Source organism: Electrona antarctica, assembly GCF_951216825.1.
Source record: "Electrona antarctica genome assembly, chromosome: 18".
Classification (NCBI taxonomy): Eukaryota; Metazoa; Chordata; class Actinopteri; order Myctophiformes; family Myctophidae; genus Electrona; species Electrona antarctica.
In genome coordinates, this window is record NC_136799.1 from 17065446 (window position 1) to 17137534 (window position 72089).

General features: G+C 41.9%; 5 protein-coding genes and 1 long non-coding RNA gene across 7 annotated transcripts in view; 4 read left to right on the plus strand and 2 right to left on the minus strand.

Annotated features, from left to right (window-relative positions):
- Positions 1–14604, minus strand: part of snapc1b (small nuclear RNA activating complex, polypeptide 1b) — a 15921-nt gene extending 1317 nt beyond the window's left edge. Inside the window, exons 1-11 of one of the 2 annotated variants that reach the window (XM_079527948.1) lie at positions 14488–14604; positions 14233–14409; positions 6476–6635; positions 5252–5392; positions 3920–4024; positions 3353–3508; positions 2355–2414; positions 2152–2214; positions 1065–1200; positions 755–826; positions 1–186 (exon numbers count right to left, since the gene is read on the minus strand). The exon at positions 1–186 is cut by the window's left edge and continues 1317 nt beyond it. In XM_079527948.1, the coding sequence (XP_079384074.1) occupies positions 152–186; positions 755–826; positions 1065–1200; positions 2152–2214; positions 2355–2414; positions 3353–3508; positions 3920–4024; positions 5252–5392; positions 6476–6635; positions 14233–14363 (1059 nt within the window). In that variant the 5' untranslated portion in view covers positions 14364–14409; positions 14488–14604 and the 3' untranslated portion in view covers positions 1–151. The other variant, XM_079527947.1, reaches the window with a different exon arrangement.
- Positions 10981–11960, plus strand: LOC306942190. The gene is made up of 3 exons (XR_013792250.1): positions 10981–11041; positions 11138–11205; positions 11736–11960. It is a non-coding gene; the product is annotated as an uncharacterized lncRNA (long non-coding RNA).
- A 161-nt stretch (positions 14605–14765) lies between the features above and the next one.
- On the plus strand, positions 14766–17275 carry yipf6 (Yip1 domain family, member 6). Its single transcript, XM_079527949.1, has one exon. It carries the CDS (start codon positions 15323–15325, stop codon positions 16016–16018), a length of 696 nt encoding a protein of 231 aa, XP_079384075.1. The 5' UTR covers positions 14766–15322; the 3' UTR covers positions 16019–17275.
- Positions 17276–25294: 8019 nt separating this feature from the next.
- Positions 25295–26940, plus strand: tmem81 (transmembrane protein 81; the record flags this gene model as incomplete). Its single annotated transcript, XM_079527438.1, has 3 exons — positions 25295–25318; positions 25533–26264; positions 26878–26940. The coding sequence occupies 3 exons, from the start codon at positions 25295–25297 to the stop codon at positions 26938–26940; spliced, it is 819 nt and encodes a 272-aa protein (XP_079383564.1).
- Positions 26941–32069: 5129 nt separating this feature from the next.
- Positions 32070–42769, minus strand: tnfaip2b (tumor necrosis factor, alpha-induced protein 2b; the record flags this gene model as incomplete). Its single annotated transcript, XM_079527439.1, has 11 exons — positions 32070–32445; positions 32556–32677; positions 35485–35640; positions 35905–36024; positions 36927–37053; positions 37983–38138; positions 38736–38830; positions 40755–40874; positions 41268–41373; positions 41890–42538; positions 42718–42769. 11 exons carry the CDS (start codon positions 42767–42769, stop codon positions 32292–32294), a joined length of 1857 nt encoding a protein of 618 aa, XP_079383565.1. The 3' UTR covers positions 32070–32291.
- A 23629-nt stretch (positions 42770–66398) lies between these two features.
- Positions 66399–67685, plus strand: LOC306942233 (saccharopine dehydrogenase-like oxidoreductase; the record flags this gene model as incomplete). Its single annotated transcript, XM_079528013.1, has 1 exon — positions 66399–67685. One exon carries the CDS (start codon positions 66399–66401, stop codon positions 67683–67685), a length of 1287 nt encoding a protein of 428 aa, XP_079384139.1.
- Between the last annotated feature and the right edge of the window lie 4404 nt (positions 67686–72089).

A 72089-nucleotide genomic window follows, 5' to 3' on the forward strand; every position in this document is an offset into this window, starting at 1 on the left:
TGCTTTCGGTGCACGACACCCGCGCTGTGCAGCAATAAAGTATCAGCAAAGCTTTACACAGGGATATTGTCTGGGCAATAACCCTCGAACACTCAGACTCATGTACCAGCCTTTAAGTCTGAATGTGGAGGAGAGGACGAGGTCATCTTCATCACCATTTGAATTTAATGATCTTTTTCGGTACATCTGAAGAGAGAGAAAAAAAACCCAGACATCAACAGAATTGTACGGAATGGAACAGATTTTGAACTGATTCCAAGTGAAAACTCTATGGCTTCACAGTTGTAAGCTTAAAAACAGACAAGAGTTTGAAATAGACCCTAGTATTCATCCTATACTTACAAATCATTATGTTGAAAATTAGCCCCAACCACCCAAAAAAACTAAAACACAAAATCTAAATGTCAGTTCGATTAATAACAAACTCCATATTTGGGCATGCCTGACAAAGAACTCCATAAGTCCATATTGGTCATAAAAAGAACTCTGACTGACAGATACGTCAGTGTTGTATCATACAACGCTGATGAAGACTATGTGCCGAAACGCGTACGTTGTTCTGCAGCATACTATGTGAATTATAAAAGAATAAAAAGTGCCTTAAACTAAAGGACATTTCCGTGAGTGCTGGTATTCTCTTCTTAGAGATTTCTTGAAAAATGATATGCTGCCAATCCGACAGGCCGGATTGGCAGCATATTGAAGGAAAACCTTCCCTTCTTGTCACAAACCACCCTCTGCTACTATTCCATACCTTCAGGTGCAGTGTCAGGTTTGCTCAGGTTCCAGACTTTGGTCTCCTTTATCGTTTCCTTCCTCATGTTTCCTATAAGGCAGGAAATTGTCAGTCAAACAGAATATCTCAATCAGAATATACAAAGTGTACAACTACAAACTAAAATTGTTCTAATAGCAATGAGTCTCTTGCAAAGTTGCAAATGAAATATGTTGGCGAGGTTTACAGGAGGACAAAATGTAATTGGTAATGTAAACAGTCAACTATTGGCAATTAAAAGACGCAGGTCAAAAGTGGAGAGATCCTCAATGGTCTGTTGGCCTCTGACCTTTGAGCTCCACATTCATGAGTGTTCTTTCCTTAAGTGAAATCTTCTTTTGGCGATGTCGCGTCTCATTGGATGGACCGCTCTCAAAGCTGGTCAGCTCCAACTCAACCTGACGATGACGTCTTGATTGAGAGGCCTGAACACACACACACACACACACACACACACACACACGCGCGCACACGCACACACACACACACACACACACACACACACACACACACACACACGATGATTACGGAAATATATAATAACTAGAAAAAGTGCCCTTCTGGGCACAGGTCTCCACCAGGAGGATAGGACTGTGTGAGATGTTTGGCAAATATTTTAGGATTAATATATACATGTTTTTGAGGCATTTTGTTCCAAAAATGTGTTTTGCAAAAATCAACCTGTTGGTGGCGCTATAACAGGCCAATGTGAAAAGGGTGGGATATATTCCTCAGCCTAGTAAGAAAATGTGTGAAAGATTTCACGTAAATTGCATGCTGCGTTCATGATTTGAGGCTTTTGTTCAAAACGGGGCAATCTTGCAAACTGTGAAAGCCAATTATAGCCAATTAGGATGGAATATGAAATATCGGACAGATCCGACTTGAGCACATGACCATAGAGATACTGTGTAACGATTTGTGAGTTTTTTGGACAGAATCTGGAGGAGTAATATCAAAAAATGTGTTTTACAAAAGTCGGCCTCCTGGTGGCGCTATAAAAGGCAGATGCGGAAAATGTAGGTCAACGGTTTGTCTGTGGCCTCTAGGGAGTGTGCATGCAACGTTTCACGCAGATCGGTGCAGTTTTAGGTAAAAAATGTGAAAGGCTGCCTCATGGTGGCGCTATAACAGGCCGTTCTGGAAAATGTGGGGCAGAGGTTCATCGTTGGCATCCAGGGAGTGTGTGTGCAAAGTTTGGCATCGACCGGGTTAACGGTGCCGGAGATTAGCTGTACACAGACGGACGGAAGGAAGGACGGACACACACACACGGACGGAGTGCAAAACATACTCTCTCCCCATGCCTTCGGCCTGGTGGAGACAATCATAAGAAAGTTCAAGTATTAATTATAATAAGAACAAGAAAGACACACCTCTACTGCCGTGTTATAGCTCCTTGACTTGATGGAGGCGAGAAGTTCAGCTCTTTTGGAAGACTGAGGGACACAAGGCAGGTAGATCAGAGTGAGAACAACAGAGTCATCTGCTGGCCAAAGTTTATTATTGCATGTGAAGTGTATAGATGGCTGCCAGGAATAAAATGGTTGAAAATGTTGAGAAATAAAATGGAACTCACCTCTTTCTGAGCTGAAGTTCCTTCACCACTATCTTCTTCACCATCACCAGGTGGAGCATCCTGAAATGAGGTAAAGCACAGCATCTTTTTTTACATCCCTTTTCTCTCCATTTCAGTCGTTCTGTGTTGTTACTGCTGTTGTATCCTACGACTCACCTGCCAATGAGGAGCCCCCACAAGGAGGACATAGGGCCTTCGTCAAAGCATGGCATGACCAGACTACTATCACTGCGTAGAAATTAGTCTGGAACTTCGGCGTGGAAGATTTATTTCTGTTTGTAAGATTCCAACATCACAGCAAAAATGTCTCACTTTGAACAGTGGGCTCCGATTGGTCACCCACAACTTTAGGGTGAGCGAGATGTAATTCAAACTGAGGAGTGCCAGTCCAAGGTATTTTTTTTCCGGTCTCCAAATTACTGAAATTAGTCCTGGAGACTGAGAACTTTAAACCATGGATCCCTGATGTTGCCAAAAAACGCTGATGTAGTGCTGATGACATACATGGATGGGCGAGGGCCCGCATACAGACATTTTGTGCATGATGGTAGGGTTGGGTTGACCAATCAGGGAATGCGATGCCTACACCTCCCACAGACACAGAGATTCAGTGTGTCCTCCATAGACCCACAGACAGACAGATACAGACGTTCATGGTTTTTCGGTTCTGAACAACCGCCGGGCCGATTTAATTCCCACTCTGCACTGGAAACCCACTGGTCATCGGAAATGCACACGCCAAGTTTGAAGTCAATCAATCGGATGGTGCCCATATAGCTAATTAGCTATTCTATTATCACCAAAGGATGCAATGTCTCAACAACAAAACATAGCAGTACTCATTGTAGAAAACACTACAAACCTTTTAATATTGCAAAGATATATACACTACGATATATACGACCAGTGTTGCATGTAATCCCCTCTCTCTCATCTCTGTTCTTTCTTTAATAAGCATACTAGAGTATAACCATAATGACCATGTGAAGAGTTCTAACCTTCTCTTGTTGCCAGTTGTAGAAGCCCACAACAGTCTGACGTAGCTGAGTGACAAAGTCTCTCTGGACCAGGTTTATAGAGGGGTCTGGCCGGCTGGACATGGTGGCAGCACCTGTCTTCAGCTGCTGATAGCGTTCATGCACATTGGACAGCTCCTGGTGGCAAGGACAGGATGGAGCACATCAGAGGAAATGCAATGTGTACATGCTGTGTATACTATGCCTACAGTCCAGTTTTTTAAGTTAGTAAGAGAAGTAAATACATTTTGTTCTATTACAGTGGAAATCTATGATGAGATGAGAGTCGTTCACACCAATCACGATACATATAACTGCAAGTATAATGATAATTATGTACACTGATGAACGATTCTGTAAACAGTGGCTTCACCCTATGTTTTCTTAGAATGTTTATCTTTAAAATCTGTGTCATTATCAGCCGATATCAATATTTTCTATTTGGCATGGGCCCCAAAATGTAATTATTGAGGCCTCTACTGTAAATGCAGTACTCAGTGACAGATCCATCGAACGATCATCCATCAAGTCTCTGTTCACACATCTTACCTCTAGCAGGTCCTTAGTGACCACTTCCTGAGGACGACAGGCGCGCTCCATAAAACCCTCACACATCTCCTCCTTTTTCATCTCCTTCTTCAAGTTGTAAGACAACTGCAAAAGGAGGACAAGGTGAAAGTTGGTGGAGAGGTCGATAAAGATTGCTGGTTCAAATCTCTGGACTGACAGATGCCCTCCCTTAATGCAACGTACTGTAGCTGCTGGAATCCCTGAGTGAATGTGGGAAAGTCTTGGTGGGACGAGTGAATTTCAAAATTCTCCCTGAATAACAAATGTCAATCAATATGTCTAAGAAACATTGAAAATGAAAAAAATAAGAAATGCGTTTAAAAACAAGACATATAGTCTAAAATAGTGTGGGCTCCATGTACAATCTTAATTTGTATTTTATTTTTTATTTATTTGATCATTTACAATTACGCATTTTTGCTAAATCCAGTGTATTTGCATTGCATCTATGAAATGCCCATTAATATGCATTGTCCCGTCTAAATAAACAAATAAAGTAAAAGTAAAGATTCAAAGAATAATTGTTTGATAGATTTCCAACTATCTTTCTTATTTTTACCCCTGAGTGAGTCCTGCTGACTCACCTGCCACTGCCAGTAAGGAGCATAGACATAAAAAAAAAAAGAAATAGATGCCTCTGGCCGCTGTAGTTCATTGGAGCGACGTGTCTCCATTGAAGGCAGGAACTGGGACTGGGACTACCGCTCATGCTTCCATTCCACTATGCTTCGCAAGGAATCTCGGGAAAATTGTGCCTTCAATAAGTTCAATTTTGACACGCGCCCCAGAGCCGGATGAGGAGCCCCCACCAGGAGGATGTAGACTGTAGAGCCTTCCTCCTGCCCAACACTCCTTACTGAGCAAGTACTTTATCTCTGCACCATCTGAGGGCTCTAGATTTTCAACTATGACCCAACTTTCATGCTCTTCATAAATTTCACTTGGCCTTCATGGGCGAAGGTTGGATATTTGAGGGGACACATGTATACACGCATGCACACGCGCGCACACACAGGGGTGAGCTGTTGGTCGGGCCTACTGGGGGCGACGCCCCACTACGATCCTTTGAAGATGCACGCAGTGACGCAAGCCCGCACAGCCAGTCACAGTTTTAGCACCTTGTGCACCACTAACAAACAACTCTACAGCACATCCCACACACACGTATTCTACAATATCTGAGAGGAGAGAGAGGGGAATATGTGGAGTACTTCTTAGATCCACTGGCAGTGTGCACAAGAAATCTGGTGATGATTGGTCCAGCAGTTTGCAAGATTAGTCACACACACACACGTGCACACACACCCTCACCAGTTTAGGCATGGCGGTGAAGTGGAAGGCTTTGTGTTCCAGAAGGGTTCTGAGGATGTACACAGCATCAAAGTGCTGAGCATTGATGGCATCCTGTTCAAACTTCTTCACATCATCCCAATGATTCAGCGACAGTCTTATCTATGGACAGAAGAAGAACAGTCTTAAGAACAGTTGGCACTGGGTGGGCAGCACCGAGTGTCTCACTGGGTGGGCAGCACCGAGTGTCTCACTGGGTGGGCAGCACCGAGTGTCTCACTGGGTGGGCAGCACCGAGTGTCTCACTGGGTGGGCAGCACCGAGTGTCTCACTGGGTGGGCAGCACCGAGTGTCTCACTGGGTGGGCAGCACCGAGTGTCTCACTGGGTGGGCAGCACCGAGTGTCTCACTGGGTGGGCAGCACCGAGTGTCTCACTCGAGTCAAGAACACTTCACCATGAAGCCAGGAGGAGCCGCTGAGCTGGGTCCGAAACTTCCACCTGAGACTCTGATGTTTTTGCTAACTTGAATTAGACATGTACCGATACCATTTTTTCCTTCGCAATACTGAGTACCGATTTGATAGCAGTGTGTAATGGGGCGCCCTTATCATCGTACATCATCGCAATTCATCAATTCAATTTATCTCAATTTGCGTCCTCACTTTTGTCTTCAATGTTTGTGTTTACACAAACCCTCAAAGCCGGCCATAGGAGGGGCTAGCGCCCCTCAAAAATCTAGCACAGGGCGGATACCACCCATAAACTCTAATGCCAGCGAGTCGCAGTGTGTCACTCCCCGTCTCTCTACTGTATACTATGAATAAAGGCAGAACATATATCTAGGAAAGTGGTTCTCAAAGTGGTATCCAGGGACTCTCAGGGTTCCTTGAGGCGGTTCCAAATGGACCCTTACAAGTCTGTTACGTTTTGGTCACTGATGACCTTCTTCAGTCATCAGTTGATATTGATGTGCACTTGCCTACGCACCTGCTCCCAAGTCTTACTTTAGGTGTGTGAAAGACTTTCTCAATAGTACCTTAAGAGTGTACAAATGGGACCGAATGGACCCCGATTCCATTTCGTACATTCTCAGAGTTATGGGGGTCCTTGAAATGAAAAGGTTTGAGAGCCACTGATCTAGGAATAAATAAAAATAAAGTGTAGCTTTACAGTTGTGTGTTGTTGATAAGAGAATCAGGAAAAGCAAATTGTGAAGAAGCAGGACTCTTATGGCATCTTCAACCTTTTCTCTTGGTAAGCTGAACTGGTGATGATACAATCCGTAGACCAGGTACAATCCACCAACTCGGATCTGAAAGCTGTACGGTGGCAGGAAGAATGTACTGGCTGTAGAGATAATCTCATGACTGAATGCCTTCTGCTCAAAGCTCTCCATAGAGCCACTGCAAAAGACAAGACAAAACCAGTCAACCACAATGAAACATCCACAGTATTGTCTCTTACTGTATAGATGTATAGATAGATAGATAGATAGATAGATAAAAAGTAGTTATCATGAATCATGCGTAAACTAAGAACGTAACAGTGGAGTATCTATGTAAACTATACATACTATACTATATTATATATTATACATGTGTACTATAAAGTGCTATGACTACATAAAATGCAATTCTAGTGCTGTCTACGTAACAAGCTATAAGTCTGTTTAAAATACTGACTTATAGCTTATTAGAATTATTATTATTTTTACTTCATAGCTTGTGGAATGTGGCTGCAAACTTATTTCTCCATTGTTCAATGTGGCTAAAGATAAAGATCAGAGGTTCAAAACGTTTCCAAACAGGCTATGGATGATGTCCACAACATCCATGTCGTCAACATGCCACATTGCCTTAAAGGGTAACACTTGCAGATAAGGGTCATGAAATAATGATTAACTCATGATTAACTAATACATTAGTTAAGCATTAGTTAATCATTATTTCATCATGAATTAATGATGACTTCATCATGAATTAACTGTAGTTAGTTAATCATGATTCATGGCATTCATGATTTCATTTATAGATCAGATTTTTTCGCCCAAATCTATGCCCACGATGAGTGCTCAAAGGCGGGTAGGTTTAGTCAGCAGACGGTCTCTCTGGAGGTCCTTCCTGGTTGTCCCCAAGGGTATTTTTTCTCAATTCTATGCCCACGATGAGTGCTCAAAGGTGGGTAGGGGTCCCTGGTGTTTTATGGATCATTTTTTGACTCACCCATTTTGCCCAAATCTATACCCAGGATGAGTGCTCATAGACGGGTAGGGTTAGTGAGCAGACTCGGCCTCTCTGGAGGTAATTTTTCTCAATTCTATGCCCACGATGAGTGCTCAAAAGTGGGTAGGGGTCTGTCCGAAGCTCTCCCTGCATGGTGCTTTATGGATCATTTTTGGACTCCCCCATTTTGCCCAAATCTATACCCAGGATGAGTGCTCAAAGGTGGGTACCCCTACCCACCTAAACCACCTGGTGTTTTATGGATCATTTTTGGACTCCCCCATTTTGCCCAAATCTATACCCAGGATGAGTGCTCATAGACGGGTAGGGTTAGTGAGCAGACTCGGTCTCTCTGGAGGTAATTTTTCTCAATTCTATGCCCACGATGAGTGCTCAAAGGTGGGTAGGGGTCTGTCCGGAGCTCTCCCTGGTGCTTTATGGATCATTTTTGGACTCTCCCATTTTGCCCAAATCTATACCCAGGATGAGTGCTCATAGGTGGGTAGCGGTTAGTGAGCAGACTCTGTCTCTCTGGAGGTATTTTTTCTCAATTCTATGCCCACGATGAGTGCTCAAATGTGGGTAGGGGTCTCTCCGGAGCTCTCCCTGGTGCTTTATGGATAATTTTGGACTCCCCTCTTCAGAGGTCTCCCTGGTAGTTTATGGGTCATTTCTGGACATTATCATCATCATGAACTAGCTGTAGTTAATAGTTAGTTAATGGTTATTTGTACCCCAAAGTAAAGTGACAACATTTTCATCATGAACTAATCATGAACTAGCTGTAGTTAATGGATATTTGCACCCCAAAGTAAAGTGACAATATTTTCATCATGAACTAGCTGTAGTTAATAGTTAGTTAATGGATATTTGTACCCCAAAGTAAAGTGACAACATTTTCATCATTAACTAATCATGAACTAGCTGTAGTTAAGGTTATTTGTACCCCAAAGTAAAGTGACAAAATTTTCATCATGAACTAATCATGAACTAGCTGTAGTTAATGGATATTTGCACCCCAAAGTAAAGTGACAACATTTTCATCATGAACTAGCTGTAGTTAATAGTTAGTTAATGGATATTTGTACCCCAAAGTAAAGTGACAACATTTTCATCATGAACTAGCTGTAGTTAATAGTTAGTTAATGGATATTTGTACCCCAAAGTAAAGTGACAACATTTTCATCATTAACTAATCATGAACTAGCTGTAGTTAAGGTTATTTGTACCCCAAAGTAAAGTGACAACATTTTCATCATGAACTAATCATGAACTAGCTGTAGTTAATGGATATTTGCACCCCAAAGTAAAGTGACAACATTTTCATCATGAACTAGCGTAGTTAATAGTTAGTTAATGGATATTTGTACCCCAAAGTAAAGTGACAACATTTTCATCATGAACTAGCTGTAGTTAATAGTTAGTTAATGGATATTTGTACCCCAAAGTAAAGTGACAACATTTTCATCATGAACTAATCATGAACTCTTGATTAACTAATCATGAAGTAATCATGAACTGGAAATTTGGACACAAAGTCACATCAATATAAATAATAGTGAAATGCAATACTAACAATACAATACAATCTGAATCCAAAATTACAATTACAAGCCACCTTCAATATTGCCATTTTTTATTTACAGCCACACCCTCCCCCCACACAGAAAACTAAAAACAAAATGTGATGTATATCAATAACAAAGTGTTAAATGGCCACTTATTACCAAATAGACAGCAGTAATATGAAAAATAACAAACAAAAAGAAAAGCCAGCAAAAATATGAAAACCCTTAGTTCCGTTGTCATTGGGGCTCTTTCATCTGAATTGTGACATTGTTCGATTGGTCTTTTTCCTACCACACAAACTGTGAGGGAGGGGAATCAATGTTGCACCATCAGTGTCCAGACTTGGATCCGTTAGCTTGCCATCCAATATGCACTGGGAATTTATCTGGGGAATTGTTGGGTATGGAGAATTTGGAGCCTCACATGGACCTGGGCTCCTCAGTGGATGGGAAGGGAAGCGCTGTCCTCTTCTCCATGTGCTCCAGGGGATGAAGATGGGGATCACCCAATCAAAAAAAAAACTGACCTATGGTAGATCGGACAAGATCCAATAGCATGTTATTCACACACTCTGTGTAAAATGTTTTTAAATCCCCATGAATTAGTAAAAATTAACACCTTTTTAACTTGCATTAATTAGCTTAATCATTTTCTTTTTATAGTAATCATTTCAAATACATTGAAAACCATTCAAAATAATTCAAAGTACTTATTTTCTTTTACAATGTTTCAAATATTCACTATATTCAATGAACTGTTCCTTTTCCACAAAAATACTATGAAATGCTCCTTTACGTATCACAATGCAATGAGTTAAATTGCATAAAGTGCACATTCAATCGCTTTACAGGGTGTTTTGTGCAGTAACTGAGGTATTCATGACTCAAATGTGCTTAGTATATCTCTCCCTGGCTAGCATCAGGTGAGAGATGCACTAAAAATGTACATTCAATCACCATAACCCAAAATACTCATGTACAGGAATAAGTGTTTCAAAATGTAAAACACCATTTAAGATAACCATCTTTGTTCTACATTGTCTCACTCACCACTGATCAATGAATGAATGGGCTCAGACTGCAATGTCACCTGTACTACTGGCTGCTCAGTGATTTGCAATACTCGCTCTCACACTGCTCTGCAAAGTTCAAAATGACACAATATACAAATCAGGAGATGTCTAACAACATTAAGAATGTTCCAATGTTGAATTGGAAGATTATTTTTTAGTCTTACCAAGTGGATTGCAAAGATTGTTCCTCTGTGTGTGTTTACAACAACACATGAAGAACCAGCCATGTGTTCAATTGAACAGGAAAGGGGAGTTTTCCTGCTTAAATACTGACAGGAAGTGGAATCACTGGTAGGCTGGACATAAACGCTTACAGGCTCACTGATTGGCCACTTAGGTTAGCAATCACAGAGCCAGGTAATTTTAACCCTTAAACGTGTTAGACATCCTGTTTGTTTGTTTGTTTGTTTTCCCTTTCATGTATATAGCTTCTTGGCATTTTAATCAGACTTGTAGAGCAACATTTTAGATATATTGTATATAACTTAAATGCATTCATTCACTGTAAAAAAAAAATCACTGAAATGAACGTATGTATCCTATTAACTATTTTTTAATTCAGCCTACCCAGGCTTGAAAGCAGGCAGCCAATTTACAAGTGTTAAAAACGATCTAAAATGCTTTTGAAATAACACACATTTAAGTTCTAAAATGTTGCTCCACAAGTCTGTTTAAAATACAAAACAAGCTATTTACATGAAAGAGAAAAAATGCAAAACAAACAGGGTGTCTAACAGGTTTTAAAGGATTAAAATTACCTGGCTCTGTGATTGCCAGTGGCCAATCAGTGAGCCTGTAAGCATTTGTGTCCAGCCTACCAGTGATTCTACTTCCTGTTAGTATTTAAGCAGGAAAACGTCCTTTTCCTGTTCAATTGAACACATGGCTGGTTCTTCATGTGCTGTTGTAAACAAACACAGAGAGACAATCTTTTGCAATCTGCCTGGTAAGACTAAAACATAATCTTCCAATTCAAATCATTCACATTCTTAATGTTGTTAGGCAACTCCTGATTTGTGTATTGTCATTTTGAACTTTGCAGAGCAGTGTGAGAGTGTTGCAAATCACTGAGCAGCCAGGTGACATTGCAGTCTCAGCATTCATGAAGTGGTGAGTGAGACAATGTAGAACAAAGATGGTTATCTTAAATGGTGTTTAGCCACAATACATCCTGCCAATGATTTATTGTTTAAGTATTTAAGTTCATGTTACATTTTGAAAGACAGTTTGTTACTGAAGGAATACAATATGCATGTACATGAGAATTGTGGGTTATAGTGACTGAAGGTACATTTTAAGGGTACATACTAAGCACATTTGCGTCATAAATACCTCCTAGTTACTGCACAAAACACCCTGTAAACCTTTTGAATGTGCACTTTATGCAATTTAACTCATTACATTGTGATACTTAAAGGAGCATTTCATACTATTTTTATTTTTGTGGAAAAGGAACAGTTCATTGAATATTAAACATTGTAAAAGAAAATAAGTGTTTTGAATTATTTTGAATTGTTTTCAATGTATTTTAAATACATGATTACTATAAAAAGAACATGATTAAGCTAATTAATGCAAGTTAAAAAGGTGTTAATTTATGCTAATTCGTGGGGTTTTGGATCTTGTCTGATCTATCATAGGTCAGGTTTTTTAGATCCCATCCTCATCCCTTGGAGCATCTCACGTGGAGAAGAGGACAGCGGTTCCCTTCCCATCCATCGAGGAGCCAAGGTGCATGTGAGGCTCCACTGTCTCCATACCCAACGTTTCCCCAGATAGATTCCCAGTGCATACTGGGTGGCGAGATCCATGGTTTGTGTGGTAGGACAAAGACCAATCGAACACTGTCACAGTTCAGATAAAAGAGCCCCAACGAGAACAAAAACAAACTTTGGGAACTAAGGGTTTTTCATATTTTTTCCGGCTTTTCTTTTTGTTTGTTATTTTTCATATTACTGTTGTAGTCATTTTTCTATGTCTATTTGGTAATAATAAGTGGCCATGTAACAATTACTATTCATTGTGTTATATTTATAAGAGCCAGGTCATTTTGTTTCATAGTTGTGTCAAACCATATTGGATAAGCAATGATCTTAACAAGTACTTTAGTTTTATAGTTGAGAGGAAAAATTGTGCTGCTGATTTGGATAAGCACTGTTGTTGGCTTTGTTAAAGGCCTTGCCTTGGCGGGCAGCAGGTGGGCCAGATGTGTGGATGCCAGTCCATTGGCGTCTGCGCCAGGGCTGTATCTAGCTCACCCGCTGTTGGCCCGGGTGGCTGGTGTCGGCCTGCCCCTCGGCCTGTGTCCTCTGCCTACTTCCTTGCTTTTGTTTTGTTGTTCTTTTGTATTTTACATTTGTATTTTGTATAATACTTTATTTATTTTGTGGTATATTTTTGTTTGTGTTAAGTGTTTTTATTTTATTTTTTAGTTTCTGTGTGAGGGGAGAGAGTGTGTGTGTGTGGGGGAGGGGGGGTTGCTGTAAATAAAAAATTGGCAATATTGAAGGTGGCTTGTAATTGTACATTTTGATTCAGATTGTAATGTATTGTTAGTATTGTATTGTTTTGCATTCACTATTATTTATATTGATGTGACTTTGTGTCCATATATCCAGTTCATGATGAATTCATGATTAGTTAATCATGAGTTCATGATTAGTTCATGATGAAAATGTTGTCACTTTACTTTGGGGTGCAAATAACCATTAACTAACTGTTAACTACAGCTAGTTCATGATGAAAATGTTGCCACTTTACTTTGGGGTGCAAATATCAATTAACTAACTATTAACTAATGATAGTTAATCATTAATAGAGTCCAACTCTCTAGTAAGTAAGTACAATGTAATGGTAGTTCATGATGATAATGTTGCCACTTTACTTTGGGGTGCAAATATCAATTAACTAACTATTAACTAATGATAGTTAATCATTAATAGAGTCCAACTCTCTAGTAAGTAAGTAAAATGTAATGGTAGTTCATGATGATAATGTCCAGAAGTTACGCATAAACTACAAGGGAGACCTCTACAAGGGAGACCTACCCACCTTCGAGCACTCATCGTGGGCATAGAATTGAGAAAAACTACCTCCAGAGAGACCGCGTCTGCTCACTAACCCTACCCGTCTATGAGCACTCATCCTGGGTATAGATTTGGGCAAAATGGGTGAGTCCAAAAATGATCCATGAAACACCAGGGACCCCTACCCACCTTTGAGCACTCATCGTGGGCATAGAATTGAGAAGAATTACCTCCAGAGAGACCGAGTCTGCTCACTAACCCTACCCGTCTATGAGCACTCATCCTGGGTATAGATTTGGGCAAAATGGGTGAGTCCAAAAATTATCCATAAAACACCAGGGACCCCTACCCACCTTTGAGCACTCATCGTGGGCATAGAATTGAGAAAAATTACCTCCAGAGAGACCGAGTCTGCTCACTAACCCTACCCGTCTATGAGCACTCATCCTGGGTATAGATTTGGGCAAAATGGGTGAGTCCAAAAATGTTCCATAAAACACCAGGGACCCCTACCCACCTTTGAGCACTCATCGTGGGCATAGAATTGAGAAAAATTACCTCCAGAGAGACAGAGTCTGCTCACTAACCCTACCCGTCTATGAGCACTCATCCTGGGTATAGATTTGGGCAAAATGGGGGGGTCCAAAAATGATCCATAAAGCACCAGGGAGAGCTCCGGACAGACCCCTACCAACCTTTGAGCACCCATCGTGGGCAAAGAATTGAGTAAAATGACCCATGGGTACAACCAGGAATGACCTCCAGAGAGACTGAGAGACCTACCCGCCTATGAGCACTCATCCTGGGCATAGATTTGGGCGGAAAAATTAGATCTATAAATCATCTACAAATCGTGGTTAACTAATGACGATTCATGATGAATCATCAGAATCATCATCATCATGAATCATGATGAATTCATCATGATTCATGATGAATTGTGATGAACTAATGATTAACTAATGCTTAACTAATGTATTAGTTAATCATTAGTTAATCATTAGTTCATGAACCGTATCTGCAAGTGTTACCCCTTAAAGTTGCCATAATAGTCACTCAGCAGCACAAGTTGAGGTTGCAGACAGTCGTTGCACCGTTTGAAATAACTTACAAGAAAATAGTTGAGAAGTTAAACTCCTTCCATATCCTGGAGAAAACCTCAAAACGCACCGACTCAGTTTGATGAAAACGAGTCAGCAGCTCCTCGCAGTCATGTTTCACTTGCTCTTTGCAGTACTCCATTGCCTCACGACTCACGTCCTTCTTGCTGCAGTGTACATGAATGTTCTGCCATTAATGGAATTAGTATTAGTATCGTGTAAAATCTACAGGAATTCTGCAATAAACCAGAAAACCACACACACCTTTATTATTCACGCCCTCCTGCGTGATTTGATTCCTAGTGCGCTCCTTACTACAAATGTCGATGTCTCTTGAACGTCATCAGCAGCCGACGGTGTTGTGAAAGGAACGCATGGTGCATTCAAGTGATCCTCACACAACTGACGGCCACGCTACACCAGGCTTTTCTCGCGCGTTTACCCTAAAAGCGAAAGCCGAGAAGCCTGGTGTAGCGTGGCCGTCAACCAATGTTCTATTCTAATGAGCTGGCCTGTTGATAACAACTTTATCACACACATAACTTAATTCACTTTAATTCCGTAACAAATCCAGCACGGGCGGTCTATCAACAGATATGAAATGTATTATATATATTGTATGTCTTTAAATGTCTGTATTCATTGAATACACAGGACTTCAATGGAAACAACAAGTCCGCACGACTTTTTGGAGAGCTTATTTTAGACCAAGTGTATGACTGTCACTGTACTCGTGTTGTTATTTGCATTTCTGTCTAATGGTATTCAATCAACCAACAACAAAAACCATTTTTCTTTTCTGGAACTGGAAGACTTCGTGAACGCATCACACGGATGTGCGTGACGTCGCACGGAAGTAAACAAGTATTTTCTGCTGGCTGACGTGGGAGTGTTGTGTTGTGGAGCAGCAGCAGACTGACAGCAGCTCAATCTGAACATATTGGACTCATCGGGTTCTGCTCCAGCATCTGCATTGTCAAACGGGACATTTGATGATTTTTACCTGTTGTTAAACTAGACGCGAACGACCCATATAGGCGTCAACGAGACGTCGTACAAGACACACAGGCGTCTGTGGAATACATACAACGTTAGCTTAAAATGGCGGAAGTCGACGAGGCCAGCAAGCCAATGTTCGCGGGGCTGTCAGACGTGTCCATCTCGGCGGACATCCCCGTGGAGGGGGACATCTCCGTCCCCGGCGTGGGCTCCTCCGGGAAACAGGACGACGACTTCTCCACGCTGGACGAGCCGGTGAAGGACACCATCATGAGGGACCTGAAGGCGGTGGGGAGCAAGTTCATCCACGTCCTGTATCCCAAGAAGAACACGGCGCTGCTCCGGGACTGGGACCTGTGGGGACCGCTGCTGCTCTGCGTGACCCTGGCCGTGATGCTCCAGGGCGGCTCGGCCGACAGCAAAGACGACGGGGGGCCAGAGTTTGCCGAGGTGTTCGTGATCATCTGGTTCGGGTCCATCATCATCACCCTCAACTCCAAGCTCCTGGGCGGCACCATCTCTTTCTTCCAGAGCCTGTGCGTCCTCGGCTACTGCATCATGCCCCTGACCGTGGCGATGATCGTCTGCAGGATAGTGCTCATCGGGGGCTCCGGGACGGCCAGCTTCGTCGTGCGGCTCGTCGTGGTCACGGCCTCGTTCGGATGGTCGACGTTCGCCTCCACGGCGTTCCTGGTCGACAGTCAACCTCCAAACCGCAAGGCGCTGGTCGTGTATCCCGTCTTCCTCTTTTACTTTGTCATTGGCTGGATGATCCTCACGTTCTCGCCATCGCAGTAGCGTCGCTGACTGGGGTCTTTGACTTGTGAACTGAAGTAATAATTGAACTCATCAGCAGTCATGATACAGATGTGAAAGAATGAGAAATGTATAAAGAACATTGATGAACGGTGAAAAGAACCCGGACTACTCAAATGAGTAGCCTATATAAGACTGTTTTCTTTTCCTTTTTTTGGTGGTTGGGAAAGCCTTCTGAAACAGCATGTGATGTGTGAACCATTAAACCAAACTATTGAAACATAATGCAAATTCTTGTTTGGTGGCTGCTGCTCCACCAATAATCTTTGTGTAGGCTATATATATGGTTGAGGTCACTTTGTTTGACTTGTTTGACACTCTGTTGCAGAGGGAGAGATGATAAGAGTCTACTCTGTCACTCACTGTGCTTTGCTTGTGTCTTTGGGTGTGCTGAGCTTTAGGCTCAGTGTAATGTACAGCCAGAGCCAACTCAGCGTGTCAAGAGTTGTGAATGAATGTCTCAAAAATAGGGGATACAAGGCATCCTTCAGAAAGTCTGCATTCAAGCTAGAATCTGTGATTGTAGGCATAGCCATGCCCACATGCTTCCTATGTAGGTTGGAACACCTGCCAAAGCAATCCGTGCAATCACCTTCTGGGTGCCACCCCACTGAAGGAGAAACAAAGTGTTTAAGTATACATTTTCAGTTTTTACTATAAGTCTAACAATTGCATGAAGGTTTTGGAAAAAGTGTGATATTTCCCAGTTCCCACTACCCTATGTATGCAGCAGGGATATGATTTGGTTGATAAACATGTTTCCCATACATTTTCAACTTTCATTCTATTATTCTACATTCAATTTTGAGATGAAACCCTGGAACCTTGATGCTAGCCTAACATCAACTGTCAGATAAACTGAAAAGGAAAATATATTTGTGAATTGATTAGAACACGGTGTCCAGATACCTTTGCACACCTTCACTCCATGTTTCCACTACCTGTTCACTACTGACTACTCATTCCTTCCTACCCAGAATGACTGATATATCCTAGCATAATGTAACCAGAATGGCTGTTCTTTGATTTATTTCCATTTGTTTTCTCATCTGTTAATTTGTATAAATTCTGTGTTCTGTAGATGGTGTAACATACCTTTTACAGGAGTGTGCCCTAAAATAAATCATAATGCTCTCTTCTGACATATCAGAATTCTTTGTTTACTTATAATTTAGATGGTTTTTTTTTTACATCAAAGACATACAAAATACTAAAATAAATTCCCACAAATTTAATCAACTACAGCGGTGTGTATTATGCCTTCAACCCACCCTCATTCCTGTCTGGTCTTAGAAGCCACAGTTAAATTTAAATGTATTTGTTTTTTTCATTGTATCTATCATTTCTTCATAGTCATTACAACTACATTACAAATTGTTTAGTTTGGTCAATTCAAAATCAAAGTCAACATGGTTTGTCATAAAAAAAACATGTTCAAACATGTTCAAAAAGTTCAAACACTGGAAATGAATTGAAATCCTCTATACACAAAAGTACCTGTTTTTGTCTGATAGCATGAATAACTTTTTGATCAAAAGTGAGAGAACGCATACATTCACACATGGATGTGCAGGTGCAGGGCAGTTGCCCTTAATGGAACTGTTGTGCGGGAGTTGGCCCCCATGGCCAAAGTCCCCTAATGACAGCACACAAAACTGAAAGCAGTCAGTAGTCCCATTACAGTAGGGTATACTGGCTACTGGCAACCTACTGGTTGATACCATTCAAAGCCTCGGGAACCTAGGCGTTTTGGTTTACAGGAGGGAAGAAGTTGGAAAATCCATTCCAAATAATCCACCCCTCCCTCAGAACAAGATACCTGCTGCATCAGATGTGTTCAACCATGAAGAGAGAAACCATGTGTGGCAAGTTATGAGAAAGAAACAGCAGAAAGACAGAAGACAACGGGGTGGAGGGTAGGATCTTTGGTTTGTTATCATGGTGTGCTTGTAATCTATATGCCCAAACAGCACTGTCAGTGCATACAAATTAGTTTTTTTATACTTTATAAATAAGCTGACATAAGCAACATTCTTGAACATAATATTGATTCATAATCGTTTCAGCACTGCAGTCTACTTACTGCATCAAACTTGGTGGACTTTATGGGGAAAATGGGATCTAGTCTAAATTGTAAAGCATTAGGTAGTTCTTTTTATGATTTGTACTTTATTCAATTTCTTTTGTATGTGAAACTGACATAGACATAGACAAAACACAACAAAATAAATGCATAACAAAACAAACACATAACAAAACAAAACAATATAACAGAGATGCACAGAAATATCCCGCAGTCCACCCCAGCCCCAATTCCAGACATATTCCTTCAGTGTATTTTTCTAAAGTTGCAGCCTGTTCAGAGCTCACTCAGAGCCAGAAACGAATCAGAGTCCTGATACGTGCATATGGTAAAAGCCCCATTTTAAGTCATAGTCGTCCATCCTATTGAGCAGCCTGTATGACAGTCGCTCGTAAGCGGCCAATAGTCCCATCGATGCATCCCAGAGGGATGGAGCAGGTGCAGATGGAGCCTTCCAGTCCTTGACCAACAGCCTCCTACCTGACATAATGGCCGTTTGTATCCATTCAGCTAAAGGAGGAGCAACATGCCTCAATGTGGCAGGATCCCCCAGAATGAACAGACTGGGTGAAAAAGGAATGTGTATGCCCGTTATTCTCTCCAGTCTTTCATGTATAGCAGTCCAATATTCCTGAATTTTGGGACAGCCCCAAAGCATGTGTAAAAGTGTACCGTCTCTATCCTGACACCTCCAGCATTCAGGACCATCAGTCAAGCCGACCCTAAACAATCTTGATGGTGTCCAATATATTCTATTTATAATTTTGAATTGAATCAACCTTGTACGTAGTTCTCTTGACATTTTCCTTCCATTCCTAAGAATTCTAACCCAATCACCATCTGATATTGTAAGTCCTAAATCCCTTTCCCATGGCAACTTGGATGTGAATTTACACTGGTCAGAGGCATCCAGGAACATGGCATAGTATGTAGAAGCCTCATGACCCAGTCCAAATATTTTAAAAATATAAGCATTAGGTAGTTCTAAATACTCCTTCAAATATATATATTTATATGTTTGACTGGTTTTATCTATATTGACTTTGAAATGGTCAGAGAAAGTATGCCGTGAGTCGTGACAGAGTCTTAGCTGGCTTATAAATCAGCAACAAAGTGTGCTAGAGACAGGTGTATGGTAGAAAAATAGGGGGCACCACCACCACACTGAATATGGTCAGTCAGAACTTGAAAAGAATAAACATGATTTCAACCTCTTACCAACAACCTCTAAACCACCCGATACTAAACAGAAAAACCCTAAAAACCTTGCAAGGTTCCTGGTCAGAATTCCAGCTTTTAAGCACAATTTATACTTCATCATACAGAGGTGTCACTGTCACATGGCAAAAGCCAATCTACAAGCTCACAGCGCATCACATCCACAAATAAATAAACATAAATAACATATCAAATAACATATCAAACTTCTGACAAATGTTCCATATTTGCAACTTAGAAATATGTATTTAATTCATGTTACTTTTATTTTATTAAAAACTAATACCATTCATGTTATTTGACCACAGGACAAGACCACACAGGTAATACTGAAGCCCTCAAACACTCCTACTGACACAGAGAATCCTAACTGCTCTGAAATGCAGCTTGTGAAACCCTAATTTTCCTCATGCAAGTCATTAAACAAGCACTACCCTAGGCTGCCAACAGAGGGTGACATAACATTGGAGAAGCACCTGTCAGGAGAGGAGCCACAGACTCAGAGTTATTATGAGGAGACCATTAATTCTACTCCCTTATTTTGTTAAATGTTTTACTTCTTTTGTTTTGACTTGTTTTTCAATTTTGACTCCTTTCATTTTTACTGTAGGCGTATTCTAATGACCTTTTATAATATGTTTATTTTGCTTAGTAATGTTTTTGTAAAGCACATTGAATTGCCTTGTTATTGAAATGTGTTATACAAATTAACTTGCCTTGCCATACAGTCATCTAGTGTAATACCATGAAATCACACCGGATGGAGACAGAAGCCCTGCTAGCCTCATCCTTCTCTCTCTGACGCTGTCTGTGACCCGTGGTACTGGTAGGTCCTCGAGTCGTTAGCCTGGTAAACCCAGGCTAGAGCCAAATTCCAATACCGCAACTTTCACACTCGCTCACTCCCCTCGCGTCCTCCACTCGCTCCTCGGCTCCGCCCCCAGCGAGGAGGAGTGGAGGAGGAGAGGATTCAATGCGAGGACAGAGTGGTGGAGTGGATTTGCCTCTAGAATCGGAATGTACTCCGCTGTCATTTCAAAGCGACGGCACATTCCGCGATCACTTATGACGTGAATCAATTCAATTCAATTCAAAGGGCTTTATTGGCATGGGAAAACATACGTTTACATTGCCAAAGCAAAAGTGGTGGAACAATACAGTGTCACACAGCTGGATCACTGGAACTCTGAACCCAGAGCCATACAGTCTACAGAATAGACAATTCATTTTTGTGCATGTAACCGAGGCCAATGTGTATGTATTGGTAACATGTGCAACAAGGCTATTTATTCCTGAAATAGTGAATAAGCCAGGATGCGCACACTTTTATATTATATGATTGTGAATGTGAAGGGAATTCCTGACCTGCCCGCAGCCCGCGTTCCTTTTTGCTCGTATAAATACCCCCCCCCCCCCCTCGGACAGTCCCTCCTCCGACAGTCTTTGCAAATAACGGACACTATAACAGGAATTATTATAGGTAGTCTCTCTGACTTACATATTCAGTTCAGTCCACATATAAATAAATACATATTTGTCACCGTCATTCATAGCAGTCTGTGCATTCAGGCATGCACAGAGAGAAATTAACTATAGCTTTTGAGGTGCGCACAATATAGCCTACTTTTATTATGCTTATATCACACAACGCAATAAAGCCAGTGGCTTGTTGTGGTCCTTTCACTTTCACATAGGCTATACATAGGCTACTGTATCATTCTGAAGCTCTGCTCTATTAATTCAGCGAAAATGTGTCTCTTCAACAAACAGCAAAGCTTTTTAGTTTAATGTGTGTGCGTGCATGTGTGTGTTGGGTCAGCGACAGCGTCTCATCAGCCGCAGCGGCCGGCAGCTAGTGGTCGTGGATGGGGGGGGGGGTGCATAGTATCGGGTTTCAAGCAGTGTTTTCTGTGCCACATGTGGAGGAGGCGGACTTATGTCACTGGAGAAGGAAAAAAACATGTACACGTGATGCGGAAATCCGCAGCGAGGAGACAACATACCCCACCGAGCCTGCACCTGATGTACACTCGCTCTATGCGGTCTCGGAGAGCCCACTCGGCTCCTCCACTCGACTCCACTCTCCTCCTCGATGGAGCACTTTAACAATCGGAACGTTAACCATTTCCGGGTCAAGCTGGAATGACCCCGAGTGATCGAGTGGGAGTGAGCGAGTGGCCGAGATTTTGGGTATTGGAATTTGGCTTAGGTCTCTGCAGAGCCATCTTACTCTATGGCTCTGGGTCTCTGTAGACTGAGGATCACATGATGATGATGATGTGGCCCGTCCATGTGCACACATTAGTGCTATTCGTAGCATTCCGTGTCCGACTCTCTAAGGTCCGACTCCGCAATGATTTTGTCCCCTGTGTTGACTGTCAGCACTTTTGTTTTCTTGGCATAGATATTGAGGCTGATCTTCCTGCTCTCCATTTCTACTGCCTTTCTCTGCTGTATGCGAGACTAGGGGCAATGTCATCTGCGTTATTGATTGATATCTTTATTAGTTACTCATGTAAAGCATATCCAACAATAACATGGCCCGTCATAGTCAAAAGGATAAACAAAAAAAGCTGACAGCTTGTTTCCAGTGCATCTGTAGTATAGTGTTACCCCATATACACATAATACACTTAATATTATGTAGTCTATATCATGTAGAACTCCAAACAGCCTGAGCAAGGCTTTGAGGCACCCCTTTTCTCCTTCCCCCTGTTGAGACAAATAGGCCTGCTCTGATGTGATGTATAGGCAACATGTCTTTATACCGTGTCACAAATACACATTCTTACTGCACACAGATGTATTACACCCACAGCATAATGTTAAGTATAAGTATAAGTATAAGGTTAAGTATGGCTGCACACAAGGTGATGCTTATGGTATATGCCATTGAAGAAAACATGTTGATGTGCACCCACAGTTCTGGTCTCTCTCCCTTAATTCTGCCGAGGGTATAATTAGTAATTAGTGCAAGACAACACGGCCCTTGAGGTGTGTATCATATAGTGAGGTGAGTGTGTAAAGTGCAGTAAGTGTGCAATGAGGTTCTATGCCTTGCTCAAGGGAACTTTGGCAATGGTATTGGATGGCAACATGTACTAGCTTCCGGTAGGATAACCCCCTCCTGTCATTGTTGGGAACTGAACCAGCTACCGTTATTAGTCTTTATGACCTTATTCTTTCAGCGAGACAGGACAGGGAAGAGAGACAGGATGCCGATGGGGGGGGGGGACCATGTGAAACACACAAGGATGGAATTGAACCAAGGCCAGTTCTGCTGGTATGTGATCAACACATTAATTAACCCCAGGATACTCATGCACAGTATTGTAGCCTTTCTACTTTTAGAAGATTGGATAACTCCTGTCACTTATTAGGTTTTCACAAGAAAGAGCCTTTGACCCCAATTTCCCTCTGATAATAAACTGTTCATGCATTTCCGTTATCTTCACACTAATATGAAAACCTTGGCAGACTTCCAGGAAAGAGGGGGCATTCTAACAATATCCTCACATTGTTTCTGCCTTCCTCAGTTTTGAAGAGTAGTCCCATTACGGTAAATTAAGGCAGCTCATAACTGGAAGTGGAAGTGAAGATTCCAACTCCCCTGAAGAAATGTATTTACTGGAGTTGTTGAAAAATTATTCCAGGGAAGGAGGAGCTGTGTAGAACAGTGGTTCAGCTGCTTTATAACAATCAGCTTTTGGTCTTGTCAGGTGTCAGATATTTTGCCTAGTTCTAGGCAGACGCCCATTGGAAACACATGCCCCTGTGTCTGAGTCTGTTAGGCTGGCCCAATTAGCGTCTGGAATTAGTACAGAGGCATGGTGCTGCATATTCACCAACACAAAGAATGACCAAAATGGAAACCTCACAGCTCCCTTGTTGTGGCATGGTGGTGTCCAGCTCTCCACCCACAGCTCTGTCTGTTTTCAACTGGCAGCCTTTTATACACAGCTGAGCTATAATGAGACTGGAATCCACCATGTCAATGGGTTCCTAGGATCTGGATTAGAACTCATTTGTATTCGTGTTTTTCCTGTTTTTCCTTTCTTTTTTCTTTTTAGTACCCTCTTTCATCATCCTACAGTGTCATACAGTGTCATACTTTTAGATCTGCTATAGTGCTCTCAAATATATTGCACTCAGATGCACTTACCCTTCATGATTCACCACCAAATATTTTTTGTATCTCTCCAGGTGGAACTCGTTGGCTGAGTTGCCATCTCAGCAAATCAGAAACTAATGTTCGGTTAAAATGCATTCAATAAACAATTAAATTCATGACTGCCTTTCTTTACTGTGCAAAATACAACTGTGTAAATTTTCCAAAGTGCTGTGCAAATATCAGTCAATAGAGGGTACAATATCCATGTGCAAAAAATAGATGTGCACAGGGAGATCTCACCGCTAAGGTCCTTGTAGACTGATGCGTTTTTCTGATTTTTTTCTACAGTTTTTTCTGAAAAGTACATGAATAGTGCAGTTACTCATTATAGTACTTGGAGGCCAGCCTAGGATGTCAGTACTATGAAGTAATTGAAGACATCAGAGATTTACTTACTTAGGCATAGAGACAGATCTCCAAATATAGGCATTAAATGGGACACAGACAGACAGATACAGACATTCTTGGAATTGCAATTCTCATGCTGGTCCAACTGAATTCTCACTTGACATGTCACATGCCAAGTTTGAAGTTGATTGGTCGGCTGGTTCTCCAGACAGGCAGAGGGGGGGCAGACATGCCCACACAAACAAAATACAGACATTCTGTAATGCCCTCATTGTCTCTTTTAGCAAACTACCATGGCAGTTAATGTAGCTCTACAGAGCATGTGACCAAGATGATCAATTACAATTCGTATGGACAAACTGCATCCATTAAATCAATAATCATAATAATAATAATAAATGGCTTCTTGGTTAGAGTGGGTGACAATGTTATCACACGTAAAGATGAAATTACCTACCTAGGTTCCATCCTGGAGGCTAATCTTTCCGGTGATAAAATGGCCACCAACGTAATCAAAAAGGTCAACCAAAGAACAAGATTCCTTTACAGGATCTCCTCACTGGTCAACAAAAACACCTTGAAGACCTTAACAGGAGCCCTCGTACAAGGTTTCTTTGACTATGCATGCACCTCCTGGTACCACAGCACCTCAAAGGCCCTTAAAACTAGGCTCCAGACTTCCCAAAACAAACTGGTCAGGCTCCTACTTGGCCTCACCTCCCGAACCCACCTCACCCCTGCCCACTTTGACAGGCTGGAATGGCTTAGGGTCGACGACAGAGTACAGCATTTTGCAATGGGTCTGGTCCACAAGATTCGATACACCACCAAGATACCCATGTACCTGTCTAGATACTTCCTTAATGTTAACGAAGTCCACACCCACAACACCAGAGGGAGTGCAACGAACCATGTACAACCCAGATTCGGCACAAACAAGGGTCTAAATTCTTTTCGCTCCTATGCCACCAAAATGTGGAACGCCCTACCAACACTCATTAAGACATGCAAATTCCTTGACTCCTTCAAAACCGCTCTCAAAGGGCACCTACGGATGGCTGCAATTCGAAACTGGCCCCCGTAAAATCTGATCCCCCCCCCCAACGCCCCCCCCCCTTTTCCCTCACTGTAGTGTATATGTTTCTTTTCCCTTTTTACCTCCATTATGATGAATTCCTGTTCTGTTTTGTCTATATAGAAGTGTCTATTTGTACGTCTCTAAATGTTTTGATGAATTGAACATGGTGGACCCTCTTGTAAACAAGTGTAATGCTTAATCCACTCACAGTTAACAGCCTTTGTATTATGCTTGAAATGTACTGTAATTCTGCAAACTGTTAATAAATATTTCAATCAATCAATCAAATCAATTTCACCAATACCATTCTCAAAGCCATTAGCACCAGCTAATGACAACTGCTTGTCAGTGGGAAAGAGAATGGCAGAGACGTCCCCCAGGTCGGTACAGAACCGTGGGGAAGCGATGCAAATCGGCATTGTTAGGCATGCATGTTCAATGTTGTGTGACGTCAGACCAGAGCTCTGGTCAGCCTATGTAAGTGGTAGTGTGCGTAGATGGAACGCTTTGTACAGTGACATCAAACATGTGCCCTGCTAAATTATGTCTTCCAATCCTCCTCTCCTTCCTCTTCTTTCATCATCTTGCCCAACCTCAGTCTTTACCTGAGGTGACCACAGCGGACCCGACAGTGGAAGAGGACATAGAAGCAGAGGTGATCACAGACATGTCTCCCTGTAGCACCACATGTGGCCTGGGACTGAAAACACAGACACTGTGTCATAAAGTAAGTGGAAATGTAAGTGGAAATCAGTGTCGAAAGCATACAGTTATGTGCCTGGAGACGTGGCAGTGTGGACTCAGGACAGTCACCGCAATAGGGGGACAAAGGCTGGAAATCGACTGTCTTGGAGAGGTGATGGGAGGCATGGCATCAGAGGTGCGACATACATGGAGGGTGTCGTGGCGTTATGCCCGTGGGATAATCACCTCTGACGACACATTATTTAGTCGCTGGCGAAATCCTCTGCTGGATAAAGTAGTACTGGACCCTGTTAAGGAAGAAGATGCTGGTACATACAAATGTCTCATACAGAACCGTGGCTCACGCAGGGTGAAGAGGCTTTACGTGGGAGTGCGTGTTCTCCCGCAACACATTCTGAACCTGGACTATGACAGCGCTCTGGCCCAGTGGGACAACCCAACCATGGTACTAGGACACAGCACCGGAAACATAGTCATCATGATTCTGCTTAGCCTCATCTTTTCAGCTTCTGTGGCTTTACTGGTTCTAACGGGAACCTACTGGCTCTTTCTGAGAAGAGGGGAAGAAGGAGCTCAGGAACTGCTTAGCTTCATCTCCACAGTGTACAAGGCTCTGCTGGTCAGGGTGAGCAACTACAGGCTGCTTCTGAAGAAATGGTTGAGAAGAGGGAACGAAGGAGATCGGAATACACCACACATTGTCAATGGAAGCCAGCAACATGACGATGCAAAGACGCAATGATGCATGTAGCTGCTCCAAATGATACTACCATTCGTCTTTGCCCGTGTGAACACACCATAATAGAAGAGGAAAAGAGAGATGTGAAGGTGGAAGGATACCCCATGTATTCCACAAGATCTGAGAGGATAGGGGGAGGGAATGCTTGGAGTACTTCCTAGGTCCACTGGCAGTGTGCACAAGGAATCTGGTCTTGGTCTGAAAGATCAGTTCCAGACGTGCATGCACACACACCACATTTCTAACCTTGAGCCCCTCCTACAGAGCATATCTGTAGGAGGGGATTGTAGGAGCATAGGATTCTGTCAGAGACAGTGTCAGACACGTGGTTTTGTGTGCATGAATGTACCCCCTGTGTGACGTCATGTGGCATCCAAGTCGATGCTGCCGCTCACTTCACACGAGTGTGATCTTTAGTGAAGAAGGCTGAACAGAACACTGTTAGAAAGGCCGGGCGTGTGCGCTCTAGCTTGGGACCCCTGTCTATATCTTGGTCCAGGGATACATGCACTCGGTGAAGGACTACAGAACACTGGCCAGTCTATGGCATTCAGACATCTAGATTATGACAGTACTATGACACTATCAGTCACCTTGGGTAAAGTTTAGGCCAAATCCAATATGACCGATATAAAAAATAAACAAGATGGGGTCCAACGACATGGCTTCCATGTGGATGTCTTGTCTCACATCACATTGATGATGAAGGTCTGCAAAGTTCTTCTGATTCTGGAATGTCTGTTATGTGAACCATTTGTTTTCTTTCTGCATCTGTTTTTGTGCACATTAGTCACACACACACACACACACACACACACACACACACACACACACACACACACACACACACACACACACACACACACACACACACACACACACACACACACACACACACACACACACACAGACAGACAGACAGAGGGAACAAACATCACAAACAACAAGAAGCGGAAACAAGAGAAGGAAGTTGAGAATAGAAGCATGTCAATAGAAGGATGCTACCCACCCTGGACCCCCAGGGTGAGCCAAACAGATATCCACACACCCAGCTACAGTACTTGCCGTAGCACTTGCCATTGCCCCGATGACCTTACAGGTGATAGATAATTCCTGTGTCTTTGTGAATGAGTTTTCATGTCACACTGCCCCACTGAGTTAATCTCACTTCTGCCCCAACATGTAGATAAAGAATTGTTTTTCTCCCGTTTGCCACAGATCACCCAGTGTATCTGTGAGAACTGTTGTTTGACCTTGTAGCGAGGCAGACTTCATGTCTCCCCCTAAACATTATTTGCGTCTTAAACGTTATATTCGTCTGCTGTATGTGCATTATGTTGCCGGGATATGACCGGCCCCAACATTGTTCTGACAATGACACGTAGCTCTGTGTGGCTTTCCCAATCTTGATTAAAATGATGAAACCGTGTCCATTTGGTGACACGGGGGAGAGACATTTTGTAATTGGCTGTATGTGGATCTGTTCTGTGCTCTCCGAACTAAAGTGAACTGGCTGAAACATTATAAGCTCCTGACTGGACAATAATTTCTTTCGTGTGGATTCATTTATTCATCTTTGGGTATTTAAAGGTATTTTTCTAAAAGTATTTCCTACTTAAGGTATCATTTGGATATAATTATTCCTGTTAAAGCTAATTCTTAACTTAAAGGTTTATAACCATTTTTGTTACAGGCTCTCTGCCTAGGGTTTGGGTACTTTTTTGTACTCTGATTACTTTCAGAAGTATTTGTACATTCAGGGTTTTGCTCTGCTATCGAAGTTAAAATATATACAGTCCTTTCTAATTAGCATTATTAATTAGGTTAATTATAAATATTTCCAACAACAGGCATATGCAAAGTCTCAACCTACTGTATGTAACTCAGATAGCATTTTATGTAGACATAGCACTATAGTATAGTATATGCATAGTTCATTATATAGATATTCCACTGTTAGGTTCTTCTTAGCATACGTATGATTGATGACTATTTTTATGTATTTGATGTATTACCATGTCTTTTGTTCCTGCTTACTGTAAATCGCTCTGGATTGTAAATTGTATTTAGGACTCAACCCCTGCCTGTGTGGCTGGATCCTGGACTTTCTGTCAAATGGCTCCAATCAGAAATTCAAGTCTTTTGTTTTGATTCTGAAATCTTAACTCCCTATCTTCAAATTAATCTAGTCCAGGGCTAAGCATGTGAACTTTTGATTCAAATGATCATTTTAAAAATAATTGTTATTTGATGACCTTCCTGCCCTGGCATTTGACCTTTGTGTCCTCAAGAAATGCACAACACCAAAGGTCAAATAGAAAGGTAGAAAAATAAAGAAAGGAAGTGCAAAAAAAGGTCAGAGTATGTTTCACCTACTGTACCAAAGTGCAAATTACAGCCTGATCAGGATCAGCTGTCTTCACAGAGCAAAGGCAAAGTCACACCGCTAGTCAGGGTGCCAGTGAAACTGAGGCAGCTATAGAGGGTGGGCCTCAACTTAGTGCCAAGAGCTTATAATAGGGAGGCAGAGATATGCGATCACTTGAGCTGTTTGAATAGCTCAGGTGATTCAGATTCAGTCTGCTGGTTCTTTTTTCAGTTCAAAAAGACAGTCTAATTGTTGGAAAACCTTTTGACCCGGATCCACTGACAGCAGTTCTAGGAGTTAAAAGCCCCGGGGTCAAATTGTCTACTTTCCAATATAACATGGTAAAATATGTGACTCTACTGGCTCGCAGACTGATACTGTTGAACTGGAAGCAAGCACATGTTCCGACTCACACTACACTTATGAAAGAGGTTATGCACTATTTGCAATTGGAAAAGATAAAGTTTGAATTGAGAGGGAGTGAAGATAGATTTTACCAGACATGGCAACCCTTCATTGACTATTTCAATAGGTGCACGCTAACCCCTCCTACACAATAGATAACAAAATAAAAAATTGGAAAGAAGAAAAAAAGAGGAGAAAGGAACTGAGTGTTTTTTCTTATTTTATTTTCTCATTTAAAAAGAAGAATGTCGGGTTGGGAGAGTTTGAGAGCAAGAGTGTCTGTCCTGTTGTCTTTATTTTGTTTGTCTGTTCACATTTGTCAATGTTTAACTGTTTTGTTTTTTCTTTATCACATTTATGTACCTTTTTTATTATGTATTGTATGTCACTTAATTACTCATTATCTGTCAATTATTTTCTTAAGTTATGTCATAATACAAAAAGCCTAATAAAAACTATTTAAAAAAAAAAAGACAGTCTAAATGTGTGTCACAGCTCTACTTGTGGACAATTTGGTTCAGAGTTTAAAACAGAGAAGGAATTAAGACAAACAGATGTAGATGATAGAAAAATAAAAGTGCAGAAAAAGGTCAGAGTATATTTCACCTACAGTACTGTACCAAAGTGCAAATTACAGCCGGATCAGGATCAGCTGTCTTCACAGAGCAAAGGCAAAGTCACACCGCTAGTAACTGACCACATCCATATACTGATACATGAAATAAGACGAAGATGAAAAACAACATACCTAAATTACGGTATTAGCATAATAGTCAATCTAATTTATTTGGCATATTATAACATAACAGACGTATACAATACAATACAATTGCACCTTCCTATGCAATACACACATTAAATACAATAAATAATTTTTTTGTGAACCTGTCAACCTGCCATTCCTATTTTGGGCATGTCATAGGTGGATAAATATACATAAAGTATAATATAATATATTTCTTTCTTAAAAAATAAATTGCAAGTGTTAGTATACATTTCCACTCACTGAAGTGAGTGGAAATGTATACTTTGCGGTACGATGTGGATGCAACACTTGCAATTTATTTTTTAAGAAAGAAATATATTATATTATACTTTATGTATATTTATCCACCTATGACATGCCCAAAATAGGAATGGCAGGTTTAAAGTGGGTAGAAGCAGCTACAGTAAAACACAACAAGCAGCACATCAAGGGCAGATACAATAAAGTGGAACACAGGTCATGACCTGATGACTGAGTCCTGGTATACACTTCACATTACTGACACATTTTACTTACTGTACTTTTTGAGAATATGTACTTGAAGCTAGGGAAGCTTATGACTTTAACTCTTTAGCTACATTTGAAAGATTATTATTATTTTTTTCACTTTTGACTCTGCTATATGAATAAGAAGGGAACCCGGGGACCCAAACTAACAACAATGCACTATGAATGAACCATTTTTGCCTAAATTAAAAAATAGCAGACCTACAAGCTGAACCACGTTTCAGTTCACGTCAGACTAGAAACTTGGATGACATAGGTAATCCATCCAATGCATTAAATGTCATTGTCATTTTAATCAGTCACATTATCATTCCATTTGAATGTATTTACCATAATAGAAAAATATGTCTAGTATATAGTATGTATGGCCGACTGTGAATGTATTAACATCAGTCGGATAACACTGGTAACAACTAATAACGCTGTACACTCAAAATACAGTATTAAACTCATACCCTCACTGATGATGTTCATTTAAGTTGAACTCGAGAAAAAAACAATGGATAAACAAGAATGACTCAGTCATAATTGCCACCTGCAGCAAGCTCTCGTTTATGAACAGCTATAATCAGTTTGTGTGCCTCAGCCTCTGCCTCAGCTCACGGCTTCACCTTGCAGTGTTCAGAGTATTCAGCCAATACGGCATCACGTTGCGGCGTTTACAGTATGGGTTTTATGCCGTTCAGACTATGGGTTTTATGGGTAAGTCTCCCATTGGCTTAGTCGCTACTAAGGTCGCTAGTAGAGGTAGATCAACATGTTGTCCAGCCGCTTTGAAGGCAGCTGGCAAAAAAAAAAAAACACGTTCCCCTTGAATAGTCACGCCCCACCCCCAAACACAATGTGTGTACACAATACCTGGACTCTTGTAGATTAACCCAAACTTAAATTTTTAGATACTATACTTAGTTTTTTTATATAGTGTATTTTAACATTTTAGATACTTTGTTTAGCTGCCACTCATATCCAGTACAACTTACATTAAGTTCACAGTGTCTTGCTTACAGAAACACGGCTATTCACCAGAAAGCTGTACCACACACACTCCTATTCCTTTGATCAAATTCCCTAATCTGATTGTTATAAGCACCTGCATATATGTCCATTTAAAATTAGGGCTATTTTGAATGTTTCAATAAACTCTGTGATGACTGTAGTTCCCTTTTTCAGAAGGTGGCATTCCCTTTTCCTATTCCAGGTCAGTATTTCATGGCTTCATTTGAATGGCTCAGCAGTCAGACTTGAACCTCTGATGAATTGAAAATGGAGGACCCTGATGTAAACAAGTCTTAGTGCTTTTCATGTTTTTGTCCTCAAAGTAGCAGTTATTGTATTGAGTTGTGCTTTCGTTTGAAATGTACCCATTCTACAATCTACATACTGTGAAATAAAACTTTCAATCTGCTGCTGAGCAAACTACAATCGGGCACAGAGCCTATTCGAAATGTTAATGCTACGACAACGGCCTGGGCCGTGGCTCAGCGGTCCAGGCACCTTGGCTGGTAACCCAGTCTGGCAATGTGCTGCAGGCTCGACTCCCGATCCCGACGGCCTTTACTGCATGTCATCCCCCCATCTCTCTCCCCATTTTTCCTGTCAGCATACTATCTTATCTGTCCCTCCATAAAAAATATAAAATAAAGGCGAAAGCCACAAAAAAAAAACATTTAATGCAACGACAACAAAAGCACTTTTCCCAGCCATGCTTTGACCCAACTCTTTGCAATAAATATTATTATTTCCCCCCAACCTGCAGTACAGCAAAGAAGAATATCAGGGTGAGCTAATCATATGCCGAGTGGGGTCAATTCTTCACAGAAGTTCGGGCGCATACATGTGCAACCATCATGGTTGCATTCTGGAGCCCTTATTTGATCTGGATTTCGGAGAAGAAAGATGCAAAAGAAGCATCCTGATGATTGATTTCAGCCAAACTATCTTGAAAAGTGGCCTTCACCTTCTCCCTGTCGTTGTTAGATAGGTTGCTCTTCAATTTCAGCAAGGCAGTGACATGTTTGACACTGTAGGTCAGAAAGAAACACATACAATACTTAATACATAATCTGAATTATAAATGTAAGAAAACACCCTCATACTCTAAAAGTGTAGTAGAATAGAATGTTAAGGTTACCTCAGGTCAGGGTAAGCTGCTGGCAGTGATGCTACTGCTAACTGAATGGAAGGAAGGTCTTGGAGTTTCAGCACTTCTGCAATCTTGGGCAATATGTCAGCCAGCCAATCCTCCCTGGAACCCTGTTAACAATAATGGCCTTCTTTAAACTATGGTTGAAAACCTACTGCATGGTTATGATTACAGTATCATCAGACTCCTAAAATGTGCATGTACAATGTGACCTTGCATAGATAAATGACTTCATTGGTGTGTGTGTGTGTGTGTGTGTGTGTGTGTGTGTGTGTGTGTGTGTGTGTGTGTGCGTGTGTGTGCGAGTGTGTGCATGTGGTTGTGTGTGTGTGTGTGTGTGTGTGTGTGTGTGTGTGTGTGTGTGTGTGTGTGTGTGTGTGTGTGTGTGTGTGCGTGTGTGTGTGTGTGTGTGTGCGAGTGTGTGCGAGTGTGTGTGTGTGTGTGTGTGTGTGTGTGTGTGTGCGCGCGTGTGGGTAGGTGTTGTATTACTGTAGGCCAGTCAGTGCATGCAGGAACAAACACAGCAGCCAGCTCATGACCTCATGACCTCATGAGCTCATGTCACATGACCTGTGTGTCACATGCCTTCCTGTTTTCTAATGGAAATTGAAATGCTTTAAAATCTATCCCTCAAGACCCCAAAGCAATGACATTGATCAAACCAACATGTTTTCATGAGCCATGATTCAAGATATTTTTAAGTTATTGTTACATCTTGTAGTACACAAGAGTAAAATGTGTTGGTTTTGGTTCCATATTATAGTATGCTGTAGCAAAAATAATATAAACCATAACAAAGAATAGGAAAACCAAAGAAATAGCAATAGTAATAATATAAAGACATATTGGTAATTTAACGATTGGGGGTGCTCAAAGGTGCCGTGTGCTTGTGCATGGTTCCTACTTTGAAATTCTATCACGCATGTATGCACACTGTAGTGTACAGTGTACAGCTTGCATTTTATCTACAGTATTTACATTTATCTCTATGTGTATGTACATTGAACTTGTGTGTTTGTGTGTATAGTCTTGATATGAAAGGTGTCCTGTGCCCCTTTCAAAGTGTTAAGGAGCATGTACTTACAAATGGCTGCTTTGATGGTGATAATAGTTGTATTTCCTTATTGTGTATCAGTGTTTGTCTAACCCTGAAATCTACTGTCAGATCTCAGATCCAACTTCAACACAGAACTCAATAAGCTCCTGGGCCCATGCCATGTACATTAATAATTCTATTGTTCTATTGTGAGGAGAATGTGTGTAAATCAGACAACACCTCCCAATGTGTTCTGTGTGCCAAAAGCTTCATTTCTTGTCATTAAATGAAGAGAAATCCAGCCTGCCTTCATACTTTTTTTCCAGTGCAGAATTGAGTATGTCACGCATAGCCATACACTCTGGTGCTGAACTCAAAAGATACATTGATCAAAAGCAAAAGTCTCAACATGTTTAACATTGCTTTAATCTCTACCTGTTGATATCACTTTGCTGACAACAGCACAACTGACTAATCAGAAGAGTGTTCAACTTCAGCTGGAAACCATGTTTGAATGATTCTCTTTACAGTGTTTGCAATAGAGTTAGGCCCCTTTCAGACGACGATGGTCTCCAGATAAAACGGCAAAGTCCCGTTGCGTTCTCAGTTTTTATTGACCCTTTACACGAGAACGCACACTTTATGAAAACGCTATAATATCGCTAGGTGGCGGTAACGGGCTGCCAAATAGACCAGTCACCCACGTTATGTACAAGAAGAAGAGCCAGCTCCCCCTTCACGCAACAGTTTCATTGTTCCCCGTGTCAATCACACTACAACACACACTACAAGTACACACCTCAACCCCCACTTTTCAATGACTTACATAGCTTGCTGTGTTAGGTGTTAGACTACGAGACCATTGTCCCCATTGGCCGTGAGTTCAAGCCTCACAGTGGACAGTTTTTCGCGATTTTTGCGGTCACTTTATTTTCTCACATATTAAAAACGCTACCAGATTAAAGTTAGGAATAAATAATACTGAGGTAAATGTTAATTAATAGGTTAATAGGGGAGGGTGATTCCTTTTTGTTTAATCACCTGGGGAGTAGGGAGGGTGATGGTGGTGACAGACAGCCCAGAGCATGCAGGCAGAGCGCGCCACGGGATGGTTATATATTTTATAATACATTAGGCTACATAAACGCTGCTGCCGCGGCTGCCACCTATCACAATTAAGGCATTTTATTTACATCATGGTTTTACATTCACCATCGCTGATGAGCAGCGCTTTGTAGGCGAGGAGGGAGGCTTGTTCAGGAACTCCATTATATCATAATTATGCATCAATGTAATAATATATGCGCTGCGAGCCAACGTGAGCCATGATGTCATACGTTTTGCGGATTCACTGTTTTGCCTGTTTACACGGAGAAGGGATAAAACGGCGTTCTCAAAGATTTCCACTCTGGGAGGTGGTTTCACTTTGATGCGTTTTCACCTCCTGAGAACACCCTTCTCGTCTAAAAGGACCCCAGCAAACGATACTTTATTTTTCCGTTTCTTATGAACACCATCCTCGTCTAAAAGCCACCTTAGTCTTTTAGAAATATGCCACGAGGGAATATCTTCATTAACCACTTTACACCTGAGTCCCTATTTTGGGCGTGTTGTTAACAAAAATGTTGGTTATTTGAACAATTCATTGTATGATGAAACATATGGGTTTAAGTGGGCATAGGCCTACCACTTAATCCGAAATAATAATAATATTTCTTTAAATAAAAAATAAATCTAAGCGAACTGATTTTCTCATCGATTATTCTTTAGTTTCAGTTTCAGTTAATTGTAATATATTAATATATTACAAGTACGTTTATTAATCCCTAGAGTCCCTCAACTCTCCCCGACATATTGTGTGATGTCAGTGTAATGTCTCACCACTTTAGAAAACAGCTTGTGGAGGCTATGTCCATTTTCAGTCACAGTTCTGGCTGCGTGCTCTTGCGTCTCCTTCTTCTTCAGCTTGACCTTGTCTTTCATTAGCCTCTTGATGTACTCCAATGTCACCTCCTTCTCCAGCCGTCCCATCAGTTCCTGCATTAAGTTGATCAATATTCAACCAAAGGATCAATCAGTCAAGTAAACAATAGGTCAGAATCAGTGAATCTTCCTCTTGTTTTCAATGTATCTGATTGTCTGTCTTTCAGCGGTTGTTTCACAGTAGAATAGAGTTGCTTAAGTGTCTTTCAATGATACCTGTTGAGGGAGGGGACAGCACTACTCCTCTCCCTGATCTCCAGGTAAAAGTCAGATTCAAACCAGCGTTGTTGCAAGATAGCAGATGCAAGTTTTATCTACCTGATGACAGGACTCGTTCAGCCCCTTGAGATCCTTAATATGTTCTTCCACACTGTCCAGCAGCTCCTCGAACAAAGGTTTATTTAGCCATTCACTGGTTCCCAGTTTTTTGTACTGAGGCTGTTAAGAAAGAACGTCAGTAGTAATTAGAATAGAAAATAGAAGAATAGACAATAGATCATGTAAATCATAAATTAGATGCCATCTCTTTTCTATATATTTTAAATATTGGAGTGTTGCTTTTTGAGGGGTGCTAGGCCCTCCATTATTCAGCTATAGTGTAGATTCTTGTCCTAACACAAACATTAAATGCCATTGACAATGAATGGAGAATGTACGTCATATGTGGACGAGCAAATAGGCTATTTTGTCCTAACACAAACATTACATTGGAAATTAATGGATGATGTTGTAGGATGATAAGAGCGTCCCTCACATGTGTGATCTTTTCTATAAGGGAAACATTGAACTTATTACAAAACACTAGGTAAATATTTGGTTGACTATTTTGAGTTGTCTCTCATTTTTGTCTAACTTTGTTGCTGCTATACAGGGATTAAAGCAAAATAAAATCTCATGACTGAAACATATCAAACTATCGAATCCAAAATAGCTTGTACTACAAGCTCTTTTGGTAGATAGGCTTGTAGATAGGCTTCCATGGAAGCCAGCATGTCTTTTTGGAAGCCTATCTACAAGCCTATCTACCAAAAGAGCTTGAGAGGACATAGGACATGCTGGCTTCTATGGATTTATGAATATGCAATGTCACTAATGTTCATGTATATGATGTGATATATAATACTGCAACACAACTGACAATAAAAAGAGTAAAACAAAGAAAGAGAGAAAATCACTGGTTTGACTTTACAGCCTGCGCCAGTGCCTATAATTAGGCTACTCTACATTGGTGATGTAGCTTTGCACAAATGCCTGTACATTTGCTATACATTCTGAAAAAAGCAATTCTGAAAATTCGTACAGTTGAATAGGGACAAAATTGCTGAAAATATAAAGAATACCTTCAGGTCCTTGTGCATGGGGCTCAATAAGTATGCATATCCCGATTCCTTCATAGCAGTCACAGTTGACAAACAGCTTTCCCTTACTTCCTCTGGGAAGAGACTTGTTTTCCTAATGATGTAGTCCCTGTGCAGAGGTAGACATTTCAACACAGTTCAATGGCTATAATACAATATCGGGGAAATGACAGGTAGTCTGTCCAATCAGTGCAATAGTGAGCTGAACAGTCACTTTGAGCGAAAGTGGTTACATCATATTTGCTGCAGAATTCACCACATACAGGTAAACAATATATTATTCAATTTAAATGTTGATCAAATGCAAATTTCTCCTTGCCTTTGTGCCTAAATAACAATTATTCAGGTGCAGAGACTTTATGCATTTATAGAAGGATAATAAGCATTTGGTCCCAACTCGTTTGGTGTTATTTGTCACTGTATATTTGCATATTTGCAATGCAATTAACCCATGCTAGGTAACAGGAGCAGTTGTCACTATGAGGGTAGTGTCTGTGGAGCAGTTAAGGGTTAAGGTGTCTTTCTCATGAACTTTGACAAACAGTCTGGGGCTGTTTGTCAAAGAATACCTTCAGAATACCTTCACAACTTCATAGTGTCTGTGGAGAAGTTAAGGGTTAAGGTGTCTTTCTCATGAACTTTGACAAACAGTCTGGGGCCCGGATGCAAAACAGGGACCTTCTGTTTCACAGGCGGCCTCTCAACCCATTCAGCTATTTTGCCCCTCATAACACTAAACCAACTGTTCTTTGCCAAGAAATGTGCCCTCCTTTGATTTATGGTTGAGTTAGATACTTGGCACACATCAAACTAGGCCACGCCAACATGGCTTGAAATCTAACGATGGAGGGCTCGTCTGAGGACGACCTGGAGAGATATAATGAGTATAATGCATCATTTCCCCAATGTGACTAGCTGTGCCAAATTACGATGGAAAACACATTTTCTTGCAATGGTCTAAATGGAGCATTTTGTTTTCATGGAATATCATTTCATTCTTGTAAATCGATAGAAATGATTTCATTTCATGACACATACCTGAATTGTTCTACACAGTTGAGGTTTGCCAACGTTACAGGCTTGCTGTTTGCAGGGGTTCCCTTAAGTACATCCTCGTGGAACTTCATAAAACACGTTACAGGCTTGCTGTTTGCAGGGGTTCCCTTAAGTACATCCTCGTGGAACTTCATAAAACTGTAATAAATTAAAAGGACACTTGTTACTTTTGATATAAATAATAATAGTTGATATATAATTCTCTCTACAACCCACCCTCCTTTACACATGGATGCGCACGCACGCACGCACGCACGCACGCACGCACGCACGCACGCACGCACGCACGCACGCACGCACGCACGCACGCACGCACGCACGCACGCACGCACGCACGCACGCACGCACACACGCACACACGCACACACACACACACACACACACACACACACACACACACACACACACACGCAATAATGGATATAAGCTCTTGACCTTTAGTGTATTTTACCCTTTACCCAAAATATTATGCATATATTATTCACGTCTCTTATTTATTTTGTCAATAGAAATGTCAGTCAATCAATCTACTACTAAGAGTGGCATATATTACACAGTATCCATCCAAATGTGTCAGCAATGGAATAGAACCCAGAAATCTGGTAGAACAATGCTTTATAAATATTTAATATTTGAAAGGATGTTAAATATTACTATAAAATAGATGCAAGGAATCAATAAAATCTTCACCACTTGTGACTATTGCTACAGTATATATATTAGATATAACATTACCTTTGTAGGAAGTCTTTAAGAAGGCACATTACTGGCAAAGCCTTCTGCTGGTCTCCTAAATAAACCTCTGCTGACCGCATGGCACCATCGATACACTAAATTCAGAAAAATACAAATTATTATGAAAACCACAACAAACATACAGGTACTGTATACAGTATTCAAACCATCTCCTATGTCAGAAAACAGGGATGGGATGCACACACCAAAGGTCCGGGTGCGGAAATCACCCGTCGCTTCCAAACATGCGTTGGTCCGACATGCGTTGCACAGTGCTTGCGGTTAGGTTTTTGGTTTAAGGACTTCAGTGTTTTATACCATACAATTGTATACGTACAGAACAAAGAATGTTTGCTTTCGCCATCTTTGTTGAAGAAGAGTCTGGGCAATTATGTTTTAGTCTTACTTACTAGAATTACTAAAAGTTTCTAAATCTTATAGGTTAGGGCCGAGGTTTGGGTTAGGTTGTCGGGCTAGTGACAGTCGGACCAATAGTATGTCAGAACTAAAGCCTGTACCCATTTCTTTACAGTAAATGGTGCATTTATATAGCGCATTTATCCAAGGCGCTTTACATAGATTGTGCATTACATTCACCCATTCACACACATTATTCATACACAGATGACAGAGGAAACCATGCAAGGCACCAACCTGCACATCAGGAGCAATTAGGGGTTCAGTGTCTTGCTCTCTTCGAACTGGGAACCTTGCGGTTCCCATCCGGCCACTATACCCCTGAGCCACCAGTATTATAGGAGTACTGTTATAGCCATCTCACCCATGTGTTCCTTACTATCATTTATCATATTTATCCGAAAACCGAAAAGTTTAATTGGTTGCACTTGTCAAATGCATAACTCGTAAGGTCCCCACACACCGAGCGCGCTTTTCGGGTTTTCTAGCGGCGTTTCTCCATCGGCGGACAGCGTTCCGAAAAACTCGTCCAGTGTGCAAACCACCTTTACTTAATATTATGGCACCAACCTGTGTTCTACCATGAGCCTGTCCGTCTCCTCAATACTTCATCAACTGTGGCCCTACAATTTGTAGGGATGTACAGAATTGAAGCCCCATCAGTATCAGACTATCAGTATAGCTGCTATACTGATAGTCTGATACTGATGTTGAAAGTAACAATTTGGCCAAATAACGGTTGCCATTGTTTTTGTTATTCCTTCACCTTTTTGTGCCAGGAAAATAAATCTTCATTATAAAAACAGTTTGAAGTGTTTCATCGCTTCATCTCACTATCATCACAAAATCAATCTTATAGATTTATGAAATAACAGAAACAACATCTGCCTATGGCATCGGTGAATGTTACGTGCCAATAAGCAGATGACAGTCAACAAGGCGAGTATCAGCTGCTAACAATGTTTGGCTGATTAATCAGTGCATCCCTACCCGCATGCCGCCTGATATCAGTATACCTGTAGTATAGCATATTTATTATACTTACAGTCCTACTTATGATTGGACTGATACAGTAGCTGTTCAATGTTAGACTAATAGCTGCATAAAGATGGCTGTTCTGAAGTAGCTTTTAAAATGCATTACATATTATTGGGTGGATGGGGTGGCAGTGGCTCATGCATGGGTAGAGTGGAAACCAGTTCCATCCCGGGCTCACTCAGTTAGTGTCGAAGTGTCCTTAAGCAAGACTCTGAACACCTGCTCCCTATGTGCAGGTTGGTGCTTTGCATGGTTTCCTCCGCCATCGATGCTCCATGTGTGTGTGAATAGGTTTACAATCTATGTAAAGCGCTTTGATAAAAGCGCTATATAAATGCACCATTTACCATTTATATTGTTGTTATAGGACTGTAGTCTGTAGCTCCTTATCTCCAAGATGTTTATCATTAAACCTTAATTTGCATCTCTATAAATTAGGTTTTATATCTCTCCTTACTTTTTGTCTTTCATCTTACCTCCCCCTCTCTAAGTATTAATTTGAATGCATTGAGACAAACTCCAAACTGTGGCAAAAAAAAGTATTGAAACTTGGGAATTCTCTACCTCAACTACATCGATGGCCAATGGACTTGAGTAATATTCTCCAAACTCAGGCTCATCTCCTTTCAGCCATGCTTCTTCTTCTCTCTTCAGAATTTGGTTGATGAGCTTCTGCGTGTTCACCTAGACAAGAGTTAACATGCACACACAAACACAGGATTATTTTAATGTTTTATCTCTTCTCATTACCTGTCTGTGTCTGCTCTTTTGTCTACTCTACAATATTTGTCTTGTTTAAAGAGTCCCATGGTATAACGAATAAGGTTTTTAAATTGGATTATTTCTTGTTAGCCAAAATATGGAGCTTCAGTACAGACAAGCTTCCACTCTTTCCCAACTTACAACATTCCATGAGCCCGCCCTCTAATTATAATAGCTATATCATGAATATCATCGTATATATTATACCCTGATGAGAATCAACACCTGCTTAAAAACATGTAGGCCTACAGTTAACAATATACCTCTCCCTGGTGTACTACATATAGACCATAGACCAAGCTATCTCTGATTTACCTGTGAGTTAGTAAGATATTGCTCCTCCATCGGTTTGTACACTTTCTCAGGCAACAGCTTCCCCAATGCCTCACAGTTGATGTCTTTCTCGTATTTTTTAAGTATACTGGCACAGAGAGAGAAAGTCAGTCACATTAGCACTCTCCCTATGATTTAAAAGATACAGTGAAGTGATATTTATTGTTAAAATTAAGTTTTCAAAAGCTCTTATGATGGCAAAAATGAATTTAGAGTGTCTCCGTCTCTCCAGCATTTTAAGTAAACAGAAAATGCATTTTCAGGTCGAGACACCAATTTTATCCAATCTGAAGACTGAGGAGAGAGCTCTTACAGGATACAGGGAAGAAGCAATACACATTTAACTGGAACACTATAACATTTAAAAAATATAAAATGGGTACAACTCTCGTGAGTGGCTGAAATTGGCAACCCACCTGAAAATGTATAATGTTTTTGTTTAATAAAGAGCTGGAGAGATGGGGAGACCTGTTATCATCAAACAAAACATTATTAGGCAATCAGAATAGAGCTTAAACTTTTTACAATAATATTATTATTATTATTATTATTATTAATTTGTGCCTTGCCAAAAAATGTCAAGGCACAAATGTATGCTACTTACTTTGGATAGTAATCATTCATCCAACGCAGGACATGAGCGCAGTCCTTCTCGCTGAGCGCGAAGTCTGCGATCTTATTCAGTCTGGAGCTGAAGTCTTGGTGGTACAGCCTGGCGAAGACGTTACAAATATCAATCTCCACCGGATAGCAGTCCGTCAGGACCTCCACCACCCTCTGGAGGTCTTCTTTGATCAGCTTTCCCTTCCCATCTATCTCCATCTGAACAGATGACCACCCCTCTGTTGCCTGGTCCGCAAGTGTAGCCGCATCCATTCGCTTTTCCACAGTCTCCTGGAGCGTCGAATCCAGTAGTCGTCTCCACCGACTCGGTCTCCATGCCGGGGGAGTCTGGCTTCTCCTCTCCACTGAAGCCCACCTCTTGTCCTGCTCTGCTTCCTGAAGAAGAGCCTTCACGGCGGACTTTAAAACGCTTTCCTTCGCCAGGTCGAGGGACTCCCTTAAAGCCTTTGTCACACACCCGAGGAGGGTCTGGTGGTCTTTAGCGAGCTGATCTACTTGATCTTTCTGACATTCGAGCGGTCCCGTACCCCCCGCCACAGTGGCAAACAGACGCTCTTCTCTGTCGATCAGCTGCTTTCCAGCTTCTAACAGACGGAGATGCTCCAGGTTCTGCTCAAATGTGAATTCACCTGAAGAAGAAAGCAAATTAGAATGTCGATTTCCCAAGAAATTGTAACAGTCAACAGCCATTGCCCGTGCACATTATTTGGCAATGGTATGGGATCAGCAACTGAATATGGATGGGAGGCTGAGGAGATCAACTGGTGCCAGTCACAACACGGGATCCCCCAGCCCCAGCCACCATTACCCAACTCGGCCAACTGATCAAATGTGGCTGCAAGAAATCCCATGCAGTGCATGTCACATTGTACTTTGCTCTGAGATGTGCATGTGTGGGGCAGATGAAGAGGTGTGTAGTAGGCCTAATAAGCAAGGCACATCTGTTGGGGATTGACGATGACGACAACGAAGATGGAGACCCTTCAATTTAAATGTGTTTTAAAAACGTTCTGTAAATATTAGAATAAACAATCTGATAATTCTGTGACGATTCCTCATATTGTTCTTTATTTTATATGAGGGATATATGCAAATTACGCTAATAAGGAAAGGTTGCATATTCTAGTCATGGAAAGAGAATATTTTCTAGACATGCAAACTGACTTACACTGCAAAGATTTATTGATTTTTCTTTACAACATAGTATTTTCAAAGCAATTATTCACATATATTTTTCCCCCCACAACCACATGGCAGCACAAATACTAAACAAAATCAGGAAACATCAGGAAATGTCCATAAATACAAAGCAAAATATAGCTATTTATGGTTTCGGTGTGATTATTACATAACTATATTATTACATAGACAAAGGGTTGCATGATTTATTTAGGATGATAATAATTCCTGGACTTGTAAACATACACTTATAGTCTGTGAGAAGCTTATAAGGTGACTAAAAGTAAAAATTGCAGCAATTTGCTGATTTTCACCTAGTTTTTGCACAATGTATGCTAATTATGCTAATTAGGAAAGGTTGTATGACTTCACAATGGTAACAGATTAATTTCTGGCCATCACAAACATGGACCAGACTCTTGGATCACCTTTATAAGTTACCTAGAATCAAAGTTATTGCCATTTCCCGTTTTTGGCAATTCATTAGCTAATTATGCTAAAACATTACACATGCTAAACCCAACAGAACATTTTTGAGACATTTTTTTGGCATTCTGGTCTGCAACCCCAAGAATCAAGATACCAGTCTCCAAAAAATAACATTCCAAAATCACGGAAAGTGATTGGCTCCCCTACTATTAGACAAATCCTCTGATTGGAGCTGCATAACAGTATTAATAGTTATTTCTTATTTGCTCTATTTCTTGGCTAAGCGGGCCTAACCTCATGGTGTGAAAAGACAGAGTGGGGATGCTACTCACCTCTGGGGGTCTGAACAGCGGGTTTATCTGTTGCATGATCGTTGGTTGTAGTTTTCGGCTTTCGTTTCAATGTAGGCAGTTTGAAACCTCCTTTAGGTTTCCCGTTCTGATGCGGCGAAAGGGTCATTTGTCCTGAGATGGAGATATATTAAAAAACAAATAATGGATGATACAAAAACGAGTCCTCCTGTTCTTCTATTCTGCAACCAAAACCCAAAGAACAAGTGCACTATTTAAATGAGCATTTAAGTTGGCCCTTTCCATCCAACCCGAAATCAAAGTGGAAGTTGAAAAGTGACAAGTTGCCTGCTTTTATTCGGTTATGGTCCTTCCAGAGACGCAGGGCGTTCCTTTTCCATGACAACTCATTCAAACTCACATGAGTGGATAGTGTTCTGGACCCTCCTACCGCTACCCCAATTCGGGGAGCTCTCCTCCCCTTATGGGAAATCCCAAAGGCTACGTCCTGTTTTAATTGTGAGTGTGGCCCGTCGGCCCGATATTTTACTTTTCCTTTTTTTTTTTTTTACCCAGATTGCATTCACACATAACAGTTAAGTGCATGGTTGCACAGTGCACACTGGACGCGTTTTTCGGAAAACCGACGGAAAACGCCGCTAAAAATCCGAAAACGCGTCCAGTGTGCACTGTGCAGGGACCTCAGTATTATCGTTCGCATTCGCACTGTTCAGTTAAGGTCATTACACACTGGCGAATTAGCGACGCGATGCGAATAAGCGATCCGAAAATGCGAAATATTTGCCCGGCGAATTTATTCGCGTTTGCCTATACAGTGTACACATCTAAATGCGACGCGTATTGTGCGATTATATTCGCCGCCCCTCCAGTCTCCTCTCCTCCTCTCCTCTCCTCCTCCACTCCACTCCTCTCCTCCTGCGTTTTGTCATAATTGGTATCCTTTCTTTCATACCCTGAAGAGAAGGCACTCAGGTGCCGAAACGTTGGTATTTAATAGAAGTTTTTTGTATCGTGATTCGTGACTACGAGCTGTGCTGCGTGCAACCTCTCCTTCCTTTACAAGTTTGTCTCCCGTCCCGTGGTCAGCACCTCCTCACTATTGGTGTGCAGCGTGCGCTAATACCTCTTTTGTTTATTGGTATATCCTACTATCCTTTCCAGTTTCCACCACTTCTTGTCTTCTTCACTACCGTGATGTGGTCCAGAGTCATTTGGGATCGACGGCCGGTCGGCTGCTCACCCGTGCCGTCGATAAAATTATAAAAAGGGGGATGTCAGCCAATTTGGGCCACGTTTTGGTAATTAGCCTGGGAAACTGAGAAAAAGCAATGCATGACACTAAATTGGGTTTATATGATTATAATTGACTGTTTAATATGTTTAAAGGACAACTTTAGTGTTTTTCAACCAAGGTTCATGTTTTAGGTTGTTATTAGAGAAAGTAAAAGATGAGTGTTAATTTTTCTTCATTTGCTGCTTTCTTTCGTTTTAGGGATTTTAGCGGTTTTTGACACAGGGGCGGGGGCATTCGAGCATGGGGCTAAATATGTATTTTTTTACAAAATTTTAGAGCGATTTATTTTTTTATTATTTACTATAGTCCTACTAAACCCCAAGAAATTACATCTGGCCACAAAAGATCATGAGATCTACTGAATGTGAATATATGACTACTCAGGGTAAATGCCAGGTGAAAGCAATCTCAGTTGTCAATGATAAGGTTGACAAATCAATAAAAAAAAACAATGGTGGCCTTCATCACGTATAATGCTGATGATCACGTATACTGCTTAGCCGACTTATTTTTTTTATGTTCAGCTAAAATGGGCCACTCAAGCTGCAAAGAAAAACAGTCATTTCTGATTTAAAATAAATCACACCCGTGTAAGTGAGGGGCGCTCTTTTCATCGTACATTATCCATTTATTGTCAATGGGAATTTAGTCTTTGCTCAGACACATGACTTAAATTCTCCTTTCATTGTGAATGGCATTTAATGTTTGTGTTAGGACAAAAATCGACACTATAGCTGAATATAGGAGGGGCTACCCTCAATAATGTCATTAGTCCTACATTGTATTAATAAAACCAGTAAGACGCCCTGAGGGCGAGAAGCGAGCGTGCATGCATCCGCCTGTGTACTTGACATAAAACAGTCTATGGTTGTTATGGCGGGACTCGGGAGATGCAATGCATCACATCTTATGATGCAACAGATGCAATAATATCAGTCATATATGACTACTCAGGGTAAATGCCAGGTGCCAGCCCTTAATTTTTGGGCCCATTGAGAACTTTTTGCTGGCTGCCGGGTGTGGCTGCACTAATAACTTACCCAGGGGGCAAAGGGGGTTGACCTGCATTTGTCATAACATACAAAGTTGTCCACCAGAAATAATATCTATGACCCACTAGGATCACAACCTATATGGACAACCTGGTCAATTGTTGGGCGAAAGTCCAATATGGCCGCCCCAATATTAGCCCCTATTAGTTATAATGGGGGGTGAATAGGGCAATTTTTTTAACAGAGATATTTCCACGAAACTTCACAGGTTGATCAATAATATGAATATGAACATTTTTTGCATTGAAAGTTTCCATGAAATCCAATATGGCCGCCACAATATTAGCACCCAGAAAATAGGTTTGGCTCGAACTTCTGAACCAGATGAGCTAGAAACGCAAACTTGGTATCTATTTAGGGGTTTCTGACCATGAGATACTCAATGGAATACCTATTCTTATTATTGGGTGTGTCTGGACCCTTATTGTGCATATTTACAAGATGGTGGCTACCCGAAGTAGTGCTTTTCCATGATTTCTACCATTACTAAATAGCTCGAACTAGTGCTGGTTGTCTAGGCTAGGACCCGCTGCAGTGGTGTCCGATCCGAACTTAAACCGGGATGTTTAACGACGCTAATTGGAATGGTGGTCTTCGTAAAGCTATGCAAGGTATTTGGGTTGTAAAGCCAGACACCTTGGTTCGTATGTGTTGACATGTTCTTGATCTTGGATCTTGTGTCTTGAGTGTGGTGTCTTGAGTCTTGTCCTATGTGCTGTATCCTGAATCCTGCGTCTTGCTTGACTGCTGTAGATTCTGAGGATTTGGGATCGTTGGAGATACCATGTGCGTTGCTTGGTAACTGAGGTTTAGAAGCTGGGAGCCGCCTTTTATGTTGTGCAAGTCTAGTGTCACGATGATGTCACCACTGTGTATATCCATCTTTGGAGTTTCTACATTAATCTGATGTCAGCTCTGGATATCGCCGTTGTCTCCATATATGGGACTATAGGTTATCCCATATATGGAGCTCTAAGTGAAAGCCTTAGCAACAACCATGATTGTTGACTGTTTTAGCAAACACAAGCAATTGGCTAAGATTCATGGCACAGAAGGGACATATTTTCTTGAGTTTGCATATTGTCAAAATGGCTGCAAACATGAGACATTACATTTCCTGTCAGATCCTATTACACAGGGGGCAAACCACGCCTTGTTTTGGATACCTGCATTTGCCATAACGTCAAAGGTTGTCCACCAGAAATAATATCTATGACCCAATAGAATCACAACCTATATGGACACACCGGTCAATTTATTTGCTGGAAATCTAATGTGGCCGCCACAATATTATCCCCCATTAGCCTAATGCGGGTGAATAGGGCAACATTTTTAACTGAGGGATATTTCCACGAAACTTCACAGGTTGATCAATGATATGAATACAAACAGTTTTTGTATTGCAAGTTTCCATGATATCCAATATGGCCACCACAATACTAGCACCCAGAAATGGGTTTGGCTCTAAATTCTGAACCAGATGAGCTAGAAATACAAACTCATGGTTTCTTCTAACCACGAGAGATATATAAATATTTTAGCCATAATTTCCCTCTATTAAGTATATTATTGTTCTGGGGTGTTTCTTTGCAGAAAGACATCACTCTGGCTGTATTTTGGTTTTGTTCTGCTGTTTCTGTTGGCATTTCCTCTGTTTATGTTGACATTCATCCCTGGCAGGGACGTGCATTGCCAAGCGGGACATCCCTTCCTTCACTAAGTATGGATGGTCTCTCAGTGACGGGAATGCAGTCCCCTGTCCATCTACAGAGCCAGCCTGGCCTATGTCAATGAACAAGACAATGGCTGGGTTTCCCAAACAAGAAGAGGTGTAAGAAGTGGTTCTACACATGCTCAGTTGCTCCTCTAGGCCGCACACAGAAGCCTGTGAACATAGACATTTTGTGCATAGATGTGCCACGCAATGGTAGGCCTCAGGCCTGGTATAGGCCTCAGGCCTCAGGCTTGAGGCCTGGTATGGTAGGCCTCAGGTATACCATTCTGAAATTGAATTTAATAATATTTGGACAGCTGACAGTAGGCTCTCTTTACTCTTAGGCAAGCGGAGACAGTGCCCGCTTTTAAAAACACATCTATATGTCAAGTGTTTTTCCTAATTTCAGTTTTATATGTATGTGTGTATGGATGTATGTACACATGTGTATGTATGTATGTATGTATGTATGTATGTATGTATGTATGTATGTATGTATGTATGATTGTATGTATGTATGTATGTGTGTATATATGTATATGTGTAGATATGCTTATATGGAGGTGTGATATATAAATAAAATTCATTCATTCATTAAATAAAAATGAATTTTTGGTCAACAAAAAACCATACCAAACCATACCAGGCATCAGGCCTGAGGCCTGGTATGGTATGGTAGGCCTCAGGTCTACCATTCTGTATGTATGTATGTATGTATGTATGTATGTATGTATGTATGTATGTATGTATGTATGTATGTATGTATGTATGTATGTATGTATGTATGTATGTATGTGTTCAAGTTTATTGGTCATTTAAAATAAACACCTTATACAATGTATTCGGTTTTTTGTTGACCAAAAGGGAGTGTTGGCAGAAGCCTCAGCTACAATACAACAGAAAAAAAAAGAACAAAAGCAAAACAAGACAAACTAGAAAAAGTGGTTGTGGCCTCCTGGTGGCGCTATAATAGGCCAATGTGAAAAGGGTGCCATTTCTTCATACGCCTTTGATGGCAATTGGATGATTTGAGGCATTTTGTTCCAAAAATGTGTTTTGCAAAAATCAACCTGTTGGTGGCGCTATAACAGGCCAATGTGAAAAGGGTGGGATATGTTCCTCAGCCTAGTAAGAAAATGTGTGAAAGATTTCACGTAAATTGCACGCTGCGTTCATGATTTGAGGCTTTTGTTCAAAACGGGACAATCTTGCAAACTGTGAAAGCCAATTATAGCCAATTAGGATGGAATATGAAATATCGGACAGATCCGACTTGCGCACATGACCATAGAGATAATGTGTAACGATTTGTGAGATTTGTGGACAGAATCTGGAGGAGTAATATCCAAAAATGTGTTTTACAAAAGTCGGCCTCCTGGTGGCGCTATAAAAGGCAGATGCGGAAAATGCAGGTCAAAGGTTTGTCCTTGGCCTCTAGGGAGTGTGCATGCAACGTTTCACGCAGATCGGTGCATTTTTAGGTAAAACATGTGAAAAGCTGCCTCATGGTGGCGCTATAACAGGCCGTTCTGGAAAATGTGGGGCAGAGGTTCATCGTTGGCATCCAGGGAGTGTGTGTGCAAAGTTTGGCATCGACTGGGTTAACGGTGCCGGAGATTAGCTGGTAACGGACGGACGGAAGGAAGGAAGGACGGACGGACGGACACACACACACACACACACACGGACGGAGTGCAAAACATACTCTCTCCCCATGCCTTCGGCCTGGTGGAGACAATTACAAGATTCTGTGAACGGCTTAGTGAGGTCATTAGTTCTTGGCTAGGACAAAAGAGAGTCAACACACAGCCCGTCCCATATACATTGTTATGACATCTCCATATGGCCTATATAGTCTATACTCTGGTTGCACCATAATGGTGTAATGAGCACACCATCCCTCGGCTGGCCAAAAGGATTAGGCCAGCTCTGGATCGGCCATCGCTACATCCGGATCATCTGTCATCATCACGGGACATGAACTCTATTCTCAACCAATCACAACAATACAACAACTGTGACATCTTAAAATGCTATATAGAGACATTATTCAGACAATGGGATTTTGTAACGATGGATTATGGCTATATGTATGACGCTGAATCTTTACAACATGATTTTACTGAGAATCACTCAAATGATCTTTCCTTCATGTGTTGGTGTCGTGTCTATTCATTTCAGAGTCCTCTGAATTACTATTTGGGTCTATTGAGGTCTATTTACATTGTTTGCTTTTTCAAATGGTCTTAAAGTGACAGTACTATTTTTGTTAACTACTAAGATTTCACTTAGAAAGTTAACAAGGATAATTCCTTTGGGTGAATGAGAACGGTTCTGCCCTCGCTCTGCGTACCAAAAAGGACCAGGAGGGAGGAGACTGTTTTCCATTTGAAGGCATTTGTTTTGGATGTTTCTCTTTTCCTTTCCTTCATTTAATCTTTATAATTTTAATTTGAAAATAATTACATTCAAATCACTACCCAGAGAGAGAGAGAGACAGAGAGAGAGAGAGAGACACAGAGAGAGACACAGAGAGAGACAGAGAGAGAGAGAGAGAGAGAGACAGAGAGAGAGAGAGAGAGAGAGAGAGAGAGAGAGAGTCTAGCTGTAGAACAGTGTTAAATACAGTGAGTGTAACAGTACATGGATCCTGTCTATCAGTACAGCAGCACGGTGGTGGAGCTGACATCTATTCGAGAGGGAACTGTGATATTCTATCATCTATCTATGCACTGAATGAATAATATGAATGTACATTATGGATTCATACAGTATGGAGCCACAGCGTGTGTGCGCACGCACGCACGCACGCACGCACAGAGTTATAAAACACAGAAGATTTGTTTTGCTATTTTTGAAAAACATATTTGAATAGTTAAAATAGCCAATCTACAAGCTCACAATGTGTTGTCAATAACAACTATTAACTAGAAAACACTGTTCCTGCAGTGTGGCAATGTGAGCAATCTACTCTTGCTTGGCCTTCCTGCTATTGCAGTTATTGAAGTGCATCAAATTAATGCACAGCTCTCTCTCTCTCTCTCTCTCTCTCTCTCTCTCTCTGCATGTCCGCAGCAACAAACAAAAAAAACTATTGGTGAAAATGTCCACCACAACATTGTGATGATCAGGGGTCATCAACCTGTCCGTACATGGACAAGCGTGTCAATCTATGACATATGGTTTAAACACAGCTGTGCCAAGATGAGAAGGCTCGTCTTTTGTTGATTTCTATGAATCCATCATTTATACTATTACATTTACCGTATTTTAGCTTCCCGTCGCTACGGCAACACTTTGCTTCCACGTTGTGACTTTATCGATATCCAAAAAAATCGTAGTGGCATGCCAAGATTATAAATAAATAATCCTGGCATGTCCTTCATCAATCACTCTTCATGTAGGCCTACCTATCTGTTTTGTCTCTCAAGTTTCCTTGTTCCAGACAGTGTTCTATTGGCAATTTATCCTTGACGTTCCTGTGAGAAGTATTTGACATGCAATTATTACGTCTAATACATCAAATCTAGTTTAGCTTGTAGGGTGTGTGTTGTTGTTTTTTTTCAATTTGCATGCCGTGGACTTTCTCATCAACAGAGGAAACCACAACCATTTAAGCTACCTTGCCAAACCAAACACATGGTTAGCTGGTAGAACTTGATCTGATAAACATCCATCACGAGGTGCCATGGTGATGCTGTCAAGCTGTCATAATATGCATGCAGCACATCTTTATGGCTGAGGAATGAGGAAAGTGCATCGTTTGGGTTCAATGTCATTGTCACCGTAGGAGCAATTTTTTTCTCTTCCTTCTCCCGTGACCGATACTATGACAACCCCCCCCCCTAAAATAGGAGTATGAATCGGCCCTTAGCTGACCCTCTGCAGTTGCTTTTTCTCTCTAATTGCAGTTGTTCCTCATGTGTGCGTGCAAGTTGACCCCAGGAAGATATTGACATTGAGAGACATTGCTGAATAGAAGCCTGGAATTGAACCTGAGACCTCTGGGTTCTGCGTGTAGAAGTGTCTTGAGACGACTTGTTGTTATATGACATTTAATTACAATTCAATTTAACTGGGTTCCAAGGCGGGCTCTCTCATCACTAAAATCTGGCCGCACCTTGTGCCACACAAGTTGTTTTGAATGGTGTGTGTGTGTGTGTGTGTGTGTGTGTGTGTGTGTGTGTGTGTGAGTGAGTGAGAGAGAGTGTGTACTTTTTTCGATTGATTAATTTAAGATTTATTGATTTATCATACGCAAGTAGGCTATGCAAGTATGAGAACTATAGTATATAGAAGTATATAGCTAGAAGTGTATATTTGTACGTCTCTAAAAATATTTTGAAAATAGCAGATCTACAAGTGTCCTCAGCCCCTCCTGCAATATAGGCAGCTCAATACCTCAGATTAAGACAATACAACAAAATATGTAAATAATAATGTACCATTTATCATTTCATTGATTGGCTGAGCAGAATTTTTTGAGTAATTTAGACCCACCGCACCTGAGCATCATTGCTGTTGGTCAAAGAAGAGAAAACTGAACTGGGATAAGGAACATTCGGCACTTGCACTGAACATTCTCTTGCACATACTAGGCCCAACACAAAACCAGCAATAAAAAAAATGTTTAGGAGTAATATAAACATGTTTTTTTGTTTCTTGCAACAATTTTCTTCATTTTGTTGAGGAAATGCAGTGCCAGATCACTCATAGCATCTCTGAGGATAGAATTCGAGGATAGAAAACTTTGGAAGGCAATCTTAGCTAATCAGTGTAGAATCTGAGAAATCCAACAGGCTCGTCTTGATCACATGACTACAGAGATCATGTGTACCGATTTGCGTGAGATTTAGATGAAATCTGTGCGACTAACATAAACAATGTGTTTTGCAGAAATCGGCCTCATGGTGGCGCTTTAACCGGCAGATGTAGAGGGATGCAGGGAAAATGTTTTTCCATGGCCTCTAGGGAGTGCGTATACATAAGTTGTCGATGCAGTTATAGGTAAAAACAGGAATTGGCCTGTTATAGCGCCACCCTGAGGCTGATTTGGGAAAGAAATAGTGGCATGTCGTCCTCGGCCTAGTGGAAATGTGCGTGTATAATTTGATGGAAATTGGACACTGTGTTTGTGATTTGTGGCATTTTGTTCGAAACGGACCAATCATGTGAGCTTTGGAAGCCAATCTTAGCCAATCAGGATGGAAGATGGGAAATTGTGCAGATCTGTGTTGATCACATGACTATGGAGATAGTGTATACCGAATTGTGTGATGTATGGATAAAATGTGTACGAGTTATCTACAGAAATGTGTTTTGCCTAAATCGGCCTCATGGTGGCGCTATAACAGGCCGTTGAGGAATATTTGGGGCAGAGGTTCGTCGTTGGCATCCAGGGAGTTTGTGTGCACAATTTGGCATAAATCGGGCCAACGGTGCCGGAGATTAGCTGATAACGGACGGACGGACGGACGGAAGGACGGACGGACGGACGGACGGACGGACGGACGGACACACACACACACACACACACACGGACGGAGTGCAAAACATACTCTCTCCCCATGCCTTCGGCCTGGTGGAGACAAAAATAAAGTGGTCAATGTTGGATTTAACTTTGACTACCAAATACAGTCTGACTCTTCAAATGAACATAACTTTTCAATTAATTTAAGTTCTATGACACGGTTTTTCTCCCTGATCCACAGACCTCCTCCTCAGCTCTGATCAAAACTAATCAAACTACTATTGTGACACTGCATTCCTTTAAATCCTGACATGGCCTTCATGAATCACTCATCATGTACTTAATTATCTGTTTTGAATCTCAGGTACGTTACTATTGCATTGTTTTCTCTTCAACATAGAGTACAGTACCACACCTTAATGGACTGACACCAACTATTTAAGCTACGTTGACAAACACAAAACTAGTTTAGCTTGTACAACTTCCTGTCTCCTCATGTCCCCAAGTAACACTGTCCTCTGAAAGGCCATCTGCAATAACCTAATATGAAGTATACTGCACACCCATTCACCTTTGCAGCTAAGTGTCCCTTTCTCGGACTGCAACTGTACTTACTGTATAAGACCATTTTATTGAAATCCCAAACATGGAATATACTTGGACCATGCATTATGCCACATATAATGCCTGTCTCAGGATGGCCACCTGCCAGTATACAGTGGATAAGAAAGGACAATATTGCTGATCTACAAGGTCACAACATGCCGTAATGTGTTGTGAGCTTGTAGATCGTATTTTCCCCAAAAGTAAGTTTTGATAAGTGACTTATTTTAAAATGTGTAGCGCAGTGGAATAGAGTAGACAATATATGACACGTCAAGAGTCTATTAGTACTGTAGGCTATACATTTGTGTTCTGGTAATATCATTGATCACTTGTTTTGCATGTCCGTGGCAAAAATAAAACATTAATGCAAATGTCGATCACATTCACAAGCTGGCATAGTGATGCCCCCGGGTGCAGATAGCTGCTGTACTATCATGGTTATTGGTGGTGGCGGCAATACTAATAATGTTAGTCTGGATATATCAAATCCTGTGTTGAGGATCACACAAGAATAGCATGCACTTTATGAACAAAATAACACCCAAACCAGACAATTAATTAAAAGGTTTCATAATTACAGTCTGCTTGAGGTGTAATGCAGCTTTAAACGAAATAGCAGACAGTGGCACTGGTACATATCTGAACTCATCTTCTCCTCCTACAGTGCGTGTCAACCACATTAATCCCCATAGCCGACACTGGCATGGCCCTTCTCAGCTTCAATGATGTTTTTCATACCAATCGTTGCATAGAAGCATCATGGTTTTGTTATGCGTACACACCCATGGTACTGTGCCAAGAGAACTCACAAATCAAAACAAACAAACGCACGCACACGCAGTCAAGTTGTCTACCGATGTTAATTATCTCAAACCCTCACCCTAACCTAACCTCCCACGGGACAGCACACCTAAACCTAACCGCAACCCTCTCCCAACCCTTAACGCTGTTAAGGGCTCCATTTACGCTGTTTATTCAGGTTCAGTTTTGTTAATGAGGTACTCAGCAGCCCTGAGACCCGTAACAGGCCAATACCTAGTATGTATCTAATATACTTAACTCAGGTCCATAGCCCTAATGTCCTTTGAAGCCGTTGCATTAAGGCTATTGGACTGTTGTCTTCCTGCCCTCACATGAAATGCAGACCAGCCTCTCCTCTGTTGCAGAAATATAAAGAAAGTTTGACCAACTCACCAATGCAAAGGCAGATACACTCTGAGCCCCCCACCACAAGTATGAATTGCACTTTTTGGACAGAAAGGCCACTGTGCCCTCCACCGATATTGAAAAAAGTGCATTTTATACGTGTGTGGTGGGGGGCTCAGAGTGCATCCACTATAAGGAAAGTAGGCTTTCTAATAACACAAGCCGCCTTTGTATTGGTGAGTAGGTAAAATGTATGAGGTGAACACCACTGCTGAGGTGCTCTACCTTGACAAGCCAGTTGACCGGAAAAGAGTCCTACTCAAAGTAGGTAGAGTTATATTACGCTGCGGTGACCGTTCCCTCGACACTTATGCCAGTGAAGTCAAACACTGTGCCTAAAGGGATGAGTCAAAGGTCAGAAAGCCCACCTCCTGGGGTCACGGTGGCACAGTCGGTAGTGCTGTCGCCTCACAGCTAGAAGGTCCTGGGTTCAATTCCCGCTGGGGACGCTGTGGGCACTGGGGGTGTCATCAGGGGGTGCATACTTAGTTTAGACTAGTCATTGGTTAGACATGGGTTAAGGTTAGGTTTAGGTGTGCTGCCCCGTGGGAGGTTAGGTTTAGGGTGAGGGTTTGAGATAGGTTGTAGTTGTAGGACTAATGACTGGTCTAACCAATGACTAGTCTAAACCAAAAACTGTCTAAACTAAGTATGCACCCGTCATCAGTGCCCATACCTGTGGCGGGGTTGGCGAAAGGGCCTTTCTGTGTGGAGTTTGCATGTTCTCCCCGTGTCCCCTAGGGTAGGTACCCTCACATGTTCTCCCCGTGTCCCCTAGGGTAGGTACCCTCACATGTTCTCCCCGTGTCCCCTAGGGTAGGTACCCTCACATGTTCTCCCCGTGTCCCCTAGGGTAGGTACCCTCACATGTTCTCCCCGTGTCCCCTAGGGTAGGTACCCTCACATGTTCTCCCCGTGTCCCCTAGGGTAGGTACCCTAACATGTTCTCCCCGTGTCCCCTATGGTAGATACCCTCACATGTTCTCCCCGTGTCCCATAGGGTAGGTACCCTCACATGTACTCCCCGTGTCCCCTAGGGTAGGTACCCTCACATGTTCTCCCCGTGTCCCCTAGGGTAGGTACCCTCACATGTTCTCCCTGTGTCCCCTAGGGTAGGTACCCTCACATGTTCTCCCCGTGTCCCCTAGGGTAGGTACCCTCATATGCTCTCCCCGTGTCCCCTAGGGTAGGTACCCTCACATGTTCTCCCCGTGTCCCCTAGGGTAGGTACCCTCACATGTTCTCCCCGTGTCCCCTAGGGTAGGTACCCTCATATGCTCTCCCCGTGTCCCCTAGGGTAGGTACCCTCACATGTTCTCCCCGTGTCCCCTAGGGTAGGTACCCTCACATGTTCTCCCCGTGTCCCCTAGGGTAGGTACCCTCATATGCTCTCCCCGTGTCCCCTAGGGTAGGTACCCTCACATGTTCTCCCCGTGTCCCCTAGGGTAGGTACCCTCACATGTTCTCCCCGTAGGCCTAGGGTAGGTACCCTCACAAAAACATGCCGTAATCCTGGTCTCTAAACTACTGTACCTCCCCATGGCTAGCCAGAGCGCCTGATGGAGGGGAAAGGAACTGGTCGGAATAACGTGTTCCTTCCACGCGCTACGTCCGGCCGGGGAAACTCTCCCCTGTCAGGTGAAAAGAAGCAGCTTGGACTCCTCATGCATAGAAGGAAGCATGAGGTCAGTCCGCTGCCCCCCAGGTTGGCAGACGAAGTGTAGCGCCCAGGATTACATTAGATAATTGACACTGGGTGAAAAAATGGGTTACAAAATGGTGGGATAAAACATAAAAAAAAAGCCCACCTCCTGAAATGTCCTGCGGCCATTTTGAAAAATGGCTGCCATCTTCACAGTACAAATCTAAATAGTACCACTGTATTCAGAAATGTAGGATTAGTCACCAGAATCAAGATCCTAGTTGGTCTAAAACTTGAGTTATTGGTGAAATAACAGCAGATGGCGGCCATTTTGAAAAATGGCTGCCATGGTCACAGGACAAATCTAAATAATACCACTGAATTCCTCATCATTGAAAATGTATGATTAGTCACCAGAATCAAGATCCTAGTTGGTCTACAACTTGAGTTATTGTAAAATAACAGGTGGCGGCCATTTTGAAAAATGGCTCCAATGGTCACAGGACAAATCTAAATAGTACCAGTCCAGCTGCTTAGCTCCAATATATATAAAGGAATTGTTCAGTTTGTGATAAAAGCATGACATTTGGTACACTTGTAGCCAAAGGCATTCCCAAAAGATTTGGATGTGGAGGCATCATGAATTTTCAACATGGCACCCATGGCAACCAGCAATAACCGTTTTTGAATGAGTTATGGATGTAATATGATATTGCAGACACAATTTGTTTAATTTATTTACCATACGTACTTGGTAATGTGTTTTTGGGATAATTGAACATTCTCATTGAAAATTCAAAATGGCCACCATCTTTTCTGACTGGTTAGTTATGGATGATCTCTGTGTCGAATTATACATTTTTGTTGATGCAAAATTTGAATTAGGAACTTTAGAATTTCTAAGAAGCTTCCTTCTATCTCATAAGACTCATTAAAGATAACGTGCTGTGATATATAGTATGCACATAGGTAGGGCTGCACGATTAATCGAATTTTAATCGAAATCGCGATTTTTGGATTTGGACGATGTCAAAAAAAGAAAATCGGAAATCGTTTTTCCCTTTAATTAGGGCATTTACGGTAAATCTCTCTTGCACTCGCCTGCAGGCTGCCGGGCTACTGTAGTTACTTCCTCCTCCCACTGCCGCGCAGAGAGAAAACCTGAAAGCAGCCTTAGCATGTCTGCCACGGGGAGCGATTAGGAACAAGGATTTAGTTGCTAAAATAGGCATTTCGTCTGGAAATGGTTCAGCTTCTCCGTTTCAGATGTGGAGTAAACTACTCAGCGTTGTAAAAGTTGTAAAAAGGGGATGCACACGCGCTTTGCACACGCCGCTGTGCATGTTTGTTTTCCAGGTGCTGGAGCAGATTGGGAACTTGGGAGTTGGGACGCTCGTGTTGCAGTCTCTCACATGCACAGACTTTTTACGGGGACAGGTTTTAGTTCCGACATAGTGGAGGGTCGGTCCCTGTGGGAGACGGCAGCACGAGTGGCTTGTTCCAGTGCCTGGAGAATGGACAGGCATAGCGGCGAGAGTAGCTCTGAGCCATAGCCCTAATGCTAATTCTACCCTAGCATTAGGGCTATGGACCAGAGCTAAGCGGCGAGTGGGTGCTGCTGCAGAACATGAAGCTTTAATATCAATACCGTGTCCCGACCTACTGTCCCTTCCCTTATTATCGTATCGCATCGAGGAGCCAATAGCCATGTGTGTCTGACTGTTGACTGTGTACGTCGCCTCGGCTAAAAACAAAGGGGAAGCCATCTTATGTTTCGCCGTACGACCTGTTGCATCAGCGTGCTAAAACATAGCTGATCTGCAAGCTCACGATGTGTCGCCATAGAGTATATAAAAGGATAGAGACTGAACTGGCGCGAAGCTCCGCCCCCCCAGCTATTCATGTCAGTGGAAGTTGCTCAGTGGCGTTTTGAAGCACCCGGAAGACTGCCGGAAGTACCGTCTCAGAACGTCTACTTCCGCATTTGACCACCACATTTTGGTGGTCAAATGCGGAAGTGCAACCGAGCGCTCAATGTTAAAGCCCAGCTGCACGGGGTTTCCCGGTCATGAATCCACGGGTCCGCCTGTAGTCCCTCCTCCTACCACTAGGGCCGAGCGCCTCAACGTTGAATAGCCTCACTGGCCCCTTGTGTGTCGCCTCCGCAACACGCTGTGAGCTAGTAGATCGGCTATTTTCAGCACGCGTAAAAATGGAGGATGAGACGTTCAGAAACTTTTGCCTTCACAGTACAAGCATCAGCTGTCACAAGTTGAAAAGAGATGTGGCATCATTATTTTTCACATGGCCCATGACGAGACAGAATCAAAATGGAAAAGGATTAGGCCTGTACAGATTCAGTGGCATTTCACATTGCAAAAGGGTGCAGGAAGAGTGGGCACCTAAACATTAAATTGGCTATTTTTTAAGAATTAATTTGGACATATTGTAAACGTTTTCACTTGTTTAATCCTAAAGGGGATTTATCTTTCTTTGTTTAAAGGGATCCCTGGCCAGACAAATATGCCTTAAAACACTATACTTGCCCTCTATAACTAAAACAACTTAAATATTTGTATTTCTTTAATAAAATAAAGTTAGGTAGTGTACACTGTTTATCTTTAACTCAATAGGAACTGCTCCTGTCGCAAGTTGAGGATGTCATATGACATAATGTCCAGTCCATGTGTGGTCCAGCCCCAGGGAATGTATGGAATGCACATGCTAATAAAAAGTATTTAAATATTGCTTTGATGCTCATATTATTCTTAGGAAGTATTAAGTTGTTTTTATTAGCATATGCATTCCATAGTGCTGGACCACACATGGACATATATCAACTTGCGACAGGAGCAGTCCCTATTGATTGAAAGATTCTCTATTTATGAAAGAAATAAAATATTTATGTTTTTATTTATTTGTATTCATAGAGGGCAAGTGTAATGTTTTAAGGCATATTTGTCTTATAGCCAGGGATCATTTTAAGGTTTGGACTTTATTCCAATAGGAAAATTCACATTTGTTTGCATTTAAAAAAAAAAAAAAACATATTTTGAGACAATGGATTTCTTTTACTGAAAAAAAATCGAAATCGAAACCGAAATCGAGGTTTTAGAGAAAAAAATCAAGTTTTTTTTTAGGCAAAATCATGCAGCCCTACACATAGGTGAGATTCGTCCTCTACATAACAACTAGGAGCAGTGAACAGCCATTATTTGAGCCTGACGACAGTTCCAACAGGACATGTATAATCTCAGGAAACACAGCCCATACAGCCCAGTCTTTTTCCCACATGGCCATCAAAGCTTGATACAGTGTGACGACCCATATATCAGCACCATAGGGGCAGCAGATGGCTCAGGAGGTAGAGTGTCCATTTGGAAAGTGGAAGGTCCCGAGTTCGATCACCGGCTCCCCCAAAAGTCAATGTCGAAGTGTCCTTGAGCAAGACACCGAACCGCAAATTGCTCCCGGTGAGCAGGTTCTTGCATGGATTCCTCCGGCATTGGTGTATGAATGTGTGTGTGAATAGGTGAATGTAGCACAATCTCTGTAAAACGTCTTGGATAAAGGCGCAATATACATGCACCACTTATACCATAGAGTCAGTACCATAGTCGGCACCATAGTCCGTACCATAGAGTCAGCACTATAGTCCTTGACTCCTTACCATAGAGTCAGTACCACATCAGCACCAGAGTCAGTACCATATGAGTCAGCACCATAGTCAGTATACCATAGAGTCACCAGAGTCAGCACCATAGTCAGTATACCATAGAGTCACCAGAGTCAGCACCATAGTCAGTATACCATAGAGTCAGCAACATAGTCATTACCGTAGAGATAGCGCCATAGTCATGAACATATAGTCAGCACCATAAGCAATTTCCGATACTTAGCAGCCCATTAAATTGCAGCAGGGCTATGGCAGGAGAAAGCACACAAACTACCAGTGTTCCATGCATTGACGGGTTGTGACACTGTGTCAAGCATGTTGGCCACGGGAAAAAGACTGCGTGGGCTGTATGGGCTTCTGAGCTTATACACATGCCCTGTTGATATTCAGTTGTGAGGTAGAAGGAAGCTTCTGGCCAATTCCAAAGTTCAAAAATTACTGATTTGACACCGAGATCACCCATATCAGACAATCATACAAGTGATGGCTGCCATCTTGAAAAATGGCAGCCATCTTGAATATTCAATGACAATTTTCAATTGTGCAAAAGACACTTACCAAATACTATATGGTAAATGAGTCTGAAATATCATATTATATCCATCATTCATAAGAAAAATGGCTGCCATGGGTGCCATGTTGAAAATCCATGATGCCTCCACATCCAATTATTTTTGGGATGCCTTTGGCTATATGTGTACCAAATGTCATGCTTTTATCACAAACTGAACGATTGTTTTGGTTATCTGCTGCACTGTACCAGAATGAAGAGCCTAGGTGGTCTAGAACCTGAATTTGTAAAATAACAGCAGGTGGAGGCCATTTTGGAAAATGGTTGCCATGGTCCCACCATAAAAAATAGACCAATCAAATCAATTGTTTTGTCAAGTACAGCTGTGTCAAGACACATGTGCAGCATTGGCTGTTAAACTCAAAGGTCTAGGAGGCAGAAACCTTATAGCTGGCTCATTTTACCTGATGGCCCACTTTACCTGAGACCACCCTACATACAGACCAAAGTTTGGCGGAGCCCGTTGCTCGCTGCTGTTAGCACACCCATGTGCCATGTCCACACACACACACGCACGCACGCACGCACGCACACACACACCCAACAGAGTTGTAGGAGCCTAGGAGGGGTACACAGTGTGTGCTGCTGTGCTATCCCGACCTGCGTAGCCGGACCGGCTGCTGCTCTGTTGACAGCTATTGTACGGTACGCCGCTGTTTATACACAGCAACGCAGTTTGGGCTGCATTCTGATTGGTCAGAGGTGTTGCAGTTCGCCTGCGAATGTCTGCAAAATTCGACACCGGAGCGAACAAATAAAGAGCGAAAACGGTCGCATTTTCGCACATTCGCACATTCGCCACTGATGTGGAAGCTTGCATTGACTTCAATTGGTTTTAAAAAAAGGCGAATTATTCGCACGAATAATTCGCGTCGCTAATTCGCCAGTGTGTAATGACCTTTACACAGACCTGTTCAGACGTGTCCCATCAGGATTCAGGAATTCCAACAGTCGTTGAAAAAGAATGTGAATCCTTCCTAATCCTAATTTCCTAAGAGGCTCGAGCATTTACCGATCATGACTGCAATTCGAAACTGGCCCCAGTAAAAAGTCAAACCCCACTAGCATATTTGTATGTCAAATAAATATTTCAATGAATTGAGTAGCCTATGAAGGACCCCAATGGAAACAAGCGATACATTTTCTTTGGTTTAGATCCTCTTAGCAGACCTTGCATTGTATGCTGAACTTTCCTGAGCTTTTTTCTGCAAACTGTTAATAAAGTATTCAATCAATCAATCAATCAAAGACACTGAACAAAATTCTATCCTATCCTATACAAAATAAACCAATAATATTCTGTATCTGCACATTTTTCAGATTCAGTGTTTAGGAAATAAACCTTTTGATCGTATATCTCCGATATTCATTTACTGAAACAAAGGCATTGATCTTCATTTTATTAATTTCTAAGTTACTTAGGCTTATTTGGTTTTAAAGGTCACACACATTTTAAATGCTATATTAAATATAGCATATAGGGATTTGATTATATTTGAAATATATATTTCAAAGAGAATGGAATTTAAAATACTACAGATGTAAATCATTCCTGAACACTGAACCATTAAGCCCCATTTCAAAAATAGCAATAGCAGGTCTACAAGCTCAGAATATGTCAGTGTTTTTTGTTGTTGAATACTTTGGATTTACAGTACCTTTTAGAAAACCTGTCAAGTGAGGGGCGCCTGTACTTCTTTAACAAACATCGTATACTCACAACCTCAAACATTAGAAAGTCCATAGACTTGGCTGCCATATGATGGAAATTCCGAAAGTCAGACGTCGGATGGTGTTGTAATCTCTAAGTACTACACTGTATCTCAAATTGGAGTACACAGACATGGGCAACTCATAACAGATGGGAAAGGGATTCCAGATTGAACGTAATTAAGGATGCACAATGATAACTTCTCCCTCACATAGCCAGGCTGCCTATCACAGGTGAAACTTCCTCACACCATTAATCCTGCATTCATGTAGGCCTATACCAAGGAGCTTACACATATTAGTACATTACAGATAATGTGTACAATTATACCCAATTTTGATGATGTACAGTAGTGTCTGATATTTCAAACACTTAACATAAAAATGCCTGTATGTACAAGTCAAACAAACACACAGCGAACATCAAGAATAAAGACATGTCACTTAAATACGGAACAGAGATTATGACGTACTAACGTTTTTAATGCTAGGATGGTGGTTAAGATATAGGCTATTTAAGCTTAAATACTACACTACCACTTGGCTACAAGATTGTGCTCTGTTTTAGTTTCATTTTCACTTTCACTCATCCCCTCATGGATGGCCCAGATGGTAGGCTAATAATAGATTTCTTCAAGATATCTCGTGGATGGCTTGGATTGGGTTAAAACAGATTTTGGTATACAAGTGAATCAACGATTGAGTTTTTGTCTCCACCAGGCCGAAGGCATGGGGAGAGAGTATGTTTTGCACTCCGTCCGTCCGTCCGTGTGTCCGTGTGTCCTTCCGTCTGTGAACAGCTAATCTCTGGCACCGTTAACCCGGTCGATGCCAAATTTTGCACACACACTCCCTGGATGCCAACGATGAACCTCTGCCCCAAAATTTCCAGAACGGCCTGTTATAGCGCCACCAGGAGGCCGCTTTGTGCAAAACAAGTTTTTGGACAGTACACCTACAGATTTTGTCCAAACATCACGCAAATTGGTACACAGTCTCTCTAGAGCCATTCAATGAAACAGGTCTTTCAGATTTCTCAGACGCCATCCTGATTGGCTAAGATTGGCTTCCAAAGTTCGCAGGAGTGCTCAGTTTCAAACAAAATGCTGCAAATCATGAACACATCGTGTGATTTCCGTGAAATTGTGCACGCACATTCCCACTAGGCAGAGGAAGAAATGCCACATGAACATTTTCAACTCAGCCTCATGGTGGCGCTATAACTGGCCGAAAAGTGTTTTTACCTCTAACTGCACGGATCTGTGGATAACTTTGTATGCCAACTCCCTAGAGGCCAAGGAAAAACCTTTGCCTGGAATTTTTCACATCTGGTCTTTATAGCGCCACCAGGAGGCCGACATATGTAAAACACATTTTCTAATATTACTCCTTCATATTTTATCCAAATTTCACGCAAATCGGTACACATGCTCTCCATAGTCATGTGATCAAGACGGGTTTGTTTGATTTCTCATAATCCACCCTCATTGGCTACGATTGGCTTCTAAACTTTTCAGGAGTAGCCCGCTTTGTACCCGTTTTGTACAAATCTACAACTCAACTACTCAACGCAGTGTCCGGTTGTGGTGAAACTGTGCATGCATATTCCCACTAGGCTTTGGAAGAAATGCCACTTGACAGTTTTCAAATCAGCCTCATGGTGGCGCTACAACAGGCCAAGCCGCGTCACACACACACTCACGTTTATATTGCTCCTAAACATTTTGCCAAACATCACACACACACTCCTATCCTCCTGGTGGAGACCTGTGCCCAGAAGGGCACTTTTTCTAGTTTAAAATATAGATTTCCCATCCACTGGGCCAAGCAAAGTGGTCTGAGCGGCTTCTCCCATTGCGTGTATGCGCCGGGTATGATTGGCACGCCTGAAATTCGTCTATAGTGAGAAAGGTTCTGTGTTGCAAAAACTAAGCGCGATTAAAATGAGTTAAAACAAATATTATTATTATTGTATTATTGTTTCTGAAATTATTAATCAAAATAAGTCCAGCCATATATATATATATATATATATATATATATATATATATATATATATATATATATATAATTAAAATACATTAATAAGTTATATTGTACTGTTCTTAGAAAGCATTAAGAGTTCCAAACATCAAAGCTGCTGCACTGGCATTAGGAACCGTATTCGGTTCAGTATCTGAACTTACGTGATTCATTTTACAGTGGACACTTCTACACTTCTGGCTGACAATGAATTTATGGTTTATGAACAAACAGAAAAACAAGGTATAACAGTGATGTTGGTTAAGAAAAAAAGCTCTGCTTCAGTTTCATTTCTGCTTTATGGTACCTTGCAAAACATTACACAAAGCATGGGGTAGATCAGGCACGTACCGGTATACAGCTATAGGCAACGCAGGGGATGCAGTCGCATCAGGGCCTGGGGCTGAGAGCATAGTTCCCTTTGTAAATACATCGAAGATGCAAATGTAATCCATTCCTAATGGATGAAGCCTTGGTCTGGAAGAGAGGTCATCAGGTGGTCTCCAACCTTCTTAGAGTGTTTCAACCCTCAACCACTACACTCTCCAGTTGGCGGGTCACCAGTGATTGGCCAAGTCACTGCCCCTCTCCTCCTGGCTTCCAGCTATGGACAAGTCCACAGAGGGGCACCCCAGGCGCAGCCACCACCGAGGCACAACCAGCACCGGGAGAGAGGGCCACACCTGGCCAACAGGGAAGTAAGAAACCTGCCGGCCAGGTGCAGCAAACCAGTGCTGACCACACCCCAGTGACCGCCGCACCCAGGGCACCCCCCCGCGGACCAGCCCACTGTCCTTTCTCTCCTGCCAGAACGAACAGGAAGCTCTCTCTGCCTTGTGCGTTCTTGGGGGATAGCAGGCACTGAGAGGTCTCTTGGACCATGGTTTGCCTCCTGCCTAGTGTCCTCCTACGTCTCACCAGACTGTTCGTCTGTGCAGTGTGCATGTATCCGTCCTTTCCCACACTTGGCCTTACTCTGGTGTATTTGAGTCAAGGGAGCCTTATCTGCGTCTGTGTCACTGTCGTAGTTGTTGTCGTTTAATCTGTCCTATCAAGTCTCTCTTCCTCCCCTCCTCTCGGGAGACTCTGGGGTATTGCTCATTTGTACGGTCTGTATCTTGCGTGGTGCCCTCTTGCGAGTGCTGCAACAGAGGTTGCTATACCCCCTGTTGCCCTGCCAGTCTTTCCTGGAGGTCAGCTGTCTCTCCAGCGTCACCGACCTTCCTCGGTTGCCATCCAGACTTACACCCTACAGATTGGGTTACATCACTGCAGAGAGGGACTCCCTGTCATCTTTAGCCCTATTTTAATTTTCATCCATCACTTCCTGCCTCCTCTCCTCTCTATCCTTTGCACTCCTCCAAGTGGGACAGAGAGAGGGAGAGTGAGAAGAAGGGAAGGAGCCCATTTAATCTAATCCTGACAGTGCTGGGTAACACTGAACATGCTGATCAACACGTAACAACACGACAGTGCAATAACCCAGATGATACAAGCCCATATATGGACTGGACGTGCCTGACATCAGCGCAAATCTGCATATACGGTATATACATCTATATGCACCCATATATTGAAGTGGCGTCAGTCCTATAAGCAAATACACCATGGCGACTGAAACATCGAATCGAGCGTATCACATCATCATATTCGGTGCCTCTGGGTTTACCGGGCAGTTTGTTGTGGATGAGGTCGCCCGATGCACCTCCAAACGTTCCACCGACTCTTTCAAATGGGCCGTAGCCGGAAGAAGTTGGGAGCGCCTGGAAGGGGTATTAAATCAAGCTGCAGAGAGACTGCATATGCCACAGCTGAGAACCGACATTGAAAAGATTGTTGCAGATGTGTCCAATGAAGAATCATTGGCGATGATGTGTCAACAAGGGGTGGTAATTCTCAACTGTGTGGGTCCATACAGATTTTATGGAGAGCCAGTGGTGAAAGCCTGCATTGAGAACGGAGCTCACTGCATAGACATCTGTGGGGAACCTCACTTTTTGGAGCGTATGCAATTGGTGTACCACAGTAAGGCCATGGATAAAGGCGTGTATGTCATTGGCAGTTGTGGGTTTGACTCTATCCCGGCAGACATGGGCCTTCTCTACACTCAGCAACAGTTCAAAGGAACACTGACAGCGGTGGAAAGCTTCTTGACTGTTACCACTGGACCTGAGGGGGCCGTCGGCCACGATGCGACCTGGCAGTCTGCCATCTACGGCTTCTCAGACAGCCACGCTCTACGACAACTGAGGAGAGAGTTTGGCCACAAACCTATGCCTGTTGTGGGAGCCAGGGTTAAGATGAGGGGCTCTGTGTTTTTCAGTAAGGAAATTCAGCAGTATAGCATCCCTTTCATGGGCTCCGACCCCTCTGTAGTTAAGAGAACCCAGCGACATCTTCATGAAGAAGAGAAACATTCACCGGTTCAGTACAGTGCCTATGTTGGGGTTGGTGGTCTATTCTCACTCGTTAAGCTGTTCTGCGCTGGCCTGTTCTTCAGGCTCATGGTCACATTCAGCCTGGGCAGGAAGCTCCTCACTATGTTTCCATCGTTCTTCTCTTTTGGCTTTTTCTCTCAGGCCGGTCCAACTATGAAGCAGATGGAGGACACGTATTTCAGCCTTACATTCTTTGGGGAGGGCTACTCGGAGGGACAAGACAACTCACATGGTCGCCCGAATGCCAAGATCTGCACTCGGGTCATGGGTCCAGAGCCTGGCTATGTTGCCACACCAGTAGCTATGGTCCAGGCAGCAGTTACCTTGTTGAATGAAGTGCATTCCCTCCCAAGAAGGGGAGGAGTGTACACTCCAGGTGCTGCCTTCTGTAATACCGGCCTCATCGACCGCCTCAATGACCATGGCATTATGTTCTCAGTCAGGAGCTACTCATAACCCTTCAGCGGTAGTCATTTTAAAAGTCCCACCATCCTGCATCAACCCAACTCTCCAAATGTGGGCAAGTCTTTGTATCTACATTAATTAGGTATGACTACTGCAATCACAGCCCCATTGAATATCATCATTATAAAATGTAAGAAATTATGTGAAATGTGGGTCCTACTTATGTGGCCTACTGGCATTGTGCATACAAAGTTTGGCACTCATTGGTCCAGCGGTTTGTGAGATCAGCTCCAGGAAGACACACACACCTTATCAGACAGTGCACAAGAAACGTAGCACTGACCTGTCCAGCAGTTTGCGAGTTCACACACGCACACGCACACGCACACCAGATTGTCATCCTGAATGTTGTTGCCTTCTTTGCCCTTGAATGTGCCTCAGGTACCATGAAAATGGTTCTCATTTATTATTCAAAGTACTATTGAGAGTAGACTGCCAAAACATTGATCACTTTAGTACCAGTACTACATTTCTTTTTTTTTAAAAATCTTATTAAAAAAATCACACCCGTGTGAACTGAGTGGTGCAAGGTCTTATATAGCCTGATCAGCTGTGGTCTGACGTAATGTCAGTGACCATAGTAACCATGCTATTTTTTTTGGGTCCCACGTACAGGTACACACATACATAGACACATAGACACATAGATACAGACAAAGCTGGTTATTGGAGTGGTTTGCACCAATCAAAAAATCACACCTGTGTGAGGTCTTATATAGACTGATAAGCTGTGGTCTGACGTAATGAAATCACACCCGTGTGAACTGGGTGACCATAGCAACCATGCTCATTTTTTTTGGTACGGACAGACACGTAAACTAACAAAGCCAGTTGTAGGAGTGGTTTACACCACTCAAAAACCACACCCGTCTTATCATACATTTTAATACATCATCTCATTCCGGCCAATGAGTATTTGCGTCCTCACCTTCATCTTCAATGTTTGTGTTTACCCAATGTTTGTGTTTACACAATGTTTGTGTTTACCAATATTTGTGTTTACCCAATGTTTGTGTTTACACAAACACTCAAAACTGGCCATTCATTATCAATGGCATTTAATGTCTGTGTTGGGATAATGACGTAAAACTGGCCGTTCATTATTAATGGCATTTAATGTTTGTGTTGGGATAATGACGTAAAACTGGCCATTCATTATCAATGGCATTTAATGTTTGTGTTAGGTTGTGTTTTCACGCACACTAAAATTGACATATTGGTTGTTCAGTTTGACCCACCAGTTTTGGAGATATGGCTTATAGAGTAATGTCTTGCAGAAAACAGCGAGTTGAGAAAACAGGCTTGAAAGGTTCACTTCTGTGGTCTCTAACATTACACCTAGCTACATGTTTAAGCATTTATTTCATATTTACATGTCGATTTCAGCTCTGACACTTACTGTATTTCAGACATGCTCGTCTAGTATGTGTAGAGTGTGCCTGTGCTATCAACTCATTTTGGAAAAAAATAATAAGTTTTTCTCCTCTGGTGAAAAGCTGTAATTTCCTCTCTCAGTCAAATCTGGTCACATATGACGGGCTAGCGGCCCTCAAAAATCACACGTGTGTGAAGTGAGGGGCGCTCTTATCATACATCATCATACTGTACATCATCATACATCACATTCCTTGCTCAGCCAATGAAATCATCACAAATGTCATTCCGGCCAATCACTTTTTGCGTCTTCACTTTTATCTTCAATACAGTATGTACCTTGCTTAGCCAATCAAAACATCACTATGGTGTAGGGGGTGATCTGATCACTGATCAGCCAATCAAAAGCCAATGTTTGTGTTCATACAAACCCGGAAAGCTGGGCATAGAAGGGGCTAGTGCCCCACAAAAATAGTGTTTTGCAAAACTCTGCCTCTTGTTGGCGCTATAACAGCTCTGGACAATTTGGGGGAGATGTTCGTTGTTGGCATGCAAAGGGGAAGAAAAGCACTAAACAAATTGTATACAATAAAAATCACACCCGTGTGAACCGAAGTGAGGGGCGCTCTTATCATCGTACATCATATCATCTCATTCCGGCCAATCAGAATTTGCGTCCTCAATACGCAATGACTGTTTGTGTTTACACAAACAGTCAAAATTGTCCATTCATTGTCAATGACATTTAATGTTTGTCTTTGCACACACACTAAAAGCTGGACATAGAAAAGACTGTGCCGGAGGCAGGGAGAGGAGAAGTGAATGGTGGAATATGATCTCTGTCTCACATATGGAACATAATGGAACAGTAGACTGTTGCTTCAACTGGCACGCATGTGGTATAATATTAAAAAGTCTGACAGATCTGTCCTGATCACATGACTATAAAGATCAGTGTACCGATCTGCGTGATATTTGGATAAAATCATTTTAAAACTGATATTAAAACAATGTTTCACATATAAGTTGGCTTCCTGGTGGCGCTATCAAAGGCAGATCGGTCCTCACATATTTAATAACAATAGCAGACCTAGGTCTGCACATCCACAGTTCCACACTACATGGCCCTGAGCATAGAGCACACCCTAACCACTTCCTTTCATCCCGAACACAGAGGACACCCTGATCATTGTCTGTAGACAATCCAATGTTCCTTATGCAAAGCTCAGTCCTCTCCTCCCCTTCCATCCCTCCCTTCTCTCTATGAGCTTGAACCAGGTATAAAGATAAAGATAAAGAAATTAAATTAAATGGAAATGTGTCTTTGGCACACCGGCAGTCAGTTACAACAATAAAACATTACAAAAAATACACAGGTGCATTAAGATACTATATCAAAATGCATTCACATTAACATAACAACAGTGATCATGAGCAGTGGCGATTAGACTATTTAAACATTTTCTTATTTAAAATGTCCACAGCAGTTGGCACAAACGAAGTTTTGTAACCCTTCTTTTTTGCTAATTTTGCCCTAAGCCTCCTGCCCGATGGCAACAAGTCAAATTCAGAGTGAAGAGGGTGGGTAGAATCATTGTAAATCTGAATTGCTTTTTTGGTTATGGAGCGGTTGTATATGTCCTGAAGTTGCAATTGTTTATCTCCAATGATCTTACTTGCCTGGTTGACATATGTATGTATTAAGCCAATTACTTGCCTGGTTGACATATGTATGTATTAAGCCAATCACACGCATGCTATGCAAATCAATTCTCCCATGGAAATGTGAGGGCAATCCAAAGACATGCAAAAAGGCATATATATAATTATTATCATTAGCTTTTTGGTACATATGCCAACAATACTAACAATCAGATAACTATATAAAAAAAAAGGTCAACTGTACAACACGTCTCATTTTTGAGAAGGAATACTGTAGGGACTATAGTGTAATTAGGAAAACACTACATTATACATAGCATAGCTTCCTACTCACCGCGTGTGCCTCAGGCCTTATCCTACCGACCCTGTGCTTTTTTAGATCTGTCATCTGATCTTTCGGGCTACGCCTCCTATTCAAACAGGCAGGGCATGTTGTCGCTTCATAAAGTCATCCTCTTCGGTGGGAAGTGCCAAAACTGGGCATTAAAGAGCTGCCGTTATCTGTTTCCATTTGCATGTGTCACTAAATAGTGTCGCAGTCCCTTTCATGACAACGCCAGGCCCAGGAAATAATTCCCAATGCATTTTTCCCATAGACATTCATTCAAAAAGTATTTATTTAAAGACCTTTTAAGCGTCGTACGAAGCCAACTTGAGTCGTGACAAATCATGACCACAAACACAATATTTTGGACCAAACAAACCTGTTGTAACCTGCCGTTTTTTCTTCTTTCTAATTATTTGTCTGGCCCAAAACATTGTGTTTATTGTCATGATTTGTCACGGCAAGAGTGGGGTTGAGTGCATTATCTATTTTGTTTCATTTTATATATTGGACATATTTATATACTGCTGCCTTTTTATATTATGCACTGCTTTCTTCTATATGGACCCCCGGAGATTATATATAATAAAAATACTGTTGACATAACATTCTCCGCCATCAGACTCATGAACAGACACTGAACACTATACAAGGCCCGGACTATATGGCCATAATATGGGCATATAATATGGCCATATAATATATGCCATCTGCAAAAATGCAGAAGGCCTTAGACATATTCTTCTGCATTTTTGCACCTGAGATCTTGCACTTTCAGTAGTTGTGTTTAGAGATGTTAGTTTTAACCTGCACTTAGTTCTTTATACAGATTATTTGACACTAGACTGTAGCTGTTGTATGGTATTTTAACGCACAATGAATTTCTTTATTGTTGACAATAAAAGTTGAACCTTGAACCTTTAGGTGACATCCAGGATCAAATAAACTGCTGCAATAAACCATGCATCATTCTTTATGGTTTATTGCAGCAGTGTATGAGTATTGAATATTACATGCTATATTAAAGGGACCCT

Bases quoted from the DNA above. Each gene is read 5' to 3' on its own strand.
- yipf6 (XM_079527949.1), top strand. From the start codon at position 15,323: ATGGCGGAAGTCGACGAGGCCAGCAAGCCAATGTTCGCGGGGCTGTCA.